This window comes from Elephas maximus, chromosome 1, assembly GCF_024166365.1.
Source record: "Elephas maximus indicus isolate mEleMax1 chromosome 1, mEleMax1 primary haplotype, whole genome shotgun sequence".
NCBI classification, from domain to species: domain Eukaryota; kingdom Metazoa; phylum Chordata; class Mammalia; order Proboscidea; family Elephantidae; genus Elephas; species Elephas maximus.
The window spans coordinates 75,784,352-75,856,440 of NC_064819.1; the positions used below are offsets into that span (position 1 = coordinate 75,784,352).

General features: G+C 39.5%; 2 non-coding genes across 2 annotated transcripts; one reads left to right on the top strand and one right to left on the bottom strand.

Annotated features, from left to right (window-relative positions):
• Positions 1–25,981: 25,981 nt before the first annotated feature.
• On the bottom strand, positions 25,982–26,054 carry TRNAA-AGC (transfer RNA alanine (anticodon AGC)). Its single transcript has one exon. It is a non-coding gene; the product is annotated as a tRNA-Ala (tRNA).
• A 14,004-nt stretch (positions 26,055–40,058) lies between these two features.
• Positions 40,059–40,152, top strand: TRNAI-UAU (transfer RNA isoleucine (anticodon UAU)). Its single transcript has 2 exons — positions 40,059–40,096; positions 40,117–40,152. It is a non-coding gene; the product is annotated as a tRNA-Ile (tRNA).
• Positions 40,153–72,089: the final 31,937 nt, after the last annotated feature.

A 72,089-nucleotide genomic window follows, 5' to 3' on the forward strand; every position in this document is an offset into this window, starting at 1 on the left:
GTGTATATAATCATGTCATCTGCAAATAGTGATAACTTTACTTCTTCCTTGCCAATCCGGATACCTTTTATTTCTTTGTCTAGCCTAATTGCCCTGGCTAAGACTTCCAACACGATGTTGAATAAGAGGGGTGATAAAGGGCATCCTTGTCTGGTTCCCGTTCTCAAGGGAAATGCTTTCAGGTTCTCTCCATTTAGAGTGATATTGGCTGTTGGCTTTGCATAGATGCCCTTTATTATGTTGAGAAATTTTCCTTCAATTCCTATTTTGGTAAGAGTTTTTATCATGAATGGGTGTTGGACTTTGTCAAATGCCTTTTCTGCATCAATTGATAAGATCATGTGGTTTTTGTCTTTTGTTTTATTTATGTGATGGATTACATTAATGGTTTTTCTGATATTAAACCAGCCTTGCATACCTGGTATAAATCCCACTTGATCAGGGTGAATTATTTTTTTGATGTGTTGTTGGATTCTATTGGCTAGAATTTTGTTGAGGATTTTTGCATCAATGTTCATGAGGGATATAGGTCTATAATTTTCTTTTTTTGTAATGTCTTTACCTGGTTTTGGTATCAGGGAGATGGTGGCTTCATAGAATGAGTTGGGTAGAATTCCGTCATTTTCTATGCTTTGGAATACCTTTAGTAGTAGTGGTGTTAACTCTTCTCTGAAAGTTTGGTAGAACTCTGCAGTGAAGCCGTCCGGGCCAGGGCTTTTTTTTGTTGGGAGTTTTTGGATTACCGTTTCAATCTCTTTTTTTGTTATGGGTCTATTTAGTTGTTCTACTTCTGAATGTGTTAGTTTAGGTAGGTAGTGTTTTTCCAAGAATTCATCCATTTCTTCTAGGTTTTCAAATTTGTTAGAGTACAATTTTTCATAATAATCTGAAATGATTCTTTTAAATTCATTTGGTTCTGTTGTGATGTGGTCCTTCTCGTTTCTTATTCGGGTTATTTGTTTCCTTTCCTGTATTTCTTTAGTCAGTCTAGCCAATGGTTTATCAATTTTGTTATTTTTTTCAAAGAACCAGCTTTTGGCTTTGTTAATTCTTTCAATTGTTTTTCTGTTCTCTAATTCATTTAGTTCAGCTCTCATTTTTATTATTTGTTTTCTTCTGGTGCCTGATGGATTCTTTTGTTGCTCAGTTTCTATTTGTTCAAGTTGTCGGGACAGTTCTCTGATTTTGGCTCTTTCTTCTTTTTGTATGTGTGCATTTATTGCTATAAATTGGCCTCTGAGCACTGCTTTTGCTGTGTCCCAGAGGTTTTGATAGGAAGTATTTTCATTCTGATTGCTTTCTATGAATTTCCTTATTCCCTCCTTGATGTCTTCTATAACCCAGTCTTTTTTCAGGAGGGTGTTGTTCATTTTCCAAGTATTTGATTTCTTTTCCCTCGTTTTTCTGTTATTGATCTCTAGTTTTATTGCCTTGTGGTCTGAGAAGATGCTTTGTAATATTTCGATGTTTTGGACTCTGCAAAGGTTTGTTTTATGACCTAATATGTGGTCTATTCTAGAGAATGTTCCATGTGCGCTAGAAAAAAAAGTATATTTTGCAGCAGTTGGGTGGAGAGTTCTGTATAAGTCAATGAGGTCAAGTTGGTTGATTGTTGTAATTAGATCTTCCCAAACTGCCGACCTTTTGATTCATCACCGAACACTTAGCCACTGCGCTACCAGGAATAGTATTCTTCAGTTGTTTATTAGATCATCCGAAAAACCTAAATTTTCTGGAACTTGGTAAGCATTCGATTAATACATCTTAAATTAAAGAATGCCTAATTTAACACATTAATAATGCATAGGAGAAATGAATGTGACTCAGACAAGAGTTTTTTTTTTTTTTTTTTTTTTTAAGGGAATCAGGGAGACTTCTTAAGATAAAGGGTATTTTTCCTAGACTTAGAGATAAGAGACTGAGCTCTGACATGAATATTTTGGAGGTGGAGAAAAAGAGGGTAGATAGAAGGCAGCTTCTTGGGCAAAGAGATGAAGATAAATAAAGAAGGGCCCCGAAAAGAATAAGCAGGTAGATTACTGTTGTTCTAGTTAAACATGGAAGAAAAGTAGTTTGACATGCAGATGGTGAGCCAATGGCTTGTACCTTCTTTAACAATTTCCATCGTGAACCCTTTATATTTAATTTTCTACATGTCAGATTTAGCAACTAAATGTATAAGTCTTTTAATTTTGGCTCTACAACATCCATTAGCATTTTCTGTTCCAGCCATATTGAATTACATGCAATGACCAAACTCTATCACACTGATCCTTACCATAATATCTCACTTGCCATGTTGATTCCTCCACCCTCTTATTTCTGTAAATCAAGACAACTCTTCATTATGAACCAGTTAAACTCATCTATCACCTCTGCAATGCTGCCCTTGATTTCTAAGACGAGTTGGAATAAGTCTATACTTACACCCACTAGTCCTTGTCTGTTATTGCAACAGTTCCAATGGAGAGCTTTTACTTTATTTTTTAATTAGGAAGAGAATCTGGTATAGTGTTAGGTCTAGAGATGATTCAAGAAAAATGTCATGGACTTTGGAGTTTGTTGTAACTGAGTTTTCATCCCTGAGCTGACTATCTGATGGGGTAATCTTGGCTTTCTACTTTCCCACTGCTAAACAGATATATGACAATCATGCAGGTTATGTTTCTAAGATGTCTACCACAAAATATATTCTTAATAAATGACAGCTGCTAATATTTACAATACTAATAACAAATATAACTAATGAATATGTCATGGATTGAATTATGTCCCCCCAAAAAAGTAGGTACTATTTGGGCTGGGCCATGGTTCCAGGTATTGTGTGATTTTTCTATCCATTGTAAATCCTGCCTGTATAATGTTAATGATGGAGGATGGGCAGAACTTGTGTTAGTGAGGCAGGACTCAACATACAAGATTGGATTGTGTCTTGAGGCAATCTCTTGAGATATAAAAGAAAGGAGTGAGCAGAGAAACAGGGGGACCTCAAACCACTAAAAAAGCTGCATCAGGAGCAGAGCGTGTTCTTTGGACCTGGGGTCCCTGCACCTGAGAAGCTCCTTGACCATGGGAAGAGCGAGGACAAGGACCTTCCTCCAGAGCCTACAGAGGGAGAAAGCCTTTCCCTAGAGCTGACTCCTTGAATTTGGACTTTTAGTCTACTTTACTGTGAGGAAATAAATTTCTCTTTGTTAAAGAAATCCACTTGTGATATTTCTGTTATAGCAGCACTAGATGACTAAGACAGAATACATCTCACTTTCCACTTTGTGTGACACCCCAAACTTTAGCAGTGAATTGTTCAGTGCAGAGGGTTCAGGATCCTTAGGTTATTTTTCAAAATGCCATGCAAATCTTAATTACATTTAAAATCAGATTCCTATGTTCCCTGTCAAACCAGATAGAATTACTTTTTTTCTATAAAAATGGAACAGTTAATAACCCTACCCCAATGAATAAACTTTCTCAAGAGAAAATGACCTTCAAAACCCCTTTAAAACTAACCATTTCTGAAGTTAACTCTTCAGACAAATATTAGACTGGACTATAAAAATAATATAATACTTGTGAAGAGTGTGCTTCTTAGTTCAAGCAGGTTCACGAGACTGAATGGTGGCTCCTGCCAGGAGGCAGGATGAGAAGGCAGAAGGGACAGGAGCTGGCTGGATGGACATGGGAAACCTGGGGTGGAAAAGGAGAGTGTGCTGCCACATTATAGGGACTGCAAGTAGTGTCACATAACAATATGTATATAAAGTTTTGTATGAGAAATTAACTTGAGCTGTAAACTTTCACTTAAAGCACACACACACACACACAAAAAAAAAAAAGCTTACAAGCGGCCGTGTAAGACATAGCTATCAGTCTCTAATCATTCAGAACAAAAGAGGAAGAAAAAAACCTTAGACTCAGGGAGAAAGCTGTCTCTAGGACTAAAGTCTACACAAGCCAGGGCCTCATTCATCCTGAAACCAGAAGAATTAGAGGGTGCCAGGCTACCACTACTGGCAGTTCTGATCAGGGCCACAATTGATGAATCTTGATAAAACAGGACATAAATGTGAAACAGAAGTCAGACACTTAAAGAGTTCAGACTTACTGGACCGGTTGAGACTAGAGGACTCCCCAAGACTATCGCCCTGGGATATCTTTAAGCCTTAAACCGAAATTCACACTAAAGGTCACCTTTTAGTTAAATAACAGATTGGTTCATAAAATAAAAAATATCACTCGTGAGTAATGAGCTTCTTTAAAAAAAATTACCTTTATGAGACCAAATAGTCAAAAATTATTCTAAAGCAAAGATAACAGGGTAAGGTGGCAGTGAAACTGAAATGAAAAAGGTGCATCCAGAATGAAGTGAAGGAGAAGGATGACACATTGCGGAAAATGTAACCAATAAAATAAAAACCAATATCACTGAATAATTTGTGCAGAAATTGTTAAATGGGAACTCATTTCCTGTGTAAATTTTCTCCTGCCTGGAGGGCAGATGAGAGGGTGGAGGGGGTTAGAAGCTGGCGAAAAAGATACGAAAGGAGAGAGTGGAAGGAGAGAGCAGGCTGTTTCATTAGGGGGAGAGTAACTGGGAGTGTGTAGCAAGGTGTATATGGGTTTTTGTGTGAGACTGACTTAATTTGTAAACTTTCACTTAAAGCACAATAAAAATTATTTTAAAAAAAATTTTTTTAAAAAAAACCTTTTAAAACTAATGCCTACAGAAGGACTCAATTTTGCCGTGTTCTATCTACAGGTGGGAGGTGTCTCCAATAACACATTCACTTGGAATTCATTCATTAACAACAGAAATGGATAAGAACTATCTAGGAAGAAGTCCAAGGGAAAGCAGTCTCATCCTGAATGAGCCACAAGTTTAAGCTCCAAAACCTAAGCTTGCGTTGTTGGTAAGCAAAATATGGTCAGCTTCTCTAAAGGCATCTTTGCTCTTTTGTGTAATATCAATGCTCTTACGGTTCTGTTGAGAAGAGAAGAGGAGCGGCTCTGATCTGTGTGTGAGCGTTTTTCTGTGAAACAAGATTCCATGTAAGCTAAAGAGGCAGGAGAAGGTTAAGAACAGGCTCAAGCAGAAATGCATTATAACAAACTGAGTCCCATCTTAGAAAATGATCAACTTCATGGATTTATAAAAAACCTGGGTGAGTTTGTGTGTGGAGAAAAGAATATAGAGGCTGTGACTGAAAAACTTCTTTTGGGCCATTAGAAAGTCCCCATTTGACACCCTTCCTGTTAGTGAGAAAGGAAGCAGGAAGGTCCTGTGTCAAGTCTATGCCATGGGAAGCTTCTTACATTCTCTTCTCTGGCCACATGCCTGCTAGTCAGCATGCCATGTTCCAGGAAAGCTGAAACACTTTCCCCATCTTGTTATTCATGTGTGTCTCTTCTCCCAGTTTTTCACACAGAATCTCCTAAAATTCTCTTTTCATACATTTCTCCTTATGTACATTTCTTCACTCTGAATTGATTCCTACCCATAAAGTGCTTTTTTATCAAAGTAATAGAACTTACTAACAGATTAGCAAATAAAGATTTTAGTACACAATTTTTCCTTTAAAAATACTTACATAGTATCAAAATACATACCATTATGCATATTTCTTTCTTACTTAGTACATCCCAGACATTTTCCAACAATCTGTCTATACAGATCTGCCTCACTCAGATGAATAAAAAGCCAAAACCAAACCAGTAGCCGTGGAGTAGATTCCGACTCATAGCAGCCCTATAGATTAGCCCTATACTCTTTGCCCATAGGGTTCCCAAAGAGTAGCTGGTGGATTCAAAATGCTAACCTTTTGGTTAGCAGCTGAATTCTTAACCAGTGCACCACCAGGGCCCCACTCAGGTGAATAGCTGCAGAGAATTCCATTGTATGCCTGTACCATAAGCAGTCAGTGGGAATATGGCTTTTGCTCACCAACTTAGCATACTTATAGCTTCTGAATGATGTAGATCATTTTTGATGATGCCCACTCTTCCAGATATGCCTGGGATTTTGATGTCCTGGGTGAATTTCTGGAGGTTATTTTTTATTACATTTGTTTGTGTCTTTGGCGTACCTGTGATCTGTTTATTTGAGTATATTTGCCATTGTTCTTTAGAGTCCTTGGTATTTGGGCATTATTTTGGCCTGGTTGCCAAGTTGTAATCTCTGTAGTTCTTTAAGCTTTTCTGCTGGGGTTGATCTAGGCTTAGTATACTGCCTGGACTTTTGCATTTGTTTTCATGGCAATACATTATGGTGAAAGTCTCTCAGTAGCCCCTTGGCCACTTTTTTTCAGTTCCCACCATCTTTGGCCTCCAACACATGCCACCATTCTTATAAGATAAGTAATTGTGTAAAAACCAAAAAGTCATGTATTATATGGACAGGAAACCCTGGTGGCGTAGTGGTTAAGTGCTTACAGCTGCTAACCAAAAAGTCAGCAGTTTAAATCTGCCAGGCGCTCCTTGGAAACTCCATGGGCAGTTCTACTTTGTCCTATAGGGTCGCTATGAGTCAAAATCAACTTGACGGCACTGGGTTGTTTTTTTTTTTTTTTTTTTTTTTATGGAAGCCTCTTCACATTATATTTTTAAATTTTATTTATTTATTTTGTTGTTGTTGTTGAGAATACACACAGCAGGGCGTACACCAATTCAATAATTTCCACATGTACAGTTCAGTGACACTGATTATATTCTTCAAGTTATGCAACCATTCTCGCCTTCCTTTTCTGAATTGTTAATCCCCCATTAACATAAACTCTCTACCCCCTAAGTTTCCTGTCTATTTTTTCAAGTTGGTGTTGTCAATTTGATCCCATATAAATAGTTCTTAAAAGAGAACAGTGCTCAACGCAGACATTCTTTACTAGTTAAGCTAAATTTTTGTTTGGTTTTAAGAAGATTTCAGGAAATATTTTTGGTTTAAGGTTTCAGGATTACCTCAGAGAAATAGTTTTGGGAGTTCGTCCTGCCTTCCTGGCTCCAAAAATTCTGGATTCCATGAGAATTTGAAATTCTATTCTGTAATTTCTTCTTTTTTATCAGGATTGTTCTATAGAATCTGATCAAAACATTCAGTAATGGTAGGCAGGTACCATCCAGTCTTAGTGTCATGGCAAAAGAGTCAGTTGCTCATGGGACAGTTAGCCACACATTCCATTTCCTCTTCCTGTTTCTGACTCACCTTCTTCTTCTGTTCCTCCAGATAAATGGAGAGCAATTGTTGTACCTGGAATGGCCATTTGCAAGCTTTTAAGACCCCAGGAACTACAGAACAAGCTAGAAGGCAGAACAGAAGCACTAGACACAATAGTAGGCCAATTAACTGAGATTCCCATAAAACCATGATCCTAAAACTTCTAAACCAATCAAGCAAATCCCATGAGGTTTGATTGTACATAAGCTTATAACAAATGTAATCAAAGAGATCTTTACATATCAATGTATAGAATGCTTCATTCTTCTTAAAGATGGTGAAGAGTAGAACATTCCGTCACAGAAGATACCATATTTATTTAATCAGTTCCCTAATAATGGGTATTTAGATTGTTCCCATATATTGCTATTCCCGGAAACCCTGGTGGCTTAGTGGTTAAGAGCTACGGCTGCTAACCAAGAGGTCGGCAGTTCAAATCTGCAGGTGCTCCTTGGAAACCCTACAGGGCAGTTCTACTCTGTCCTATAGGGTCGCTATGAGTCGAAATCGACTCAACGGCAGTGGGGTTGGTTATTGCTATTCCCAGTGCTAGGTGTTGATTTCTGTCCCCCTAAAAGATATGTTCAAGTCCTAACCCCCATAACCGAATGTTACCATATTTGGAAACAGAGTCTCTGCAGATATAATTAGTTAACATGAAGTCATCCTGGAGTAGGATGGGCCCTAACCCAATATGACTGGTGTCCTTAGAAAAGATGGAGCACAGACAGATATAGAGGGAAAACGGCTATGTGAAGACAGAGGCAGATATTGGAGTTATGTTGCCACAAGCCAAGGAATCTCTGGGACTATTAGAAGCTACCAGAAAAATATCTACTTTGTACAAGGAACTTCCTCTAGAACCTTTAGAGAGAACTTGGTCCTACCAACACCTTGATTTTGTACTTCTAGACTCTGAAACTGTGAGGGAAGAAATTTCTGTTCTTTCATACCTCCCAGTTTGGGATAATTTGTTACTGAATCCCTAGGAAATAAATACAATCAGAAATAGGGCAATTGATTATATTGTATACATATTAATACACACGTATACATACAAGAATATACAGTCTAAATTTCTACAGAAATTAAATTGCTGAATCAAAGGGTATGTGATTTTTTTATTTTGATAGATATTACCAAGGTGACCACAGAAAATATAAAATTTATACTCCATTGGCAATATATGAGAAAAGCTGGTTCAACATAGCCTTACTAACCTGAAGTGTTTTTTTCCCTAAATGAAAGATGAAAATTATTTTTATTTTTGATAAATTTTTAGATACCAGAGATGTAATTCAAGTATGCAGTCTTGAAGAGTAGTCATGTGGAGGTAAAATACAAAATAAATTATATTTTCCTCCTTTTCTGCTTTAAGTAAATATTTTCACAAATGTTTCTTCACTCTGAATTGACTCCTCATATAGGATTTTGAATTCAGGAGAAATATTTTAATATCTACTTTGTGGCAAGTTACCTACCAAATATGTGTTCTCTGTTTTACCTTATTCAAAGAACCCTGATATCGTAGGTGATTGCCATGAGTAAAAAGGAAAAAAAAAGGCATTTCCACAGTTCTTTTGTATAAGGGTCTTCATGCCATATAGACTTTGCCAGTAAGATAGAATATGATTAAATCTGATAGAAAATGCCAGAAAAGTTTTCTTATCCCAATGCAGATGTTACTCCTTTTTCCTTGTTGCTTCTTTCTCATTCTTGCCTGAATTGCTGGGAGTAGATTAACAGTGGATCAGTCATTGTATAAGATGAAGACAACGTATATACCACAAAGATAGAAGCTAGAAGGAATCTCAGTCATTTTATAAATGTTGGTATCTGTGCAAGCATTGTATAGCTAGAGACTTTTTTTTTAATGAATAAATAAGCCTTTACTTGGTTAGGCAACTGTTAAATGTATACCTACACAATCCTGAAAGGCTACAGTATTAGTTCCTGAAGAGATCTATGCCCATAGGTATTTCATGCAAGCATCAAACATATTGCCAGCATTTAGTTAGGCAGCTGTTCCTGATAATTAATATGAAAGGACTGACAATGGCATATCCAAGTGTTAGTAATATTTCAATATTTATTGCTGTAGAATGTCTTCCTGATAAAGAAGCTACATAGAAGGACAAAATACAATCTGTCCAATAAAAGGAAAGAAAACAAAACATCAGCAGAAGAATACTTTGAATGGCTTTGATCTCAGGAGTGGTTTTGTGGCTACATCTAGAGTTTTTAAGGTACAGAACATGTTTGTGGTGTTCATGCAGAAGAAGTGCCATGTGGCTGCTTGCCCAGGTCATGAAGCCCATAAAGAATACATCTTGCAATATCATGAGAACGAGAAAAATCCACGTCATTATCTCTCTGGATGGGGGAATTGAGCAATAGTTAGCATAATGCCTAAATGTAGATGTGGTTATGTTGCTGATGGTTTTGATGGAGTAGAGCAAGTTAGTCTTCATTAGTGAATTGAAGATCCAAAAACACAGAAACCAGTGAAGGTCATGCCAGGGGGTCCTTGGTATGAGCTTCATCCATGAAGCATCTCTGGCCCTGAAGGTGGTGGCCTGGACCACACTCAGGAGGCTGGTGGTGCAGATGGAAAGACCCCGGGACACTCTCCAAAGATAAATAACAATTTTACAACCAAAGTCACCAAGGAAGTTCATTAAGCCAAACGCAGCTATTGTTTCTGGTATTCCTTTGGTAAAAAGTATCATGGTATTGGTCAAAGCCAGATGACTGAGAATAACGTCAATCTGTTTCTTCTCAAGACTCATGATGAACATATACATATGTTCCACAAATACAAAAGTGTTTCCCACAATGCCAGGTCCAGTTAGAAAAAGCAGGACAGCTCCTTGAAAAATATTACTCCAAAGCATTTTACTTCATGAGCATAAGAACTATAGAATCAGGAAAATAAACTTTAAGCAATGCAAAGAAGCAAAAGTATCACATGCTCCCCAAAAAGGTTTTTTTTACATCTGTAGATCCCTTCAGGAATAAATACATTAAAAAGAAATTGGATACCTGAGTCAGTGAATATAAACCGTTACGTCCTGTGTTCTTTCCTTTCCCTCTTTTATATTCATTCCTTTGGCTTCAGTGCCATATATCTGGAGTGGACTTCAAAATATACATCTCCAGCCTAAATATACATCTCTTACCTGAGCTTCACATCAATGTATGAAATGCTTTTTCATCATCTGCTTCTGTGTCCCATAGTCTGGTCTAACTAAAAATGTCCAAAACTGACATCTTTTCATCTAACAAAATTCCTGTTCTCCTGAATAACATGTATCATTTAATGAAAGCCATGCCCTACAAATTCCCAAGGTGGAATTTCAGGAGTTGTTCTTGACTCCTCCATCTCCCTCAGCCAACATTCAATCAGTTAACATTTCTTATTGACTCTGTTCATGTTAACATTTACATGCTTAATGGATTGGTTTTCATCAGGCAGCTGCTATCTACTTACAGGATTTGATGGCTTTCCACTTTTGTCAACATTAAGCTCAAACTTTCCCCACATGTCTGTCAGTTTGTCCTACTGTAGGGGCTTGCATGTTGCTCTGAAGCTGGAAGCTATGCCAGTGGTATTCAGATACCAGCATGGTCACCCATGGAGGACAGGTTTCAGCTGAGCTTCCAGACTAAGACAGACTAGGAGGAAGGACCTGGAAGTCTATTTTTGAAAAGAATTAGCCAGTGAAAACCTTATGAACAGCAGTGGAGCATTGTCTGATATAGTGCTGGAAGATGAGCCCCCCAGGTTGGAAGGCACTCAAAACACGACTGGGGAAGAGCTGTCTCCTCCAAGTAGAGTCAACCCTAATGACATGGATGGAGTCAAGCTTCAGGGATCTTCATTTGCTGATGTGACATGACTGAAAATGAGAAGAAACAGCTGCAAATATCCATGAATAATCAGAGCCTAGAATGCATGAAGGAAAAATGGGAATCATCAAAAATGAAATGGAATGCATAAACATAGATATTCTAGGCACTAGTGAGCTGAAATGGACTGGTATTGGCCATTTTGAATCAGACAGTCATGTAGTCTACTATGCTGGGAATGACAACTTGAAGAGGGATGGTGTTGAATTCATCTTCAAAAAGAACATTTCAAGATCTATGCTGAAGTGCAATGCTGTGGTGATAGAGTAATATCCATACGCCTACAAGGAAGGCCAGTTAAAAAAACTATTATTCAAATTTATGCACCACCCACTAAGGCTAAAGATGAAGAAACTGAAGGTTTTTATCAGCTTCTGCAGTCTGAAATTGATCAAACATGCAATCAGGATGCATTGATAATTACTGGTGATTGGAGTGTGAAAGTTGGAAACAAAGAAGAATGGTCGGTAGCTGGAAAACATGGCCTTAGTGATAGAAACAATGCCGGAGATTGAATGATAGAATTTTGCAAGACCAACGACTTCTTCATTGTAAATACCTTTTCTCACCAACATAAACAGTGACTATACACATGGGCCTTGCGAGATGGTACAGCAGGAATCAAATCGACTATATCTGCGGAAAGAGACGATGGAAAAGTTCAGTATCACCAGTCAGAACAAGGCCAGGGGCCGACTGTGGAACAGACCACCAATTGCTCATATGAAAGCTGAAGCTGAAACTGAAGAAAATCAGAGCAAATGCATGAGAGCCAAAATACTACCTTGAGTATATCCCACCTGAATATAGAGACCATCTCAAGGACAAATTTGATGCACTGAACACTAATGACAGAAGGCCAGATATCATGAATGAAGAAAGCAAGAGGTCACTAGAAAGACAGGAAAGAAAGAAAAGACCAAGATGGATGTCAGAGGAGACTCTTAAACTTGCTCTCCAATGTTGAGCAGCTAAAACAAAAGGAAGAAATGACAAAGTAAAAGAACCGAATGGAAGATTTCAAAGGGCGGCTCAGGAACACAAAGTAAAGTATTATAATGACACGTGCAAAGAGCTGGAGTACAAAACCAAAAGGGAAGAACATGCACAGCATTTCTCAAGCTGAGAGAACTGAAGAAAAAATTCAAACCTCAAGTTGCAATAGTGAAGGATTCTATAGTGACAATATTAAACAACGCGGGAAGCATCAAAAGAAGATGGAAGGAATACACAGAGTCATTATACCAAAAAGAACTAGTGAACGTTCAACCATTTCAAGAGGTAGCATATGACCAGGAACCAATGGTACTGAAGGAAGAAGTCCAAGCTGCACCGAAGACATTGGCAAAAAAACAAGGCTCCAGGAACTGATGGAATATCAATTAAGATGTTTCAGCAAATGGACACAGTGCTGGAAGTGCTCACTCATCTATGCCAAGAAATATGGAAGACAGCTTTCTGGCCAGCTCACTGGAAGAAACCCATATTTATGCCTATTCCCAAGAAAGGTAATCCAACTGAATACGGAAATTATCAAACAATATCATTAATATCACATGCAAGCAAAATTCTGTTGAAGATCGCTCAAAAGCAACCACAGCAGTATATCGACAGGGAACTGCCAGAAATTTAGGCAGGATTCAGAAGAAGACATGGAACCAGGGATATCATTGCTGATGTGAGATGGATCCTGGCTGGAAGCAGAGAATACAGGAGGATGTTTACCTGTGTTTTATTGGCTATGCAAAGGCATTCAACTGTCTGGATCATAACAAATTATGTATAACCTTGCCAAGAATGGGGATTCCAGAAAACTTAATTGTGCTCATGAGGAACTTGTACATAGATCAAGAGACAGTTGTTCAGACAGAATAAGGGGATACTGAATGGTTTAAAGTCAGGAAAGGTGTGCATCAAGGTTGTATCCTTTCACTGTACCTATTCAATCTGTATGCTGAGCAAATAATCTGAGAAGCTGGACTACACGAAAAAGAACAGAGAACATCAGGACTAGAGGAGGACTCATTAACAACCTGTGCTATACAGATGACACAACCTTGCTAGAAGAAGTGAAGAGGACTTGAAGCACTTACTGATGAAGATAAAAGACCACAGCCTTCAGTATGGATTACACCTTAACATAAAGAAAACAAAAATCCTCACAACTGGACAAAAAAGCAACACCATGTAAAACGGAGAAAAGACTGAAGTTTTCAAGAATTTCATTAGGCTTGGATCCACAATCAGCACCCATGGACGCAGTAGTCAAGAAATCAAAAGCTGCATTGCATTGGGCAAAGCTGCTGCAAAGGACCTCTTTATAGTGTTGAAAAGCAAAGATTTCACCTTGAAGACTAAGGTTCGCCTGACACAAGCCATGGCATTTTCAATTGCCTCATATGCATGTGAAAGCTGGACAATAAGTAAGGAAGACCAAAGAAGAATTGACACCTTTGAATTGTGGTGTTTGCCAAGAATATTGAATATACCATGGACTGCCAAAAGAACAAACAAACCTGTCTTGGAGGAAGTACAACCAGAATGCACCTTAGAAGCAAGGATGGTAAGACTGTGTCTTACGTACATTGGAGAGGTTGGCAGGAGGGATCAGTCCCTGGGGAGAGACATCATGCATGGTAAAGTACAGGGTCTGCAGAAAAGAGGAAGATCCTCAATGAGGTGCATTGGCACCATGGCTGCAACAATGGGCTCAAGGATAACAAGGACTGTAAGGATGGTGCAGGACCAGACAGTGTTTTGTTTTGTTGTGCATGGGGTGTCTCTGAGTCAGAACCGACTCAACAGCACCTAAGAACAACAACAAGCTCAAACTTTAAGTCCTTCATACTTTATGCTTTCCTTTTTCCTAAAACCCATTTCTTTTCCTCTATGAGCACATTCTAAAATATTTTAAAGTCCACCAAATACGTGAAATCTAGGTGGGACATCTTACTCATGGGGCATTGCTTTCACTTTTCTGCCTAGAATGACTTCCTCTTATATCCTACCTTTCTCTCTTTCCTACGTTAAAGCTAACCTGTATGTATTCTTTAACAGCCAGCTCACAATTTTCATTGTTTACATATTCCACCCCCCCATTCAAAAACCTTCTATTAGACTCCTGGATATCTGCATTTACCTATAACCATCCTCAGGCTGGTCTGCATTTCTTTGTTTAGCTATGTGCCTCCTCTACACCTTAAGAACAGAGGCTATCTTGTAATCATCCTTCTGTGAATGCTCCCTAGCTCAGAATCTGATGCATAAGAGACACTCCATAATATTCATTGAATATATAAAAATTCGGATACTTAAAAGAATTTAAGGGTTCATATTAATAAGGGAAGTGAATACAGAGGGTATTTGGACAAATTTAACAGGAGTTTGACATTTCTCTGTGGATATCACACTGGAAAATTTGGAAATTCTAAGTTAATTCTCATTGGTTATCATAGACGGGAATTACATCAGTTTAGGTTTGTTTTTTATTTGTTTATTCGATTTTTTTTCTCCTGATGAATAGGTAGGTTTGAACACCAAACCCAAAAACCAAGTAGTCACTAATGATGCCAGCATGAAATTAATATGCATATACTTGGAAGAAAATAAACAGTAATGAGTTCCCTGTCCTGATCTACTTCTGAAATGCTAATGGACCTTTCCCTTTTACAAATGTTGTACTCTTAACAAATAGTGGCAATGCCTAATTTGAGGAATGCTTTTCTATTTACCAAGGGTGCATCACAATGGATCAGACTACTAACCATTCTTGACTTGACATAAAATGAAGTACCATTTATGGCAGTTGTGTTAACATGTCTACGGAATCTTTGACATTGCTTTTTTGGAGAAGGGGGTTCTATGCCCCCTTCGCTTGAATCTAGGATGAACTAATGACCCACCCATAATCAATAAAATGCAGCAGAATTGGTGGTCTGTGACTTCTGAGGCTAGGTTTCAAAACAGTCATGCAGCATCTGTATTTTCTTTTGAGACACTTGTTCAGGGAGAAGACAACCATAATGTAAGAATTCCAACTATCTTGAGACCACAATGCTGGAGTGGCAATGTGTATTAACTTTGACAGTCCAGCTTCGGTCCCAGCTGACATGAAGCTTCACTACAAGCCACTTGGGAAACCTGTATTGGATGTCCAGCCAAACTGAGCCTTCAGATGAGTATAGTTCCAGTCAATGTCTGGCTTCCAGTGCATGATAGACCACAAGGAAAAAATGACTCAGCTGAACCTTCTTAAATTCCTCATTCATAAAATCATGAGGAAATGAAAATCATGTTTTAAGCCACCAGATTTCAGGGCTAAGTTTTTGTATAGGTGTAGTAATTGGGGCTCTTATAAAGTTATATCCATAATCCATTTAAGAGCTTTAAAGATCCCATATGTGTCATTAGTATAAAAAAAAGGGGTAAATTATGAAATTTAAAGTTCTCAAATTTGTACATCTTTATTGTTGAACTCATAATTAAAACCACATTCAAATGACCCTAACACAGGAATGTGTTTGAGAATCGATGTGTTGGATCAGAGTGAAGACATGTATACCAAAGCTTCTGATAGAGTATAACATTAACTTGAGTTCAACTTCTGAATTAAAGCCTGCATTTACTCTAATGATAATAGTTTATTAAATCCTCTCTGAAAAGCAGTCTGTTATATAATTTATAGTTTATATAAATCAACCAGCTACTGGGAACATCCATTAAGACATTAGAAGCTTGGAGTGAAAAAATATATATCACAAAATATAAAAATTATATAAACCTGCTGCCAGTCAAGTCAACTCTGACTTGTAGCAACCCTCTAAGACAGAGTAGAACCCTCCTATAGGGTTTCCAAGAGGCTGCTGGTGGATTTGAACTGCTGACCTTTTGGTTACCAGGTTGAATGCTTAACGACTTCTCCACCAGGGCTCCAAAGTATTATATAAGTAGCATTAAAAAACACTTGTTATTCCTTGAATTGAACTAGATAAGATAAAGAAAAAATAAAATATCATCCATTCTTTCAAGGAATTTACAGCCTTGTAGGAAGGCATCTAAAGAAAAAAATGTATTCACCTCTATCACTGACTGCATAGGAAAGATCAGCATGAATCCAATTTCCAGCTGAAAGTGGACCCTGGCCTCACCTTTCCGCATTCCACTCTTCATCACCAGCCACTTATGTGGCAATTCTTCTCTCTGGCCCCAGCCACCCAGAGTTAGATCAGACCTCATTCCTGGCTCTCCTGAGCTGTTTCAAAACATCACTGACCTCCTGAGGCCAGGTCACTGGGGAGCCAACTCAGGCACAAGAGTCTGCACAGCTACCTACATTTCAGACTAGCTGGTCTGTCTTTCTCTGGGACTAGGTCACAGCCTAGAAGGACTCTGACCTTCTTCATCAACTGCCTGTGCAGGCTTTCCCTATCACCTAGCCACCCAGAGCTCAGTCTACACAAATCAACTCTGTACTGTCAGCCCCTGCTGCTCATGGTCCCTGTGGGTTCATTAATTTTCCATACCCAAACCCATTGCTGTCGACCCCACGTGACAGTAGAACTGCCCTACAGGGTTTCTTAGACTGTAATCTTTAAGGAAGCATACTGCCACACCTTTCTCCCATGGAATGGCTCTTTCCAACCATCAACATTTCAGCTAGCAGCCAAGCAATTAACCACTGGGCAACCAGGGCTCCTCGAATTCCCTATAATGGAGACTGTTACCTGTGCTTAGAGTTACCCATTTATTATGACCAGAAAGGATACAAGTGTAGACACATCAAGTAAGGTATGAGAGAGTTCCCTGCAGGGAATCCCAGGGATGTGCTCCTCCCTCTTCCATTCATGGATGTTCTCACCGATCCAGGAGACCTCAAGTAGAGTCCTCCAGTCTTCTGGGTTCCCTAGTCATTGGGACCTCTATAAATCTGCATGACTTCAGCCTTAATGAATAATTATGATAGATTCAATCAATGAATGTGCATGACTATATCAGGCCGCCTCCCTTCCTGAAGGTGTGGAGCCTGTGTAGCTCATGCTTGTCTGGCTATTTTATAAAACAAAAACATCTTAGTTGCTGGGAGTTATTTTCAAAAAACAAATTCAAAGGGCCAAACCAAGTCTTTTCATTCCACAATGAATATAGTAAAACTTTTGAATTGTATGCTTTAAATGGATGAATTGTATGATGTGTGATATATTTCATTAAATATATATATATATATTTTTAATAAAAAGTCAGTAGAGGAGTTAAAATGGACTCCTTGAAATACTCGACTCATGCACACAGACACACAGCAGTAAAGGAAGAACAGAGGAACAGATAGGATAAACAGAAAAGAAAAATTAAAATGGTAAATTTAAATCCCAGTATATCAAGAATCATATTAAATTCAAATGGACCAAATAAGCATTTAATTACGAGATCTTCAGAAGAGATTAAAAATCAGGTCCCAACTTTTTGCTGGTAATAAGAAACACACTTGATACATAAAGACATATACAAGTTGAACATAAGAGGATGAGAATGAATATATCATGCAAATATTAAGCTTGAGAAAGCTGGCTTGGCTGTATTAATAACTGAAAAGTAATTTCTAGAAAACTTATTAAAATGTCCACCACACATTGTGTGAGCTTTAAACATATACTTGGCCCAGAGAGCCTGAAGCAATATTTCAAAAATTTCAGGCGACGGCACGGGAGTTTTTTGAAGTAAGTTCTAGGCTCCTTACCTTTCCATTCTCCCTTCACAAACCAGGAGTGGGCAGGAATTACAGCTAGAGAGTGGAGGAAGAGTTATGAAAAGAACACATCAGTTTATCTGTTCACTGATTTTCATTAGCAAGAAAAGGGAAATACTGAATTTCTCAATGAAGATGGTTTACAACTTAAAGTGACAGTAGGATTTTTGTATGGACTAAGAATAAACAGAAAATTTTTTGAACCTTCCGAATTTTATTTTGCAAAGCTGAAAAGAAATAGAACTCCTTTTATACTTAGCTCATGGATCCTGAATATTCAAAATTCTGGTTTCATTTGTTATGATTTTTTTTGAATTGTAAACCAGAGGACCTGGTACAGTGTCAGTCAGAAGGCACGTGAAGATTCATAGGAGAGTGGGCTTTCAAACTAGACAAACGGTTTTGCATTCCTAGTCTGATCTGACTCTCTGTGAGTTCTGGCAATTTATCTACCTTCCATATGCTTCTTCATTGTCCTTTGCCAAATAAGATAAGAACCCAGCGTTTGGCAAATAAAGATTTAGCATTTACTAAAAAGTAACTGGAACCCTGGTGGCCCAGTGGTTAAGTTTTTGCCTGTTAACCAAAAGGTCCACACTTCAAATCCACCAGCTGCTTCTTGGAAACCTTATCTGGCAGTTCTACCCTGTCTTATGGGGTTGCTATGAGTTGGAATCAGCTTGACAGGAACGGGTTTGCTTTGGTTATTTTCATCTAAAAAGCGACAATGATCATTTTTATTGGGCACTGTTTCCTGAAAAAGAGTAAAGAGGTCAGCTTACTTTACAAGTACAGCAAACAGACAATTCCTTATTCTGGAGACAGATCTTAAACTCAAGAACAAACATTTCTGCCGTTTCACCTGGAAATGTTAACATCTTAACATCTCTCTTGACCCTGAACATTGTTCTTTCATAGGAAATAAAAAAGAGCTCAACGCACTCATTTTCACAGCCTCACCTCACCCCACTTCTCCCTCCAGAATGTAGTGAAACCCACAATCCTAGGAAGCCATTCCGTCCTCACTCCATGGAAGTCAGAGCCACATTTATCACATGTACTTACCTTGGCAGTAACATGCAGGTGGATCTAGGCTGGTATTTCTAGCAGGGCTTCCCAGGCCATATTTATACCTTTTGGATTTCCAGATGTCAGGGTAAAATTAGTCTCCTGCCGAGGCTGCTGTAACTTTGAGGCTTGGCAGCGCAGAGGGCTCCCTGTGCAGAAAATTTATCCCTTGAGGCACAACTTCCCTCTCTCACTGCCTCCTTCCATAACTAGATGATTAGCTGCCCTCCTTCAAATGATCTCAGTCTTAATTAAGGCTTATTGTAGTGATGAGGTTGCACTGAGAGAACAGCAGATACATAAGCGTTAATATCTAGGGTTTGGGTATTTCCTGAACCTTATACTAACCAACACATCCCTTTCTATCACATCCAAGGCTTTGGGGTGAAACAATATCTAAGACGCAGAATTAATCCATTTTTAAGTGACTGAAATTGGGATAAACCTTTTTAGAGCCATCCTAAACTCATATATATTAAATATGAGCTGCCATTGAAAATAGTTTTTGGAGCTTAACCCTAGTTATAGTTAGGAACATAAAGTCTGTGAACCAGTTCTCTCTTCAGTTTTGTAATCTGGATTTGTGATCCTTAAAAATGAATTCCAGTTATGGAGATTTTTATTCCCTATCCAAGAAGTACTGGAAGTGGGACTCAGAAAGCAACTCTTTAAAATCTACCCCTATTATGTATTGCCGGCCCTGCTTTGAGCCCTGAACACATAATGTTTAACCTTAATAATACTTTTACCATCAGAATGAACAAACAAGCCCCTGATATAGACAAATATAATGAATTTTGGATAGGATTAAAGACATAGAATTGTTGCTGAGTGCAGTCATGTTGATTCCAATTCATAGTAACCCTGTAAGTCAGAGTAGAACTCCCCATAGGGTTTCCTAGGCTGTAATCTTTACCAGAGCAGATGGTCCAGGGATGGTCACGCATCTAGTGGGTAGAAGCCAAGGAGGATGCTAAGTGTTCTCCAATGTGTAGGACAGACTCCTAAAATAGAATTAGTCTGGCCCCAAATGTCAATAGTGCGAAGACTGAAACACCCTGATCTGAAGCTTCCATGCTGTGTTCTGCCACAGGCACAGACTGTGGCCCAATATCTGGGTTAGCATACGTTTGGTCACGTGGGGGAAATTCTACCAAGTAATGTGCATGTTCTTATTCTTATAGGTCCTGAGACATTTTTGCTTTTACCTTGGACAAAAGGGAATTTTCTTTATCCTAGTCTTGGGAAAATTGATTTCTGTTTCTTAAGTCAGGCTGCCTCTTTAATGAAACATTCCGTCTTTCCTAACCTTTCAGCAAACCTTCTATTTTTCCTACGGATTTTGGAAACTAGCAACAAAAAGCCTCATGTGGCACTACTGCTTCTCTCTGCCACATTCTGCCCCTTAAGTCTGAGTGGGGACACTAAAAGGAGAAAATTTCTTAATATTAATAAAGAATTTTTTTTCCCTTCTTCCTGTGTTACATTTCAGGCACTCCTGCAATTTCCCCCACTCTAAAAAAAAATCTCAAACCAGAAATTAGAATTTTCAGTACCATGATATGGTTTAAGAGTTGGAATTAATTTAACATTAAAACTTCTCAACTCTCTGAGCTTTTTTTTTTTTTTTTTTGGTATATGGTTCACCTTAAAGGAGACTTAAGATGCTTCAAGATGATGGGATATTTTCTTTCCTTCCATTTTTGCATCAAATTTCAGCTATTGCTGTGAAGAAGAAAAGTGTAACTTCAGTGCTATGTGTAAAAATTTGTTTAGGAAAGTGGTAAGAGTTGCCGAAGGGTTTTTTGTTTTTTTTTTTAAATCAGCTTTAAAGGGATTTATTTCTGGTGTACACAATTTCTTCATTGTAGATATACATGTGGTACTCTGTACGCAGGCAATGGAATTATTACTAAAATAATATAGACATACCAAACAAGTTTCTTTGAAGTTACTAACGTTTCTGAAGGTTTTGATTTGGACTGTCAGGTGCTGAGGTCCTGGGGTCCAAGGCAGATGGGTACAAACCTCCTTCAGTAAGGACTTCCCCAAGCTTTTCACTTGGCCTGGGTTTTCTCTAATTCCTCTGGGTGTTAAAACTTCCTTTTCTGACCCTCTGGTGTCCCTCTCCTGAGACTCTTCTACTCAGAGACCTCAGATCCACAAATTATCTTGCACATACTGTCTCTTTAGGTGACTCTCATCAGCCTCCCTTGCTTCCCTAGCTTTCCTTGTTTCTTATTTCATCTCTTTACATATTTCAAAGGTCCCCATAAATCTCAACCCCAAGTAGAGGTCTTCCTTTTACCTGAAAAATTAGGTTCTCTCTGTCCAAGAACAAGTGTGAGAGATCAGGACTGAGAGGTCAGCCCTTCCAATACCCCAAAAGCACGCCATATCATGAGATGAAAATGCCTAACACAGATGACACTTTCCCTCTCCATAGCTCATTTCAGGGGTTGCTCTTTATCAACATCCCAGTGATGGTTAATGGTGGTCAAAGAATGCACCTTAGCTGTCTTGAGTGTTAAATAAGAAAAGAACCAGAAACACTTTTGAAAGAAGTTCAGTATTTCCTAGATTTGAGTTCAGAAGAAAAGCTTTGAGGTAGTGGGTACCTACCAAGAAAGAGAAAGCTTGAGAAAGCAGGTATCCATTCCATTACCTCTGAGTGTAAAGCAAACACTCTACCATTTCATTTAATTGGCCATGCTCTTGCTTTCTTTTGGAGCTGTGATCACTCTAGATGTGATGTGCCCTGACAATTGTATGGGTCCACCCTGGACCACAGTGAAACTGAAGACTGCTGAAGAAGAGCTAGGGCCCAATTGAGGACAGAGTATCTTAGACATGGCTTCAGACAAAAATGGGATGAAAACCACTGATTCTCTCAGAAAGTATGGAGAAAAGGGCACCTAACAAAGGTTGTTGTGAGAAAATTTGATGTGGAAAGTTTTGAGCCCCCTGCAAGTTCACTTTCTTGATTTGCCATAAAGGAAGAGACATGTTTTAGGTGGATGGGATCTTCAGTAAGAACTACTTGGCTTTCATAAAGCTTGTGTTACTGTGTTTTAAAAAAGGAGGCTGTGATTGTCACTTGACTTAGGAAACATGAAAGCCTCAGAGGAGGAAGTGGGCAGTCTCCCAGGCCCACATACCTACACCATCATCCCTCCCAATGTGGCCAAGATGGATAGGTAGGGATTGATCTGTCGACTTATTTTCCAGAGAAAGGTAGGGCCAAGATAGGAAAACCTTAGGACCATGGGACAAGAATAAGTTGAAGGAAGGGCAGGATAATATTAGACATCATTGGAAGCTATGGAAATCAGGGCTTTTCCTCAGAGTTGGGTTTGAAGGAAAGGTTGACAAAGAGAACACTGATACACCTAGGGTAAGAATCCTTTTTAATCCTAATTATCTGTTAGGATTTTTAGGCAAAAATCACAGAAAAGGCTTTTCTCTCTCCTGGATTGTAGGACAAGTTTCTTCATTTCATTTCTGAGATCAGTAGACAAGAACTCTGGTGAACATGCCTTTCCTATTGTGGATATAAAACTGTCACATTGTTTCCCTCCACCACAGAAATCTCATTCTGGTAACAGATTTGCTGCTTTATTCTTGACCCTGTGAGCCTTTAACGTTCTTGAGTCCTATCTGTGTGGTTAAATTATGCCCATTGGAAACCCTGGGTGTGTAAAGGTTAAGTGTGAGGGCTGCTAACCAAAGGGTTGGCAGAAGGAATCCACCAGGTCCTCCTTGGAAACTCTGTGGGGCAGTTCTACCCTGGCCTATAGGGTGGATATGAGTCGGAATCCACTTGATGGAAACGGGTTTGGGTTTTTTTTTTTGGTAGTGGTTTGTGCAGCACCGGTGGCCCCATTGGTTCAGTGTTTGGCTACTAACAAGAGGTCAGTGTCGAATTCACCAATGCTCCTTGGAAACCCTATGGGTTTGGCTTTGCTTTTTATACTGGGGCTTCCTGCTTTTTTCAGAAAATGCTCAATTTTTGAAGACCATTTAGGATTCTTTTCTCACCTAGGATGATCAGGAATCTTAGAGGAAAGTCAGCTCTTTCCAGGAAAAGAAATATCTTAGTTATCTAGAGCTGCTATAACCAAAATACCACAAGTGGGTGGCTTTAAGGAACACAAAATTATTGTCTTACATTTCAGGAGGCTAGAAGTCAGCCTCCTAAATTCAGAGAACCAGTTCTAAGGGAAGGGTCTTTTTCTGTCTTCTCTAGGGGAAGATCCTTGTCTTAGCTTCTATAGCTCCTGTGTTCTTCATTCCTTGGTTCTTTGGTGATCCTCACATGTGCTTCTGTCTTTCCCCATTTCTGCTGGCTTGTCTATGTATCTGTGTTACTCTTTACATCACTCAGAAGTAATTAGGCTTAGGACATACCCTACACTGATGTGGCCTCATTAACATAACCAAGAAAACCTTATTCCCAAATGGAATTACATCCACAGGTACAGGGTCAGGATTCCCACACATATGGGGAGAGGTGTGGGCATAATTCAATCTGTAACAAGAACTATGGTGGATTCTAACCTCAATCTGTAAATGCACTTGTCTAGCCCCTAATGAGCACCTATGATACAAGGCCTGTGCCAGAGACCAGTGTTCTGCAGGGAAATGGAACCTAAGGCAGAAGTAGTTCCTATTGCCCTTGACCTAGGGGATTTTACAGTGCTCATTTTCCTTATGAAGATACATGTGAAAAGTTTACATCCCAGGCCTCATATACCACCATTTATCCAACCAATGCAACAAACCATAAGTGAGGAAAGTTCTCATAACCCCAGTTTCCTTGATAGGTAAAAAGCATTCTAATGACAGTGTTGGAAAACCTGGGCACAAGGATCCCATCAAGATGGCTGGAGGAAGGAAAGACTAAATGGCATCTTCAAGGTGACAAATTTCCTGTCCCTTCCTTTGAAAGCTGAACATACCACCTTCAACTTCTACTCCCTTTGTTTTCTTATTATTCCCCCACAGCAGGCATCTTCACCCAGCTTTTCATGTATTTTTCTTATTGGCGCTTGTCTGATTCTCTCTCCTACTGTGAATTAGGATGTAGCTCTACAAGGGTACGGAGCCCTAGTGGTGCAGTGGTTAAGAGCTCAGGCTGCTGAGAGCACTTTGAATCCACCAGGCGCTCCTCAAAAACCCTATGGGACAGTTATACTCTGTCCTGTAGTGTTGCTAGGAGTGGGAATCCACTCGATGGCAATGGATTTCTCCATGGGTGGGATTTTTGTGTTTTATTCACTCTTGAAATCTTTGGTCCCAGAACAGTCCCTGATGCAAGATATGTACTCCAGAAATATTTGTTGGCTGAATAAATAAATGAAAGACTTTAAGCTACCGAACCCCACATCTGCAGGTTGGGCACTACCAAAGCAGACGTTGGAAAATAAAGTTCTATTTTCTTCATGAGATGGCGAGGAAGATCAAGGATAAAATATGGGTTGTAGTTTTTGGGAAAATCTCCATTTTATTCAAACCACTGGCAGCCTCAAAAGATTACAAAAATCAGTGATTCTCAGGGAGTAATGGGGCCAGTCTTCAAATTGTTATTCGACAGGATTTGTTGAGTGCTTTTATGGTGTTGGGAGCCCTTGTGGCACGGAGGTTAACAGTTAGGCTGCTAACAAAAAGGTTGGCATTTTGAATCCACCAGCAGCTCCTTGGAACCCTATGGGCCAGTTCTGCTCTGTTGTTTTGAGGGTCACTCTGAGTGGGAATCAACTCTTTGGCAACAGGTTTTTATTATGCTGTGTTTTTCTGTCATCTGTTAAAAGAGGAAAACACACACTTTCTCAGTCTTGCTTGAACTCAGGACCTTCAGATTACAAGACTGACATGCTTCAGGCTTCACCAAGTGGGCACCTCTCTGAGGAAGGTTCACTGAGGAACAGAGTTTTCCAATGTCAGTCTCAGAGAGACACTGTTTGGCCAGTTTTCAGTTTTTTAAAATCATAGTTACTTACATCACTCCATGTAAGCCAATGCTACCTCCAAGGATACCACAACCAGGGTGTATAAAGTCCGCACCAGGCTATAGGACTCTGTGGACTGCGGGACCTGGGACAAGTCTGTCTGCCTTTTTACTCTGATGTTCCAGTGATCTGGATCTTATGCCCTCAGAGATCTCAACCGCCCTTTCACCTTCCAAGGTCTCCTTTGTTGACATGAAATATAAGAGGCACTCAGTTAAGTTTTAGGTTCGGTTAGTATTAGCTGACTGACTGACCAACAGACTGACCAACCAACTGACTGAGTGAAAGAATAAGTAGTTCTTAACCTTATCTCCAGTCCAAACTTCCTCCTTTACTCTATACCTCCACTTGCATCTATGTGACTAGCTACATTCCATTTTTGACAACCTCAACTGAATTTATAATACTATCTTCCATGTATTGGGGGGGTTATGTGTCATTGATTCTACTAAGAGATTTATAATTATTTCATTTAGTCCAGGTGAATTTTGGAAACACAACTATGCATCATAATCTGCATTTACTAGTAAAGGGAGGTTGGAGAGTGTCCAGTATGGACTTGGGCAGTGGTCTGTCACTTAGTTCAGTCTCAAAGTCTCTGTAATGTCATTAGGGATCAGAGCCACACATTTGCAGCTCTGAAGTGCATCCTGGAGCTCAGACAGCTTTTTGGGTTAGCCTTCCTAAACTCCTCCTCTACAATCTCAGAGGTACTTCCTTGTTGCTTGGGGCTTGCCTTTTCGGCCCACTAGCCAGGAAGCTGGGGCTTTCTTTCCTGGGCTTTGCCGCACCCCCCTCCCCCACTCCTCAGGTCTGTTACTGCCTTTAGGGCCAAGCTACAGGAAGAAAAAAGAAAAATAGGAATTGGACATGGAACGCTCCCTTGGAATCACAGCTCCCCTGAACAAACAGAACAAAATAGAACGCTAGATCTATATATTATCAGCGCCCGTGCATAATAAACCCGAAGAAGCCTGGACTTGGACAACTAATTTCAAAGAGATCAATATTTTCTCGTTTTCGACAGGTCGAAGTCCAAAGTGCAAAATCTGGAGAATGTGGGCATCGATCCCACTACCTCTCGCATGCTAAGCGAGCGCTCTACCACTTGAGCTAATTCCCCATACCGTTTAAGGGCATTACCTTATATTTTCTCAGGAGTGGAAATATCGATCCACACTCCAGTATCCACTATCTCCAGCAATTCGGAATACCAGGATTATCCCGGTCATTAAAGCGGAACCATACAGATCCCTGGCAGCGCAGTGGTTATGCCCTCTGCTGCTAACCGAAAGGTCTGAACCCACCAGCCTCTCCGCGGGAGAAAGATGTGCAGCCTACTTACGCAAAGATTTACAGCCTTGGAAATTCTGTGGGGCAGTTCTGCTCTGTTTTATAGGGTCTCCAACGGTCGAAATCGAGTATAAGGCAACAGGTTTTGTTTTTACTAGAATTAATGCGGAGCCAGGACTCAACCCGGGGCGGGCCAACTCCGAAATTGCCTGGGGCAAGAGCGCCCTGAGTGCTCAGTCATCTGTGCCGCCAGAGAGAAAAGGTCAATCGGGAAAAGGTCGTGGTGGCAAAACTCAGGCGCCGCCAACGTATTAAGTTTCTGATTTTCAAGAAGTGAAGAGAGGAGGTCCCAACTAGAGTGGACCAACCCACAAAGTTCTGGCTATGGGGCACAGCTCTGTTAAGATGACCATCTGACCCTGAAAGGCGTGGTTGTCATTTACTCCCCGCAGCTGTGACCATCCAGGAGGAGGCAGCCGGCCGGCCTCTTCCCGATTCTGGAAGGCAAACAGCACCACCACCTATTTCTGCTCAGTTTCCGACCAAGACTTTACACTTGTTAGGCGAGGGTTGTAACCACTATAATCCGAAAACCCTGGATTTATGAGTTTTCTTTTTCTAATTTTTGAGAGATTTAGGTTCAATTCCCATTAAGGTGTGTCATGTAGAAATCATATACCCCCATTATATGACAGAACAGCAAAAATCACAGTATTACAGAAAGGAGCCATGGGGGTCATGAGGCAAGATCATACTAGACTGAAGGATTCAAGAGTGGACCTTGAGGGATGCAGATGAGGAGGGAACACAGGCCTGAGAGAACATTCCTTTGTGAAGAGAGCATGTGTTTGCCTGCGTGTGTGAATTCCTATCTGATAAATGGAAGACTAAATCTACACGTTTATAAGTATTTGTTAAATGAACGAATGCATGAATGAGCTGATGTGGAGAAAAAGAGATGCTGAGACTGTGAACTAGAGTAAAGGAAGGGCACGTGATTGTTTTTTAAAATTTAATAGGTCTTATTTTCAGGAGAGTTTTAAATTTACAGAAGAATAACTGGAAACTTACAGAGGCTTTCCATATACTCCCTGTCCACCCCCAGTTTCTCCTATTATTTATATTTTGCGTTAGTGTGGGACATTTGTTACAACTGAGGAACCAATATTGAGACATTATCATCAACTAAAGTTTACATTAAAGGTCACTCTGTGTTGTTAAGTTCTATGGGTTTTGATAAAAGCATAATGTCATGTGTCCACTATTACAGTATTATACAGAACAGTTTTATTTCCCTGAAAATTCTCTGGGCTCCACCTTTTCAGCACTCTGTCGCTCCCCCTAAACCCATGGCAGCCACAGGTTTTTTTTTTTTAAATGTCGTTAGAGTTTTGCCTTTTCCAGAATGTCATATAGTTAGAAGCATACAGTAAGTAGCTTTTTTTTTTTTTTTTTTTAGACAGGCTTAATTCACTTTGTAATATACATTTAAGTCTCCTTCTTGAGTTTTCATGACTTGATAGCTCATTTCTCTGTATCACTGAATAATATTCCATTGTATAGATTCACCACAGTTTGTTTATCTCCTCACATATTGGTTAGTTACTTTGAATTTTTGGAAATTATGAATAACTCTTCTGCAAACATTCATGGGCAGGTTTTTGTGTGAACATAATTTTTCAATTCATGAAGGTAAATTCCTAGGAATACAATTGATGGAGCCAAGCTTTTCAAATTAAGAAAGAAAGAAATTAGCTCCTTACAATTATGTGACCTAAAGAAAATGATTTAACTCCTCTGGGCACATGGTGGTGAAAAAGTTTTTGAGGTATGGATATTCCTGGCAGATCTGGATGGCCTGAAAAGTGAAATAGGGCTGTGGCACTTAGGGCTTTGAATTTAATAATAGACCCAGAGAATGTGTTTAGTTGTAATGGTAGTGCATGCATTTTGCCTGAGAGAGGTGGAAGCATGTAGGCCAGCTGTTATAGATTGAAGTGTGTCCTCCCAAAATATGTGTTATAATCCTAGAACCTCTATGCTTGTGTTCACGATCCTACTTGGGAATGGGTTGTTTTTTTTTCAGTTAATAAGACAGAATTGGAGCCCTGGTGGTCAGTGGTTAAGAGCTACAGGGAGCTATGGCTGCTAACCAAAAGGTAGGCAATTCAAACCCACCAGCTGCTCCTTGGAAACCCTATGGGACAGTTCTACTCTGTCCTATTGGGTTGTGTAAGGTGTGTCTTAAATAATCTCTTTTGAGATATAAAAGAAATCTCTTTTGAGATATAAAAGAGATTAAACAAGCACGTGAAAATAGCAGAGATGGGGTAAGAGAGATGTCAAGCCACATGAAGATTGCCCAGTAGCAGAGGCTCAGAATAGACAAGGACCTTCCTTCAGACCAACAGAGAGAAAATAACTTACCCCAGAGCCTGCACTCTAAATTCAGGCTTCTAGCCTTATAAACTGTGAGAAAATAATTTTCTGTTTGTTAAAGCCATGCACTTGTGGTACTTCTGTTACAGTAGCACTACTTAAGTGACACACAGGGCTTCTCTCCATTTTCCACCTTCCTTTCTTTTACTTGTAGCAGAGACCTCTGCTCTCCAGATGACAACCACAGAGCTTCTCACCTGTGACAGCAGGTTCAAATCTTGTTAACAATTGACATTAGGTATTTTTGTTTTTTTCTTTTTCTCTATGGGCACACACAGAATGGGGCTGACAATGACTTGACCAACAATCCAATTCAAGGGCTGTAAAATGGTGGAGGAAACCAGGAAGAAGCAGTGAGGAAGGAATCCAGAGCAGACTGGGATCCTCACAGAGGGAGAAAGTCACCAGGCTGTGGTGGCTGTTTTGCATGGAGGATGAATGCTCCACCTCACGGGGTGCAAGTTTGAACATCACCTGTATTCTCTGGACCGAGAAAAGCTAATTACGATGGTAATGAGAAGGGGTCTCTGCTAGTTGAGACTGATATTTAGTCTTGCAAATAAGGGAAGACCAATGCCTGGCACCTAAAGGGCCATATGAAGCAGAGAATGCACAGGGCAGCACTAGAAATAGGATTTTAGAAAGCCAAGGAGTCAGGAAAAGTAAGGTTCTGACACAAAATGAAATTGGTTTAGAAAATGCTGGCAGGCAGAGTGGGAACAGTAGGCAGTTAACTGTGGCTGTAATCATCCACTCAGATCTCACCATTGCACTCTGTGTCCTTTTACAGTAATGAGAGTCCAGAGCGAAATTCTCCATGTTGTTCTTGTTTCCCAGGGAGTTGATTCCAACTCCCAGCAACACTATATGACAGAGTAGAACTGCCCCATAGGGTTTCCTATGTGATAATCTTTATGGGAGCAGATCATCACATCTTTTTTCTGGTGGGGGAAAATTGCCAACCCTTTGGTTAGCATGCTGCCCAGTACTTAACTAGTGCACCACTACCAAAAACAAAACAAATAGCATTGCCATCAAGTTGTTTCCTAAAAAGAAACATGTTTGTCTATCATGTTTATAAAACCCTGTATGAGAATGTATATTAAATTATCGTTTCTCCCCTACAGTAAAAGTTTCTTAAAAGGTTCATAGTCTAGATCCTCCCAGTTTATCCCCACTGGCTAGGGTTAGAATGATGCTCTTCATGGCTACTGGCTGTTCAGAAAATGGTGACATGGAGGGGAAACACTTTCCTCTGTGTTGTATTCCTTCATGGAGTAAATTCAGGAAGAAATAATTATTATGCTAAGGAAAGGTGGCAAGCTGCGAGGCCCTCTGGTGTTCTGGAATGGACAAGATAACTTGCCACAGCTGGAAACAAGATTAATCCACTCATGAAATTATTGTGGAGTTCATTTTCAGATTAGAAGTCAGGAAGTAGCTGCTTTTGAGCTCCTACTGGTTTAATAAAAAGGCAAATGTCACAACTAATGTGTAAGAAAGAGAAGTAATTAACTATTTACAGTGGTATTCCATGATTGTATAGTGCTTATTGCCCTGTGTTGCATTAGCATCCTCATCCTGAATTCAAGTCAGGTCACTCTCTTCTGTTCTCCCACCGCACCTTACCCCACTGCCCTTGGACACTTATTCTAAGGTTTAACAGGAAGCCAGGCCTTGTTCTCTTCAGAAAAGAGACAAAAAAAAAAAAAAAAAAAACTTCTTCTGTTCCTTTTTTTCTGGGCACCAACTGTCAACCAAGTCAAGAGTGGGAAAGAAGATATGAGTTTCCTCAATATTTTATCTTTCAGCCTCTTTCCCCCTTCTCTTTCCACCTCCACTCAAGACAATGCCCACAATTACATTTTTAAGGATGAGGAGACATTCAGCTGCCTTACTGAAGGGTGTTTCATCAGTGTGCCAGTTCTTAAGAAAAATGAAACAATAAGTAATGAAGGTGAATTGGCAATGGCTTCATTTGTCCAGAGGGTGCATGGGATAATTTTCAGAAATGAAGCTGAAAGACAAGCCAGCTGTTCTCATGAAGGACTGTGGGGGTCATGATAAAGTGCTTGATACTCTCTGTAAGCAGAAGTTTGTTCTTAAATGATTTTAGGTAGGACTATAACTGAACTGGATTTCCAGGCAATTCCAACAGGGGAAAGAGTTGAGAGTTGAGTGCAAAGACCGGGAGAAGCATCAGGTTATTATCATAATAGTTCAGGCAGAGATGCTGATCATCTTGAATGGAGCAGGACTATGGGGACAGATTCCTTCATTCATTTAACAAATCCTCATTTGTAGACATACCGTAGACACCTAGGCCCTGGGTACCAAGTGCCTCCTTGGGCATTCAGCTGCTGGGTGGTCGCTAGATAGCATTAACCCCATGGCCATGGGTGCCAGACACTTTGAAAAGATGCTCTCATGTTGAATTATGTGGGAAGTCTCAAGGAACTGCTGCCTCTGTACAAGGAGAAATGGCATTTCATCAAGCCACACAGCACTCATAGGAGGACTTAGGTCTTACTTCTGGGACTGAATTTAACAACCTTGTCTGGCAGGGTGATCACTGGAGCAGCCAGAGGGGTTGTCTCTCAATCTGAGATCCTAAGATGAAGATTCAAGGTGAGTTTATTTTTCTTTGCACAAATTGTCAATAGACTTATCTGTTTCAAGAGGAAAATAAAGCCGACCAACAGAGACATTAAAAAACACATACTTTCACAGCCCCTGGGTTTGGAGTTGCAACCAGAAGTTGGTGTAAATTTCTGAAGAATCGAAATACTCCCCATTTGAAAAATGGGTGAGTTGAAACTAGGAATTGCATGAGAATCTGGGGGCAGAAGGGCTACACTTTGTGTGTGTGTGTGTGTGTTGTTGTTGTTGTTGTTTACCTTTACTTGACAGTCTGGGAAAAGAAGAGGAAATTTTGTCTTCAGTCAGTGCCTGTGAGGGCAGCCCAGGTGCCATGGAATGAAGTAAAGCAGGAAATAGGAATAGAGACAGCCCAGGCACTAGGTTCCATTTTAGCTGAGGTGATAAACAGTCTACCTTTTGATTAGCAGCCCAGAGCTTCAACCACTGCTCTACCAGGGCTCCTACAGGACACACCAAACCAGAAAACCTGTTGCCAATCGAGTAGATTTCAACTCATAGTGACACTAGCACAGAGGACACCCAAACCAAAAAAACCCGTTGCCATCAAGTCCATTCTGACTCATAACGTCCGTATAGGACAGAGTAGAACTGCCCCACAGTTTCCAAAGAGCACCTGGTGGATTTGAACTTTGAAGGAAATGAAACAGAATTCGGGGAGGATTCTGTGTTAATTCTCAGGACAAAGCGTTAAAACAAAGAGCTAGGAGTTCTCAAAATGGGAGACTTTTGTGCAAATTGGGCTGGTCAAGAAGCTCCTATTTTGTTCGATTTGTACCAGATTCAAATTTTATTCCTGTAAATCTTTATCTAGCCTCCCTCGCTTCTCTCTAACCTGCCTCTCAGGTTTGAGGTGATAGAACCAGATTCTTATTTCATTCCTTGTAAATCCTTACCAGCCTCCTTGCCTCGCCAGACCGTACTGTCTCAAGAGTGATAAGAAGACAAAGTCCCAGCAAGTAGGAGGGCCTGGTCATTAGAAATGCAGTTTGTGATTTTTTTTTTTTTTTTAATACATGTGTATCGTATACAACACTGCAGAACACCCTCTCTCCCCGGCAACCAAGAAGGTGAAATCAGCGAGGAGTAGAACCTGGAATCTTCTGATCTTTTAGTAAGATGCCTTATCCATTCCTCCATGGTTTTGAAACCTAGTAACCTTGGCAGCATTGTCAATTAGCTTTTATAAGTTTTGCACTTTTATACTATCTATTTCTGGACATGGTCAATGTCCACTTGGCCTCCCTCCCGCTGTCTGCTCCCAAACTTCCTAGACGAGTTGTTCTGTGCCTTAGAGTGATTCCAACTCATAGGGGCCCTATAGGACACAGTAGAACTGCCCCATAGAGTTTCCAAGGCTGTAATATCTATGGGAGCAAATCGCCAGGACTTTTCTCCAGGATCTGCTTGTGGGTTTAAACCAAATCACCAACCTTTCCTTAGGTTAGCAGTCCAGTGCTTAGCTGTGAAAGAAGCTTAAAATTCATGGCCAATCTTTGAGCCTCATTAATTCAGTTTTCTTCTGACCTCATGTTTTTAGCCTCACGGTGAGGGCCGTGGAAACAGCAGATAATGGAGGAAGATTTTAGGTTCAGCTGTCCTAGAGTGGGGGAAAAAAAAAACTAGCCATCAAGGACATGTCTGAACAAAAGGAAAGACAAACTCTCACAAACTGAATGAGCTGTTAATCCTTTCTCTGGGTTGGGCTGTGTTCCTCCTGTACTCTCTGGGCCCAGGGCACACTCCTCAATTGCAGCATTATCATCCTGTGCTGTAAACAACTGCTTACTCAGTTGTCTTCTCCACTAGATTGCATATTCCTTGAGGCCAGCACTCTCAGTGTCTACCATAACTCATTTTCCATTAAACATCTATGTGCACGAGTGGTGGATTGAGTAAGAAAAATGCCTGAGGCATCAGGAAAAGGGCCTAATTTGTGGTCTGGGTGAGTATCACAGATATGAGATCCCATGCTATGCCAATCCACAGAGTTAAAATGAAAAGTAGTTAACTCCTCTATACGGTAAGCCAAAAAACGAAGCCCATTGCTGTCAAGTTGATTTCATTCATAGTGACCCTGCAGGACAGGGTAGAACTGCCTCATAGGGCTTCCAAGGCTGTAAATCTGTAGAAAAGCAGACTGCCACACCTTTCTCCCATGGAGGAGCTGGTGGGTTGGAACCATTGACCTTTGGGTTTTGTGTCACCAGGTCTCCTATATACAGTAGCAGTATCCTAATTTCATGAATATAACTTTGAGTTGTGGCTGTTTAAACTCCCAGGGGCTGGATGAAGTTGGGGCTGGGCAGGTTTCCAGTAAGTCTAGAAGTAGTGACTGTGGAACACTAGGGTTGGGCTACAGTTAGTGGCTGACAGGTAGCTCTCCCAAGTAAAGAGAATACCTGGTCTGTTAGCGAGAAAGAAAAGCTTAGTGGTTAGTGAGCACGACAGACTCACATTTTTCATATTATTTATATGGTTGGATTTGAGTTTTTCACAATGCCAGTGATCAGAAGGATTTAGAATATAATGCTTATAACATGTATTTATGAAATATCTAGCCCAAAGATCTCTCCCCAGTAATAGGAAATTTTTAGCAACAGCTCTGCAATTAAAACAACCCTCAACCGGGTTAAACAAAGTGGATTTATTATCACACATAACAGTAAGTCCAAAGGGTAGGAAGGCTAAATGGCTGGTTAATTCAATGGCTCCATGATACCATTAGGACCAGGTTCTTTGAATCTTTGCACTCTGGTACCCTCAATACCCTAGTACTTCAGACTTTCACGATTTCAGACAAAGTCTAGGAGGAAAACAAACCAACCTCTGTGTTTCATAAATTGAGGATAACCTATTCTATAAGCTTCCTGGTCTCATAAGCTGCATTTGTATCACATAACCTTGCCTAAACTTTACCGCCATGAAGAAGGGAACCACTATGATTAACTAGATCAATCACAATTCAGACTCTGGAGTTGAGAATGGGATCCACAGCCTCTAAAGCACGGGGCAGAATAGAGGTGGCTCCGTGAAGAAAATCAGTTTTCTATTGGCAACGGGGCCTGGCGGGTGGTGTTAGTGGCTGACTGTGGTGTAGACAAGCAGTAGTGGCTGTTATGCCCTACTCCATCTCCACATTGGAAATAAAACGTTTGTTTTTTATTTTTAATTTTTAAGAATTTTCAGACTTTCATTAATTAACCCATATGAAGCCATAAGTAGATTTCCAGATCTAAGCGTCACAGAAATAATTTGATCTAGAGCTTTTATTGAGTACTAATGTTGAGAAAAATGGCATTAATTCTATGTGCTGATATATGGATGACACGAATCAGGGCTGTGTAAGTTTGGCTGTTAGTGATACAACCAAGGTGCAGAGTGGTGCAGTGGAAGCATGCTAGGCCCATAACCCAGAGGCCAATGGATCGAAACCATCCTCTGCTATATTAATGGAGCCCTGGTGTTGCAGTGACTTAAGAGTTTGGCTGCTAACCAAAAAGTCGGCAGTTCCAATCCACTAGCTGCTCCTTGGAAACCCTATGGGGCAGTTCTGCCCTGTCCTATAGGGTCACTATGAGTCGGAATCAACTCGATGGCAATGGGTTGTTAGTAATACAGTACCATACTTGAGAGAAAAATCTTGCCATCCTTGCTTCTAACGAGCACTCTGGCTGTACTTCTTCCAAGACAGATCTGTTCGTTATTCTGGCAGGTATATTCAATATTCTTCATCAACACCATAAGTCAAAGGCACCAGTTCTTCAGTCTTCCTTATTTATTGTCCAGCTTTTGCATGCATATGAGGCTAGTGAAAATACCATGGTTTGGGTCAGGCACACTTTAGTCCTGAAAGTGACATCTTCTCTTTTTAACACCTTAAAGAGGTCTTTTACAGCAGATCTGCCCAGTGTAATATGTTGTTTGGTTTCTCGACTGCTGCTTCCATGGACGTTGATTGTGAATCCAAGTAAAATGAAATTCTCGCCAACTTCAATATTTTCTCTGTTTATCATGATATTGTTTGTTGGTCCAGGTTTAAGGATTTTTGTTTTCTTTATGTTGAGGTGTAATTCATACTGAAGGATGTAGTCTTTGACTTTCATCAGTAAGTACTTCAATTCTTCTTGGCTTTCAACAAGCCAGGTTGTGTCATCTGCATATTGCAAGTTGTTTATGAGTCTTCCTGATGCTGTGTTTTTCACATAGTTCAGCTTGTAAGATTATTTGCTCAGCATACAGATTGAATAAATATGGTGAAAGGATATAACCCTGATGACACACACTTTTCCTGATTTTAAATCATGTAGTATCCCCTTGCTGTGTTCAAATACTGCCTCTTGGTCTGTGTACAGGTTCCTCATGAGCACAATTAAGTGTTCTGCAATTCCCATTCTTCACAATGTCATCCATAATTTTGTTATGATCCACACAGTACAATGCACTTGTGTAGTCAATAAAGCACAGATAATCATCTTTCTGGTATACTCTGCTTTCAGCCAAGATCCACCTGACATCAGCAATGATATCCCTCATTTCAAGTCCTCTTCTGAATCCAGCTTGATTTTCTGGCAGTTCTGTGTGGATGTACTGCTACAACTGTTTTTGAATTATCTTCAGGAAAATTTTACTTGCGTGTGATATTAATGATACTGTTTGATAATTTCTGCATTCTGTTGGATCACCTTTCTTTGAAATGAGTTCAAATATTTTATGGATCTCTTCCAGTCAGTTTGCCAGGTAGCTGTCTTCTAAATTTCTTGGCATAGAGGAGTGTGCACCTTCAGTAGTACATGTGTTTGTTGAAACATCTCAGTTGGTATTCAGTCGATTCCTGGAGCCTGTTTTTTGCAAAAGTTTTCAGTGCAGCTTAGACCTCTTCCTTTAGTACCATCAGTTCCTCATCTTGTGCTACCTCCTGAAATGGTTAAACATCAAGCAAACTTTTTGGTATACTGACTCTGTGTATTCCTTCCATCTTCTTTTGGTGCTTCCTGCATTGCTCAATATTTTGCCCAAAGAATTCTTCAATATTACAACTCGAGGCTTGAATTTTTCCTTCAGTTCTTTCAGCTTGACAAGTACTGAGTATGTCCTTCCCTTTTTGTTTTCCAACTTCAGGTCTTTGCACATTTCCTTATAATACTTTGTCTTCTCGAGCCACCCTTTGAAATCTTCTGTTTAGCTCTTTTACTTCATTTCTTCTTCCACTCGCTTTAGCTACTCTATGTTCAAGAGCAAGATTCAGAGTCTCTTCTGACGCCCATTTTAGTCTTTTCTTTCTTTCCTGTCTTTTTCAATTACCTTTTGCTTTCTTCGTGTATGATGTCCTTGATGTCATCCCACAAGTTGTCTGGTCTTCTGTCATTAATGTTCAATGTGTCAAATATATTCTTGAAATTGTCTCTAAATTCAGGTGGGATATATTCAAGGATGGTCTTTATCTTTAGTGGACTTGTTTTAATTTACTTAAGCTTCAACTTGAAGACCAATCGACGGTCTGTTCTACAGTGAGCCTCTAGCCTTGTTCTGACTGATGATATTGAGCTTTTCCATTGTCACTTTCCACAGATCTAGTTGATTTGATTCCTGTTTATCCCATCTGGTGAGGTCCACGTGTGTAGTTGCAACATATGCTATTGAAAAAGTTATGTGCAATGAATAAGTCATTGGTCTTGTAAAATTCTATCATGTGATCTCCATTGTCCCATTTCTATCACCAAGGCCATAATTTCCAACTACTGAGCCTTCTTCTTTGTGTCCAACTTTAGCCTTCCAATGACCAGTAGTTATCAATGCATCTTGATTGTACTTTTGATCAATTTCAGACTGCAGAAGTTGGTAAAATCTTCAATTTCTTCATCTGTGGTCTTAGCAGTTAGTGCCTAAATTTGAATAATAGTCTTATTAACTGGTCTTCCTTGTAGGAGTATTTATATTATGCTTTATCACTGACATTATTGTTCTTGAAATGTTCTTTTTGACAATGAATGCAGTGCCATTCCTCTTCAATTTGTCATTCCTGGCATCGTAGACCATAGATTGTCTGATTCAAAATGGCCAAGGCCAGTCTATTTCAGCTTACTAATGCCTAGAATATCAATCTGTATGTGTTTCATTTCATTTTTGATGGCTTCCAGTTTTCCTAGATTCATACTTCATGCATTCCATGTTGATTATTAATGGATATTTGCAATTGTTTCTTCTCATTTTTAGTTCTGTGACATCAGCAAATGAAGGTCCCTTAAGCTTTACGCCATTCATGTCATTAAGGTTGACTCTACTTTGAGGTGGCAGCTCTTTCTCAGTTGTATTTTCAGTGCCTTCCAATCTGAGGGGCTTGTCTTCTGGCACTATATCAGACAATGTGCCACTGTTGTTCATAAGGCTTTCACTGGTCACTTTTTTCAGAAGTAGATTGCCAGGTCTTTCTTCCTTGTCTGTCTTAGTCTGGAAGTTCTGCTGAAACCAGTCCACCATGGGTGACCCTGCTGGTAGTAGAAATAACTGCGGCATAACTTCAGCATCACAGCAACACACAAGCTACCACAGTAGGAGAAAATGACAGACAAGTGGTGATAAATTCTAGAACGGGAGAAAAACAACAGATACTTAAATATAAGTAGTTTTGGTGCTCATTAATGCTATAATGAAACTTGGGTTTATTTTAGCTAGGGTGGTCAGAGAATAACTGAGTTGAGACCTAAAGGTGAAGGAGAAGCCAAGCAATTGTCTGGAGGAAACTTTCTGAAATAGCACCTAAAAAAGCCCAGGTAGTGCTGCACATGCAGCTTGCCTCAGAAGTGGTCCTAAGATCCCAAGCAGCCACAAGACTACTAGATTGAGGACCCCTCCAGTGGCATTAACCGGTCCACGGGTGCTATGTCCGTGTAGCCTGATTGAGTCACACACACGAGACACTTACACAGTGTTGGCAAAGTGGAAGCTGTTTTATTTCTCACAAAAAACAAACAGCAAACAACAGGAACAGATCCGAGGTGAGCCGGTCCACCCTGGGCTCAGAACGCTGTCCAGGCAGGGTGGAGACTCCTCAACATGGGCCTTGCTTTGCCATGTAGCAGAGGGACCAAGAAGTTCTTCCCCCACCCAGTTTTATACTCAAGGGCTGCACTTTAAGCACAGTTGCTGGCGTGACAACCCAAAGGCAGTTTATGATTAGACATCTAGTCACCAGGTGGAATGTCATCACTTTAGCCCTGTCGCTTATCTGGACAGAACATCAGGCTTTAGGGTGGGCTGTTTTTTGCCCAGGAGCCTAAAAATACTAGCAGAGCGCTGTCTGAAGAACTGCCTTCTTCTAGGAATGAGCTTAAAGCATTCAAGAGAAGAAAAAGTCCTGCTAGAGCACATGGAACGGAGCCCTGGTGGCTCAATGATTAAGCACTCGGCTGCTAACCAATTTGTGGATGGTTCACCCAATCAGCCACTCTGTGGGAGCAAAGACCTGGTGATCTGCCCCTGTAAAGATTACACCCTAGGAAACTATGGGACAAGCTCTATTCTGTCATATAGGGTCACTATGAGTGGTTACAAGCTTGGCTGCTAACCAAAAGACTGGCAGTTGGATTCCACTAGCTGCTCCTTGGAAGCCCTGTGGGGCAGTCCTATAGGGTCCCTGTGAGTCGAGTCGGAATCGACGGAGAAAAATGGGATGCTACAGAAGTAGCTTTGATATAAAGCTGGTTTTCAGTGCTGGTTAGTAATCCATTCTATTAATGGATTTCTGTACTCGCACTTAGCTCCAAGTATAAGGGTTAGGAGTGTGCGGAGATTTTAATAGTATTAGGTGATATTGTGGTCCGAGGTTCCAGGAATGCAAGACATCCGTCCAGAAAGGAAGCACACACAGGAAACACTAATGAAAGGAAAGCAAAGCACCACTTTATCATCTACGCTTGTGGCCTAAACCCAGCAAGTGCTATTTCTTCTATAAACTGGGCTGGAGCAGGTAACTTCAATTCAATCCCATAATCCAGGGTTTACCTTCCTCCAGCAGACCTGAGGAGAGCTGACTGTAGCCTGTTGTTGTAGGCGTCCATCCCGACTCACGGTGACCCCATGTGTGTAAAGTAGAACTTCTTTCCATAGGGTTTTCAAGACCGTGACCTTTCCGAAGCAGATCTCCAGGCTTGCCCTCCAACGCGACTCTGGGTGGGTTCAAACCACTACCCTTTTAGCTAGTAGTCAAGCGCTTAACCGTTTTGCGCCATATCTCTGCAAATAAAAGTGGCCCACTAATGTCAACAGTATCAGTTGGATTATTGATCCAATTCCCTTTGGGGAGGAATAAGGACAGAAGTGGAGAGGTAGGTGGAGAACTCGAGGGCTTTCCTTCTCTTAAAGAATACTGTATTAAAGAAACATGGCTCTCGTATCTGGTTGGTCATCACAGAGGAAGAGGGAACCGGGCTCCGGGCATAAGTGAGAGGCTCGGCCACACTGAGGGCCTTCTTGGGGGCGCCGGATTCTCCGGAGAGTCTGAAGTTTTTTTTCGGTTGGCTGAGAAGCAAGTTTCCGCCTTTGTTTTCGTAAGCAGAGCACTCCCCGCGCCTTCCAAACTGAATACAGTCCACCGAGCAAGGAGCTGTCTTGGCATTCCACCGGCCAAGGCACCTGGGCCACCGCGAGGAGAGCGAAAAAAAAAAAAAAAAAAAAAAAAAAACCCAGATATTTCTTGGAAAGTGTCGTAACTAGTGACCGGCGTCGGTAGGTATCTGCTCCAGTGGCGCAACCGGTTAGCGCGCGGTACTTATACGGCAGTATGTGTGCGAGAGATGCCGAGGCTGTGAGTTCGATCCTCACCTGGAGCAGCATTTTCCACTCCGTAATAAAAAAAAAAAATTTTTTTTTTAATTATATTATTTGAAGGAGAACCTCAGTCCCCTGTGCTTTCCTGTTTGTGATCATTATAATGCGTGGAAGTCGTAATCGGTTAGAAGGCAACTGGATTTTTACTGAGTGTGATTTTATCCTAAAGCATTTATGTCTTCTTTATCACAGCCTGTCAGGTCAAAGTCAATTTAACTTAAAGGTTGTTTACGTTCTTTACATACCTCACATGCTTCTATGTCTAAGTTCAGAAATATTCTAAATAATTTTTTTTATGACTTACAGGTTTCTAATGACATAGCTGATGTTAAAGAGCTTCACAAAGGTAGACATATCTCTATTTCTAAATTCATATTATGAGTGATTATACATGCGTGTTTTGAAAGCATAATAGTGACATATCTTATGAGTTTTAACAACATTACAGAAACATAAAAACCCACTGCCTTCGAGTCGATTGTGACTCATAGCGACCCTAAAGGACAGAGTAGAACTGCCCCGTAGAGTTTCAAAGGAGTGACGACCTTTTGGTTATCAGCCATAGCACTTAACCACTACGCCACCAGGGTTTCATATAGACATATACACAACAGTAATCGAGTGCTTAAATATTTTAATTCACAGTTCTAGGGCACAAAAAATTTACCCAGTGAGACAGTGTTTCTAACATCCTAATTAATGATTTAATAAGCACCAATCCTGGTGGCGCTGTGTGGTGCAGTGGTTAAGAGCTTGGCTGCTAACGGAAAGGTCCACAGTTCCAATACACCATCTGCCCCTTGGAAACCCCATCCGGCAATTCTACTCTGTCGCAATCGACTGGACGGCAAGGGGTTTTTTTTTTTTTTTTTTTTGGTTTGGTAATTTCACCAAAGAAAACCATTTTCTAATATTCCATTATGCTAATTTTGCACTTCCTGAACTCCTGGCACTCCAGGTTTAAATTTCCTAAGTTTTGCCCTCTGACTTCTGCTTCTTCCTTAAAACCTCACTTTCAGTGACTTACCAAATCCTGGAACTTTTTCCTAGGCAATTTCTTGATCTCTTCCGTTCACACATTCATTGCACACGTGACTGTGGGGCAAGTGTTGAGTCCTAGGACCTGGGACACAGCAACATATATGTCAGTGCTACCAAGGAGAAACAGGGCCCAGGATCTGGACCTTCCTTGTTTCAATAGCTTCCTAATTGGTCTGTCCTCCTCCTGCCTTTCCATTTTTCACACTTCCCAAAAGTCCACAGTGAAGACAATTCTTAAAACTTAGCACTGATTTTAAGGATGGCACAGGACCCAGCAGTGTTTCTTTCTATTGTACATAGGGTCACTATGAGTCAGAAGCTACTCGAGAGCACCTAACAACAACAACAACAGTCTTCAATGTCCCTTGTCTGGGACATGGAATTTGCCATTTCTTCAAGGGCCGCTGGCTCCTTTTGGTGGAGAACGCTATATAGAAAGCAAGATTTTATCACTACCGATGCTTATTTCAACTCACGTAACTGCTTTTAGTGAATAGAGCTAAAGTACACATGAATGTGTGTCCCTTTCCTCCCTTTCCATCCATGTACATTTACAAATATTTATTTTTATATCTATGTATATTATAAAACATGAGTTTACCTGATACTTTCAATTCTCATATACGACCAAGGGGTTTATCCTAGCTTTGGCATTTCCCCACTTTCTCCATACATTTAACCACATGCTCAGTTCTCTTATGTGTAAACCAATATTTAAAAACCACTGAGCCACTGCCTACTGTGCTGCATGAGCCCCGATCCCTGCTAAGCCACCTCCTTGCTCATGCCCCTGCCCCCTTTAGGTGCCACCCCTCTTGGCCATATGCAATTGTTTTTGCTTGGAGTGTTGAGTCCATGTATATTTAATGCTACTACTGATATACTTGGGTTTAAGACTATCCTCTTGCTATTTGTTCCATCTGTTTACTGTTCTTTGGATTATTCATGTGATTTTACTCATGTTCCATTGATTTTGTGTTTTTTAGTGGTTCCTAGAAGGAGCATTAGTCTTCCTACAACTACTGTATCCCAGCTAGAAGTGAAAGTTGTGACATATATTGTTTTAATTCATATTCACATATAACCACCATCTAATATAATTCTCATGTAATTTCCATTATGACATTATACATATTGTATGTTTCTTTGTAGGCTATTTTCCACTGCTCTTGGCTAGATCGTATGAGATTCTTATTTACCTTAGTGTTTTGAAATTTTATTATCACATAAAAAAAAAAAGTAGTTGTAAATTCTTTTAAGTTTATTTTACTTGTATAGTTGTAAATTTATTTTTAACTTTTTCTACTTATATATGTTGACTCTTTTCTGTTCTCTTTATTATCTCTTTTGGGGCTTTGATTACATACATAGTAGAACACCTTTCCTGTCATTCATTTTTCTTAGACTATCTTTCATAATTCCCAATTTTTTGCCTTTATGAATAGTATTTTAGGTGGTTTCCTCAGATATAGCTTTCAGTTTCTTAATTCTCCCTTCTGCTATATCTAATCTGCCATTTAATAAATCTATTTATGTATATATTTTCATTTTTTATTTCCAGAATTTTTCTTTGATATTTTTCAATTATCATGGAGTTGATTGTTCTATTTTCTCAATGATTCACATTTCTTTCCTGTGAAAGGACTATATATTTTTGTCAATTGCTATGTGAATTATACTGCCCCTCCTTGTGGAATATAATTCCCTTCTGCTCTGATATCACAACTGACAACAGAATGAAGCATGTGATTTATTTTGCTCAATGTAATAGAAGCAGAAATGACACATACCATTCTCATTCATAAGCAGAAGTTTTAGAGCCATCTCACAGTCCTTAATTGCTCTTTTCCTTCTGTCATGAGAATGAAAGTGTTCTAGACAGGGGTTGTTCCTTCAACATGGATTCCAGAGGAAGAAATCAGTAGAATAGGGCCATAGCCAAACTACAGCTGGCCTGCAGTACTAGTGAATAATAAGTTTTTGTTATAAGCCATTGAGATTTTTTTTCCTAATCATCAGATATCCTACCAAAAGTTAATTAGTATTTGTTCCCTGTTCATATTTTTAAGCTTTACTTGTTTAAACATATTTAATAAGAGTTACATTCTGCATGCAATAATTCCAACACATAAGTATTGATGGCTGTGTTTCTGCTGGCATTTTTCTCTTGGTGCTTTATTTTCTTGTGTATTTTTACCTCAAACTCATTTTCCATAGCACTATATCTGTGGAAATTCTTTAATATCTTGGTTGAAGTTTTATTCTTAATTTGCTTAAGGTATTGTGTACCATATAAAACAAAATGAAAATAAAGCAAAATTTAAAACAATAAGAAATCCTGTTAAGGCCAGTTTATGCATACAAAAGCTTAGAGGAGAAATTTTTCCATTAAGCTAGCAAACAAGTCAAGATGAGAAAATTTCTTTCATGTTCCATTCTGTATAAATGGATTATTTTTCTCATTCATACGTATTCTGCAATTCTACCCTTTGGGGTAAGAGATTTGTGTGGGAATCCTATATTATACTCTCTTTCTTTAGTATTCTCTAAATTTATTTTAATTCTACTACACTGCTATGAAGCCTCAAAGCAGAAATTCTAGTACTGCAGTGTTTCATAGAAGTGAAACGCTTGTCTTTTGCCCTCATTTTCTTCTAGACTTTCTGATTTTTACCTGTTTTAAGGACCATCACTTCATGCCACACCAAAAATATGTTTAGAGAATTAGGTTGTTTCAATCTGGGGGTTGTATAGAGTATGTATTCCACAAAACAGCAAGAAAAAGTGGTTCTACCCTTATAAAAAAAATTGGTTTAACCCAGGATTTTAGTTATTACAATATGGAGACTTGTGAAGAGGATATAATCCATCTTGTTATAAGGATGGAAGTCAAGACTGTTCTTTTTTCATAGAATCCAGAAATGAACATCTCATACTTTTCTATCTGTACATTCTCGTGATGAGGCCTCTTCTTGAAGGTTAAATATTGATTGTAGCTCAAAGCTTCATTTCCTGATCCTTCATGTCTAACCCTCTAAATCAATTATTAATTACTAAATAACTAATTAAGCATCATTATGTATCAATCACTATGTCAGAGAGTTTGTTGTTATTGTTTTAAAGGCATAGTTTTAAAGACAAGTTTATGTATTTCTGGAACACAAATGGGGAAAAATCTTCACTGTCTTTGTTTTCTTCTCACAGTATTCTTTCTTTAGAAATCATATGGAATCCTGACATCCAGGTTCAGTAGTCACATAATTCTCCATAATGAGAGCTAGTTGCATGACCAACATCTGTTTTCTTATTCTTCCTTCTTGAAGGAATCTGGATTATCTTGAGGACAATAACGTGTTGCACTAGAAAACAGCATTCCTCAGTCAACCTTGCATTTAAAGGAGGCCAAGTAATACAGTTTTACTTGTAAGTTCAAATATTCAGTAGAGATTTCTGAAAAAGTTTTGCATTCCTAAAATATATATTTTCTCTTTCTCTTCACACTCAGAATGCTGACTAAAGAGTGGAAGTAGAGCAATAACTGCAAGCAAGAAGATAAAAGCCACATTATAGGGATGGTGGAATGGGAGACTGGAAAGAACCTGTATTTCCAAAAATTTGTAACCCTGAACCAGGCTGCTTATTACTGGTTCCTTCTTATACATGTATATATATATATACATATATATATAAAGTAAATCTATTTTTGTAAGCCTTGATTAATTGGTACTCTGATACATACAATAAAAAACAATCTCTAAACTACACACCCTTAGATCCTGGCAGAGTCAATGTAGAACATAGTTTCCCCTCTTCTCAGTGGGCAGCCCAGCAGTTAGCCAGATGGACATCCCTGCTGATTAGCAGGAAGGGGCTGAGACTGGCATAACAAAGTTCTAGAAATCTTTTAATAATGAATATTGTGGAATCATTAATTGAGAAGGAACCTACATAAAAGGAAAAAATGAAATCTGCCAAATAAAAGAAAAGGAAAGAGGCCATGAGAATGAGAGCACCCTGAGTTGCTCTGATCTCTGGGCTAATTTTTTCTGTAAATCTGGAGCTCTGAAGGTAGAGGACACGCTTATGATGTTTATACAGATGAAAAGCCATGTACCCACTGCCCCAACACATGAGGCTCTGAAAGATGATGTCCCACAGAGCCATGAGGATGAGGAAAAACCACCTAACTACATGCTTAGATGGCAGCATATAACAATACGCAACATACTGTCTAATTTCAGATCTATTAATGTTATTGAATGTTGTGATGAAGTAGAGCAACTTAGAGCTTATCAGGGTATTCAAGATCCAGAAGAAAAGAAAATAGGGAAGAACTTGCTGTGCAGTCCTTGGTTTAAGCTTTGTCCACAAGTTGGTCCTGGGACTGATGGTGACGGCCTGGACCACACTGAGCAGACAAGTGGTGCAAATTGACAGACCCTGTGCAACCCTGTTCATATAAACCACAGTTTTACAACCAACGTTACCTAGGAAGTTTCTGAAACGAAAAGCTGTGAATATACCTTGGCTTCCTTTGGTACACAGAATGATTATATTTGCAAAAGCCAAATGGATGAGGATAAGGTCTATGGGCTTTTTCTCAGGATCTGTGATGACAGTGTATACGTGTTGCACAAACGTAAGGAAGTTCCCCACAATTCCAGGTCCAGTAAAAGAAAGGAAAAGTACTTCCTGTATGAAGTTACTCCAAATCATCTTCTGACTTCAAGGACAGAACTAAGAAAAACCATTTGAAAAACACAGATAAGTAAGGACGACATATTTATTTCTGCTCTGTGACCTCTCTGTGTTTACTCTAGTGTAAAGAACAGTTGGAATCCTGAAGTATATAAATGTGTACAGTTCTGTCCCTTGCATGTCTCTCATCTCACTCTGTGCTTTCTTCTCTTTCTCTTGCTTCAGTTGACACCATTATGATGATGACTACAATCTGAACATCTATCCCAGATATCTCTCACAAGTTCCAAATCAGTATGTCCACCTGCCTCTCCAATAGGTCCTTCCTATGTATCTCTCATGCTTAGAATTGACATGACAGCCTTTCCAAGACAATTCTCCCCTAACTGAGTACAGGGCAACGTCATCCAGTCGATTTCTAAGCTATTATTCTGGATTATCACCTTAGATGACTCCTTCTCCTTAATTATTCATATCTAATAAAAATATTTTTTTTAATTTTTTTTAAATAAATTACCTCACTCTAGCAGATTCTGTTGGTCCCTCATCCAGATCCTTTTTACTAGTCTGTACACCTATTCCTCAGATATTGTGACTATTGAGTGAATAATGTATCATAGCTGCCCCTTCTCCAAAGAATTACACTTGGCCAAAAGGGAGACTATATGGCTTATCCCTCTTTTCTAAGTCCAGGGTTATTTCTTGGTCAATAAATGACTAACACAGAGGTAAAGGAGTGGAGATGTTCAGCCCTCTTCCCTTAGGTGAGAGTTACTGTGGGGAAATTTGTTCTCCAAATCTCCCATATGAGTGGGATCAGACTGATGTCAATCCCCAGCTGGGACCACACCCATGCCTAGGTTTTTTTTTTTTTTTTCCTCCTGCCTGTCTTGTTCTCACTCTCTCCTTTCTCTGAGAACACTTCCTCAATAAATCATAAAAAAAAAAAAAAAAAGTCCTAGCCTTGGGCTCTGCTTTTAGGGACTCCAACCAAAGACAAACACCTTATTGATTTTATGTCTTGAACTTTGTCAAATCTAGCACTTTTTTCAATCAGAACTGCTCCACCCTGTAGGTCAAGCACCCTAATATCTTCAATTGTGATTTGTATAACCTCTTTATAAATAATAGTCCTTTTTCTATCCTCCCCCCCCCCACTTCTATTGCAATCGACTCCATGGCAACTAACAACAGCAACAGTAGTGTAGTTGGAGTCCCCATGTGGCATAAATGGTTAGGCGCTTATCTACTAACCAAATGGTTGGCAGTTCGAATATACCCAGGGGTACCTCAGAAGAAAGGCTGGCCATCTGCTAGAAAGGTCACAGTCATTAAAAATCCTTTGGTGCACAGTTTTACTCTGAAACATGTTGGGTTGCCATGAGTCAGAATCGCACCTATGGAAACTGGAGATATTACAGTCGTGGTAAGATTTTAAAACAAATCTGTTCCTTTTCCTATACTTCTTACAAACTATATATGGTTTCACACATCAACCTTAACTCTAACCATATTTGTCCTCCACAATTTGACCTTCTCTTTTCTTATCAGACTTATAATGAATTTCTGAATTACTTTTAACTCCTACAAAAGAAATGAAAGATTAGCACTTATCTTGCCACAAGAATATGCATAAATGCCTGATGCTGATTTCATCTAGTCCTTGACACCACACTTCAGGTAGGCTAACTGCTTCCCATCTATCCCAAATCGGCTTAGAATTTTATTGTTTAGTACCATAAAATGAGTTTCCCTGAACTCATCATCTGTTTAGCCATGCCTGTTTACCTGTTTCCTTCCTCCACTTAATAGTAGAATGCTTGAGATGCCCTCTTTCAATCTATATCTAAGTTACTTAGCACAGAGACTGCTATTTTACACTCAAAAAAGAGTTCACAAGGAAATTATTAAATGAGACATACAGTTATGGTTGTAAGAAGTGAGTTTACAAGCCAATTTGGAGAGGTGTTTGAATTGGTTTTTGTTTCCTTGTAAATGTCAAAACTGAATGACCTGAAGAAGTCAATCCACGTTGGAAGACACATTCAGTAGGGACTTCACTGTCTCTCCAGGTGTATATATGGGTTGCATTTCAAGGCTTCTGTTAATAACACCAGATCCAGTGAATTACATGGACCATCCTTTAAGAGACTTAGAAATTATGGTAAATTTTCATTTCCTACATCTCCGTTTCTGAAAAACCTGTTTCTGACATTTTTTTTTTCTTTTTTCACATATAATCCTCTGTTCTTTGAGTCACCAATAACAGATTTTGGAATAAGGAAACTGTTTTTGCTTTCCTGAAGAGCATCACACCTGGACTGGAAAAGCTACACACTTACACCTGTTTTGGGGGCTGGTGGGAAGAGTGGTTGTATATTTTTTTCTAATAAGATTGCACAAGCTTCCTACTTCCAGCATTTAAGGATCAACAAAATGCAGTCTGTGTGAGTCAAGTGAGGTTTCTATAGAGAATGGTGAGAAGGGTATGCATATTCCAGATATATAAATAGTGTCACTAAGTCTGGAAATTAAAATAGGGCCAGATTCACAAGAACAAACCTTACAATCAGTCACTCGAGGGTTCATATCCTGACTTCCTTAATTCCTATCTGTATGACCTTGGGCATATTACTTGACCTCTCTATGTTTTCATCTGTAAAGTAGGGGTGTGCTTTGTACTATGTTGTGAGAATTAAATGAACTGATGTGGGTTAGTGCTTATGTTGGTGCCTGGAAAGTATTAAATAACTGTTGTCTAAAAGACAAGTGTTAGTGTTATTATTATGTGGCCTCACACCTATTCTCTTTTAATTCTCTATTGTAATGTACTGTGTTATATTTTGAGGCTAGGATATTAGTTTAAAGGAAAAATTTAGAATAAATAAAATGTTAACAGCAAAGGCAAGAGTGCCCCATGCTGAAAAGACTGAAGGACACCAGAAACAAGAAACACACTTAAGTAAAATTCCCACTGCTGGGATGGAAAGTACACAGATGCCGAGGCGAGACTGATTCTATGAACCCAGGTGAAATGACATTAATATTTCTGGTCTCTTACACCTCCCTTATCTGTATAAAATGGGGCAGCTTATGGAACAGTGCATCAAATAACTCTTATACAACAGCTCCCACAAAGCAGCAGATGTAGTTCATTGGCAGTTGGGAAATGACCAGTTGTCCTCAAACTGGATCATGGCACCTTCCTCTTCCACAAGTGACAGACGAGTTCAGACTCTTTCACAACTGTCCCTGACCATCCCTGCTCAAACAGCCTCCTTTCCAAAGCCAAGGATAGCCCCAACGCATGGTCGTCAGGTGTACTCACCTAGGCAGCTCTGTGCAGCACAGCTTTGGGTGGGCTCTCTGGCAGAGTCGCACCAGTCAGGCCCCCTTTGTACTTTCTGGAATCCCAGTGCTTATGGTCAGCTCTCATTGCTGTCAAGATGTCAACTTCCTGAGTTCTGCTTTCTCCAGGGGAAAGGGCTCCTTCTGTACAATGGCAACCTCTGGGACACAGCTCTGCTCTCTGCCTGCTGTTCCATAATTTCCTGAGTCCAGAAAATCCCAATTCTAATTATGCTAAGTGTGCACTAATGAGTAGGAGACACTGTAAGAAAGAGCAGTTACCAAAGCACAGCTTCCCGAGGGTCCAGGTTTCTTGGACTTTATTACACAGTATTCTCATTCTAGCCTCTTCATTTACCATCAGAGCTTAGGAACCAACTTGGAAGAAACTGAGAATTAGAAGTGGTCACTTCCTGAACATTTTAAAAGTACCTTTACATTGGTAATAAGAGATTGCCAAGTGCTAGAAGCAGGTAACCGACTACCATATTTTTAAGCAAATAACACATCCTCTATGTTTGCTTACTACCCCCGCCCCAACCTGCCATTTTCTAAAGCCCACTAAGCTGATTTTTTAACATTTTGCTGTAAAAAAATTAACACAGCACACTTAAGAAAATACCTCTTGGGGGAGGGAGAGGTTGGCAAACAAATGTAGAAGACCCACAGAATTTGTGTAAAATATGATACCTGTGGGGTATACTGTGTAGAAGATGGCAGGACTTCTGGGGTGCTGGTATTATCTGTTTCTTGATCTGGGTGCTGGTTACAGGCATATGAATCAGTTCATACAATTCAGAGAGATGTTCGCTTATGATTTCTGCAGTTCTTTGTATGTATATTTCCTTTAAAATTTCACTGCCACTGTACCGGTGGCTCTGGAAATTCAAGTCCTGCATTCATGGCCCAGGTCCAGTTCTGTGGCTCTGGCTATCAGAATTTCATGTTTTTAATTAGTTTCTAATACCATTTTCAGACAGGGTTACTTTGTCGCTTGTCCATTAAAGAATAAAGGAGATTCAAGAAGAGGAAGGCAGCTGATTTTGACATTCGCTACCACCTCGCAATGCAGACTGACTTCCATAATCCTTCTCTGATCTCTAACCTTTCCCTCCTGAGTGTCCAGCATAGTCCCTGATGGAAAGAAACGCACTCAGTGGGTGGCAGTGGCTGGGACCTAGAGCTCAGGTAAGATTATTTTCCTAGCCATGAAAGCAGCTCTGTTTCCATCCTTGATGTAGGTAACTATTGAGAGTGAGAGAAGGAAAAGGAAATCTCCTAAAAATGCCCAGAAAAACTGGCCTAAAGGCAGATTCTGTGGCATTTCCTTGCCCCCTTTTGAGTGACGCAGCACCAGTCTTCTCTGCTGTTGTGCTCTGTGTCTCACTGAAGACTCAGTCTCAACCCTGTCCTGCTGGTGGCTACTGAGCAGGCACTACTTTCTCACTCATATTATTTTTATTCAGTACCTCGAGCACCCTCTAAATTGATAACCTGTGTGTGTGTGTTTATAGTCATAACCACAGAATCTAATATGTTTAGAGCCCTTGATAGGTATAGTGAAGACACAGACAGTAGTAATTTCCATTAAGAAATCAACGGATTCTAAAGCTTATGATCTGAATATGAGAAATGTTGGCCACAAAAACTACTAATAACTTACCCATATGTTTTAGTTATTAGTGCTGCTATGACAGAATATCACAGGTGGATGACTTTAACAAACAGAAGTTTATTCTCTCACAGTTGAGAAGAAAATCAGAATTCAAGGCACCTGCTCCAGGGGAAGGCTTTCTCTGTCAGCTGTAGGGGAAGGTCCTTGCCATCAATCTTCCCCCTTGGTCTAGGAGTTTCTCAGCATAGGAACCCTGGGTCAGAGGACACACTCTGATCCTGGTTCTTCTTGCTTGGTGGTAATGAAGTCCCCCTTCCCTCTGGTTGTATCTCTCTTTAATGTCTCAAAAGATATTGACTCAAGATACAACATATTCCTGCAGATTGTGTCCTTCTCATTAACATAACTGCCTCTAGTCCTGCCTCATTAACATCGTAGAGGTAATTATAGGATAATTAGATCATAAAATGGCAGACAACTACACAATACTGGGAACCAGGGCCTAGCCAATTTGATACACATTTTCGTGGGACACAATTCAATCCATAACAGCACCTAACCACAATAACAACAATTGCAACATTTACTCCTTGTATTTACTCCTAGATTTTGTCCTCCCTTGTTAACATAACTGCCTCTAATCCTGCCTTATTAACATCATAGAGGTTAGGATTTACAACATATACTATAATCATATCAGATCACAAAATGGTGAGCAACCACACAATACTGGAATTCATGGTCTAGGCAAGTGGACACACTTTTTAGGGGGACACAATACAATCCATAGCACCATCTAAAGCCATTCATATAAATGATTTGGCTTTTGTAACAACCAAATGAATAAGTTAGGTGCTGAGGCCTTTTGGGTTAAACGACCTTTTCAAGAACACATAAATAAGACTTCAACCCAGACTTCATGACTCACAGCCCAACATTCTTATCCACAACCTCCCTTATAGAAGTCCCACATGCTGGGATGCATCACTATACAAAGGTCCAGATGTTTGCAAGTTGGCTTGGATTTCAGATATTTAGAATTACAAGGCAGGCAGGAAGAAACAGAAAAGAATCTGGGTGTATATGCAAGATTCATAGCCCAGGGACCATGCCAAAAGTGTGAAGGTATAGAGATGGAAACCATCAGAGACCTAAATCTGAAATGACTTTTAGGTCACAGTCGAGGAAAATCCCCACTTTGTGCAACTTTGTGTTCACAAGGAGATCAGTAGCGATTTTTGTACTAGCAGTGATTTCACATCCACCCATGGGGTTCACCACCCAAAACCCTGGGTTTGAAGATGCCAGGAAAGCTCCTTCATGATATGCAGATTCCCTGAAAGCACCCACAGCTCATTCCACTGTCCCCCCCCCCCCAATTCCACCTCCCAGTAGTGGCACCAACTGTGAAACGTGAGGACTCAAGCAGCAGAGATGAATGTCTCTGCCTTCACCGGTTGTACCCACTTCTGATGGTCTGCAGGTCCTTAGAGAATATGAGGAAGTTGTTGGCCATGGCTGGATCCAGACACCCATTCACTGTGAAAAGGTAACAAACAATGTGGGATGTAGAAATGTGTAAAGAATAAAACAGTTTGATAATGACAATAAGTGTAAAACAATGTTAAAGAATTCATCAGTGGTCCCAGACACTGTACTAAGAACTCTACACATAGTAATGTACTTCATTTTGAAAGACCTTTTTTTTTTTTTTTAACATAGGGCCTCATACTATTCCCATTTACAGATGAGGAAACTGAAGCATGTTTGTTGTTGTTGCTGTTAAGTGAGATCAAGTTGGTTCCAACTCATAGCGATCCTATGTACTGCAGAACAAAACACTGCCAGATACTACACCATGCTAACAATCATTGTTATGCTTGTGCCCATTGTTGTATCCACTGTGTCAGTCCATCCTGTTGAGTGTCTTCCTCTTTTTCGCTGACCCTGTACTTTACCAAGCATGATGTCCTCCAGGGACTGATCCCTCCTGATAACATGTCCAAAATATGCAAGATGTAGCCTCGCCATATTTGCTTCTAAGGAGCATTCTGGTTGTACTTCTTCCAAGACAGATTTGGTCATTCTTTTGGTAGTCCATGGTATATTCAATATTCTTTTCCAATACCACAATTCAAAGGAATCAATTCTTCTTCGGTCTTCTTTATTCATTGCCCAGTTTCACATGCATATGATGTTATTGAAAATGCCATGGCTTGGGTCAGGCACACCTTAGTCTTCAAGGTGACATCTTTGCTTTTCAACACTTTAAAGAGGTCTTTCGCAGCAGATTTGCCCAACGCAATGAGTTTTTTGATTTCTTGAATGCTGCTTCCATGGGTGTGGAAGCATAGTTTGTAGTAATTATTGTTGTGTTTGGCAACTCTGGGTAGTGCAAGAGTGTTCCCTTTCTGGCTTGATCCTGGACAGAGGAGACAACTGCCAATGATGCTTGGCAATTTATTAAGTGGGGCTCTTACAAGACTAATAGCAGGGGTGCTGATGGCAAGGCACTCTGCAGTCAGGAGTTGCATACCCCACTGCTCAGGAAGTTGTCCGACCAAGGACAGGTCTCAATTTGGGGTCTATCTCGCCCCCTTTCATATCACTGGGTTTTGTCCAGGTATTATTTTCAATTATTCTTGTTGCATTACTTGCCGACACTACTTATGTTGTGTTATGAAAGTAAATCGCCAGATTTTTTCTTCCGTGGAGCAGCTAGTGAGCTCCCACTTCCATCTTTTGGTTAGCAGTGAGTGCTTAACCGTTGTGCAACCAGGGCTCCTTTCAATTATTCCGCTTTAAGCCAATCTTGTAAGAGTAAACACTATTTTAATCATGTATGAAAGTTACTACTGCTGTGCTCCTGGAAATTCCCTCAAATGTTACCATGGTAATCTGTTCTTAAATTACCTCTTCTTAACTTAAACACATTTTTCTTGTCACCAGAAACTGTTCTTTTCTGACAGCTTGCAGTTTCCATGTTCTCTCTCCTTTTTGTGTATTTAAAGGACATGCAGTGTAGTGGCTTTATGAAACACTTAGTGGACATATAATAAACCTGTTATTGTTGAGTCAGTTCCTAGTAGAGCCGCGTCATGTGGTTTCCGAGGCTGTAAATCTTTAAGGAAGCAGACTGCCACAACTGCCTCCCACTGAGGGACTGGTGGGTTCACATGGCCAAGTTTTCTTTTGGTTAGCAGCCGAGCATTCAGCCACTGCGCTACCAAGGGTCCTCAGTGGACACATACCAAAAAAAAAAGTTGCCATCAAGTTGATTGACTCATAACAACCCTATAGGACATAGCAGAACTGCTCCTTAGGGTTTCCAAGAAACCAACATTTTGGTTAGCCACCAAGCTCTTAACCATTGTGCCACAAGGGCTTGTAGCTTCCCCTTATTAGTAGCCATTTTGTGTCTGTAGGGCTACCACAGTTGTTCATGGTCATACAAGGAGTAAATGTTGCAGTTGTTGCTGTTGTGGTTAGGTGCTGTTACGGATTGAGTTGTGTCCCCAAAAAATGTGTGTCAACTTGGCTAGGCCATGATTCCCAGTGTTGTGTGGTTGTCCTCCATTTTATGATCTCATATAAATATTCTATGACAAGCACCTTGTCAGTCCTCCAGATAGTCACCAGACAGGTTAGAACAAAAAAGCACAGTCATTTTTTGCCCTGCTCCTTTTGGAACTAGGATCAGGGTCCAACACTGGGAACATGAGCCACCATCTTCACTCTGGCCTCCGAGTCAGGGAAGGAGTGGGGCTTGGGCAAATAAAGCCACAAAACTGTCCTACCACTTTTAAGTTCCCTTTCTTCTCAATTCAGCATTCGTTTTGTTGCTGTAAATCTTTGCTATTTTTCCAAAATTTTGACAAAATTGTTTCTGACAGTTTCTGGTTTTTTTTTTCAATGTTTCTGTGGAGGTATAGAAGCGTGGAGCTCATGGGTGTCTATCCTTGAATAGGAAAGTGTTTTAACATGAACTTCCTCAAAATTCTTAAAAATTATCAGATAAATAAATTATTTGCACATGCCAAGGTTTTTTTTTTTTTTTCCTGTTTCTTTTACGCTTGCAACAAAGAAACAAGCAATAGATAAAGTGGTCCAAGAAACAAACTTTGGGACCATGCTTTGTACAAAGACATAGGAAGGTATAGACTGGATACATTTCACTAGTTAGTTAGTTGCAAGAATGGTTAATTTCATAGCAGTACAATGTTATTACAGATTTATCAATTGTATCTGAGACCTAGGTCACCGTAACCCGGAACTGCTCTATGATCAGCTAGAAAATCTAAACCACATAGGTCTAGCCTTAAGAAATGCAGATGAGGTCCTTTTGCATAAGCTACTATGTTCTGCTTTTCTTAGATTGGAAAAGATTTCTTTTTCTTTTTTTGGAGCAGTGAAACAAAGCCTTCATTCTATATTTTCCTTCTTTCCTTTTTTTGAATTGTATTTTAGATGAAGGTTTACAGAGCATACTAGTTTCTCACTAAACAATTAACATACATACTGTTTTGTGAGATTGATTGCCAACCCCACAAAAAAAAAAAAAAAAACCCCACAACATGTGTAAATTTCCCCTTCTCAACCTTGGGTACACTTACCAGCTTTCCCATCACCTTCTGAATTCCCATCCTTGCCTCTGGGCTAGTTTGCCTATTTAAGCTTGTTTTGTTTTATGAGTCTGTTCAATCTTTGTATGAAGCCCTAGCGAAGCAGTGGTTAAGAGCTATAGCTGCTAACCAAAAGTTTGGCAGTTCGAATCCACCAGCTGCTCCTTGGAAACCCTGCGGAACAGTTCTACTTTGACATATACGATGGCTATGAGTTGGAATTGACTCAATAATAATGGATATGGGTTTTTTTTTTTTTTGAAATTTTTGGCTGATGGGTGAACTTCAGAAGTGACTTCATTACTGAGATGTCAGACCAGTAAGTCAGATATATATATATATATATATATATATATATATATATATATATTTTGTGTGTGTGTGTGTGTGAGTTTGAATTTTGTTCTACATTTTTCTCTAGCTCTGTTTAGTACCCTTTATTCTGGTTGCTGTCAGAGCAGTGCGTGGTGGTAGCCAAGGGCCGTGTAGTTGTGCTGGACTCAGTCTTGTGGAGGATGTGATAGTTGTGATCCATTAGTCATTTGGACTAATCTTTCCCGTGGGTCTTTGGTTTTCTTCATTCTCCTTTGCTCCAGATGGAATAAGACTGCCGGAGTATCTTAGGTGCCAGCTCACAAATTTTTAAGACCCCAGATGCTACTCACCAAATTAGGATGTAGAATATTTTCTTTATAAACTATGTTATGAAAATTGAGCTAGATGTCCCCGAGACTATGGTTCCCAGCCCTCAGCCCAGTAAGTTGGTTCCTCAGAGAATTTGGATGTATCTTTGGAAATTCCATGACTTTGCCTTGTACAAGTTGTGTTGGCTTCCCCAGTATTGTGAACTGTCTTACCCTTCACCAAAATTACCACATATCTATTGTAGATTCAGTATATTTCCCTCCCTCCCCTCACTGGTAACCATCAAAGATTGTTTCTTTTTGTGTGTAAACCTTTTCATGAGCTTTTATAGTAGTGGTCTCATGCAATATTTGTCCTTTTGTGATTGACTTATTTCACTCAGCATCATGCCCTCCAGATTCATCGATGTTGTGAGATGCTTTGCAGAGTCATCATTGTTCTTTATTGTTGCATATAATTCAGTTGTGTGTATGTACCATAGTTTGTTTACCCATTCGTCTGTTGATGGGCACCTAGGTTGTTTCCATCTTTTTGCTATTGTGAGCAATGCTGCAGTGAACATGGGCATGCGTATGTCTATTCATGTGACAACTCTTATTTCTCTAGCATATGAGTGGAATTGCTGGATCATATGGTATTTCTGTTTGAAGCTTTTAAAGGAAGCAGCATATCATTTTCCAAAATGGTCATACCATATTGCATTCCCAGCAGCAGTGCATAAGAGTTTCAGTCTCCCCACAGTCTTTCCAACATTTGTTATTTTCTGATTCATGCCAGTAATATCGGGTGAGATAGTATCTCATTGTGGTTTTGATTTGGATTTCTCTAATGATTAGTGATCATGAACATTTCCTCATGTATCTGTTAGACACCTGAATGTCTTTTTTGGTGAAGTTCATATCCTTTGCCCATTTGTTAATTGGATTATTTGTCTTTTTGTTGTAGGGGTGTTGGATTTTCCCACAGATTTTAGAGATTAGATCTTTGTCGGGTTAGTCATAACCAAAATATTTTCCCCAATCTGTAGGTTCTCTTTTTACTCTTTTGGTGAGGTCTTTTCATGAGCATAAGTGTTTAATTTTTAGAAAATCCTAGTTATCTAGCTTATCTTTTGGTGTTTGTGTATTGATAGTTATGGTGTGTATCCCGTTAATGCCATGTATTAGGGCCTCTAGCATTGACCCTATTTTTTCTTCCATGATCTTTATAGTTTTAGGTTTTATAGTTAGGTCTTTGATCCATTATGAATTAGTTTTTGTATGTGGTGTAAGGTATGGGTCCTATTTCATTGTTTTGCAGATGGACATCCAGTTTTGCCAGCACCATTTGTTAAAAAGACTGTGTTTTCCCCATTTGATGGATTTTGAGCCTTTGTTGAAGATTAGGTGACTGTAGGTTGGTGGACTTACATCTGGGTTCTCAATTCTGTTCCATTGATCAATGTGTCTGTTGTTTTAAAAGTACCAGGCTGTCTTGACTACCCTAGCTGTATAGTAGATTCTGAGGTCAGGTACTTTATTCTTCTTCTTCAATAGTGCTTTACTTATATGGGGCCTCTTCCCTTTCCATATAAAGTTAATGATTCATTTGTCTCTCTTTGAAGAAAGCTGTTTATTTTTGGATTGGGATTGCATTGCGTTCATAGATTGCTTTGGGTAGAATTAGCATTTTCACAATGTTAAGTCTACCTATCCAGGAGCATGGTATATTTTTCCATTTAGTGGGTCTCTTTTTTTTAGTTTCTTGTGGGAGTGTTTTGCAGCTTTCTTTGTATAGGCCTTTCACATCTCTGGTTAGGTTTATTCCTAAGTATTTTATTTTTTTAGGGGCTATTATAAATGATATCGTTTTCTTGATTTCCTTTGGTGTATAGGAATCCAACTGATTTTTGTATGTTTATCTTGTATCTTGTTAATCTGTTGAATCTTTGTACTAACTCCTGTAGTTTTCTTGTGGAGTTTTTTGGGGTTTCTATGTATAGTATTGTATCAACTGCAATTATGGACAGTTTTACTTCTTCCTACCAATTTGGTTACCCTATATTTCTTTTTCTTGCCTTATTGCTCTAGCTAGAACTTCCTGCACAGTGTTAAATAGGAGTGGTGATAAAGGGCATCTTTATCTTTTTCCTGTTCTCAAGGGGGATGTTTTCAACCTCTCTCCATTAAGAAAGATGGTGGCTGTTGGTTTTGTATAGATGCCCTTTATCTTGGGAAATTTGGCTTCTATACCTATTTTATTGAGTTTTTTTTTATCAGGATTGGGTGTTGGACTTGGTCGAATGCCTTTTCTGCATTGACTGAGATGATCATGTGATTTTTTTATTTATGTGATGTATTACCTTGATTTATTTTCTGTTGTTGAACCATCCTTGCATATCTGGTATGAATTCCAATTGGTTGTGGTCTATTTTTTTTTTTTTGATATGATATTGAATTCTATTGGCTAGAATTTTTGCATCTGTATTCATGAGAGATATTGGTATGTAATTTTCTTTTTTATGGTGTCTTCGCCTGGTTTTGGTATCAGGGTTATGCTGGTTTCATAGAAAGAATTCAGAAGTATCTCTACTCTTTTCTATGTTTTAAATAGTTTGAGTAGTACTGGTGTAAGCTCTTCTCTGAATGTTTGGTAGAATTCTCCAGTGAAGCCATCTACGCCAGGGCTTTATTTTGGTTTTGTTTTTTTTTTTAAACCTTTTCAGTCTCTTCTCTTATTATGGGTCTGTTCAGATTTTTAACTTCAGTTTGTTTTAGTTTGGGTAGGTACTGTGTTTTTAAAAATTTGTCCATTACCTCTAGGTTTTCAAATTTGTTGGAGTATAGTTTTTCAGAGTACACTGTTATATTCCTTTTCATTTCAGTTGGGTCTGTGGTCATGTCCCCCACTTTATTTCTTGTTTGGGTTATTTTTGTGCTCTTCTGTTTTTCTTTTGTCAATTTGGCCAGTGGGTTGTCAGTTTTGTTGACGCCTTCAAAGAACCAGCTTTTGGTTTTGTTGATTCTTTCTATTGTTTTTTCTATTCCTATTTCATTTATTTCTGCTCTGATCTTTATTATTGCCTTTCTTCTGGTGGCTGTAGGCTTCTTTGGCTGTTCTTTTTCTATTCGAATTTTATAGCTGATGTTTTTTTATTTTGTCCCTTTCTTATTTTTTGATAGGTGCATCTACTGGTATAAATTGACCACTGAGCACTGCCTTTGCTGTGTCCCAAAGGTTTTGGTATGATGTGTTTTCATTCTTGTTTGATTCTAGGAATTTTTTGATCCCATCTTTGATTTTTTTCTATTGCCCAGTGGTTTTTAAGCAGGATGTTATTCAGTTTCTTTGTTATTTATTTTTTTCCTTGCTCTTGCTCTTATGAATTTCTACTTTGATGGTGTTGTGAACAGAGAAGATGCTTTGTATTATCACAGTGTTGGATTTTGCTGGGGGTTGCTTTGCAGCCTAAGATGTGATCTACCCTGAAGTATGTTCCATGTGAGTTGGAAAAGAATGTATACGTCACTGCTATTGGGTGGAGTGTTCAATGAAGTCAAGTTGGTTGATTATGGCCTTTAGATCTTCTGGATCTTTGTTAAGCTTCTGTCCTTTACTAAAAGTGGTATGTTGAAAACCCCTAATATTATTTTGGAACTATCGATTTCTCTTTTCAGTTTGTTTTCAGAGTTTGTTTTATGTGTTTTGGAGCCCTGTCATTGGGTGCGTAGATATTTATTATGGTTATTTCTTCATGGTGGATCATCTCTTTGATCATTATAGAATGCCCTTCTTTGTCTTTTATGGTAGATTTTGGTTTAATATCAGTTTTCTCTGGGATTAGCATTGCCAATCCTGCTCTTTTTTGGTAGCTGATTGCTTGATATATTTTTTCCATCCTTTGATTTTTAATAAATATATGCCCTTTTTTTTTTTAATGCCTTTGTTTCTAAGGTGTGTCTCTTATAGACAGCATATTGATGGGTCCTGCTTTTTTATCCATTGTGTCATTCTGTGTCTCTCTATGGGTGCATTTAAGCCATTCATGTTCAGTGTGATAATTGATAGACTTGAGTTTATTGCTGTCATTTTGTAGTGTTTTTTTTGTTTTTGTTTTTTTGTGTGTGGTGCTGACCTTTTCTTTGTTCCTTTTACACTTCTATGTTAAATTTCTTTTGTTTGTGCGTTTTTTTCATTTTTGTGTATTTTGTGTTTACTGAATCTTTTTTAAAATAATTTTTATTGTGCTTTAAGCGAAAGTTTACAAATCAAGTCAGTCTCTCACACAAAAACCCCTGAATCTTTATGCTTTATCTTCTTTATTCTGGTAAGAAGGTTTCTTAACTTTCTTTGTGGTTACCTTGAAATTTACCCCATCTTCCTAAGTTTAAACCAGTGTTTTATTACTTGATAATGCCTTGACTTCCTCTCCATTTGAAAGTTGTACACCTAAACTGTTTATTCCTTCTTTTATTGTTCTGATGTTGTTGTCATTTACAGGTTGACATCTCCAGTTCCCTGCTGTAAATTTTTTAGTTTTGCTTTATCCTTGAGAGTTCATTACCTAGGCTGGTATCTGGCTGATGCTGTCTTATGTGCTAGATTCAGGTTGCTGTCTAATGCTGTTGGTTCTCTAACTGAAGGACTACCTTTAATAATTCTTGTAAGTTAGGCTTGGTTTTTACATATCCCCTTAATTCCTGCTTATCTGGAAATGTCCTAATTTCACCATCATATTTGATTGAGAGTTTTGTAGGATATATTATTCTTGGTTGACATGATTTTCTATATGACATCCCATTGCCTTCTTGCCTGTGTTGTTTCTGCCAAATAATCAGAGCTTAGTCTTATTGTTTCACCTTTGTATGTGATTTTTCTTTTTTCCTGATCTGCTCTCTAGATTCTTTCTTTGTCTTTGGTTTTAGTGAGTGTGACTATGATATGTCTTGGTGTTTTTCTTTGGGAGTCTGTCCCATATGGAATTCATTCAACTTCTTGGATAGTCAGCTTTTCATCTTTCACAATATTAGGGAAGTTTTCTGTCACCAAATATTCCATGATTCTGTGTTTTCCATTTTCTCCCCCTGTTCTGGAACTGCAATCACATGCAAATTTTTGCTTTTGATTGTATCCCACGTCATTCTGTTTCTTCATTCTTTCGTCTGATTTTTCCTCAAAGTAGTGTCCGTGTATTTGTTGTCAGTTTCGCTAATCCTGACCTCCATTGTTTCACATTTGCTCCTATAACCTTCTGCTGCACAGAACATTTCTGAAATTCTGTTTATCTTTTGGATTTCTAATTGCTCTTTTTGTATGATTTCTAGTTGTTTATGTATTTTGACATTTTGTCCTTTATTATTTTCCTGATTTCTTACATTGTTTTGTCTATCTCTTCCATGATTTTGTCTGTATTTTACTTACTTTTCTCAGCATTTTTCTCATCTGTTGGAGAACTCTGAATATTAGAATTTCGAAATTTCCTATAGGGTAATTCCAGTAGCTTTTCTTCCAGCAGGAGGTCATCTGGTGTTTTATTTTGATTGCTTTCTGGAACCATCCTCTCCTGCTTTTTCCTGCTTTGATGTTATCTACTGTCTCTGGGACAATGAGGAATTATTATCTTGGTTTATTGAATGTAGATTGGGTTGTTTTGTCCTGCCCTTTTTCTTTTATTTGGTTATGCCTGGGCAGGCAGACTGGCTGTGTTTTGTTGCTTGCTCCCCTGTGGGCATGATACTTCTCACCACCTTTCCTAAGTGAACAGGGCCAGTCACTCACCTAGGGTGCAGCAGGGTGGGTCCAGTAGGGATGGAGGTGCAGGGATGGGTAGTTTGCAGAATGAATTGGGGGCAACAAGGCAGGACTAGGGGTTAGTGCCATGTGGGACCTGGGGGACCATATCAGTAGCACTCAGGAGCATGGCACTTGATGCATGGTGCAGATAGGCAGGATGGAAAGGAGAGGATGTGGTATTCAGAGCAAATTGGGTGCATGAATGAAGAGAAAGAAAGGCAAAAACTTTTTATAAAAACACAAAAAATGAAGTAAAAAAATGAATAAAATAAATAAACAGAAAAAGCATAAATAAAATGCTACTGTGGTAAAACTTGATGGGTGGTGGTGGAGCAGACCTGATGAGGCCATGGGTTGTGGCTCTCTAGCCCAGCAGTGTGATTTGGCCTGTTGGAAAGTGGCATAGCACGTGGCTAGGTGGGTGGGAGAAAGCCAAGGAAAGAAGAGAAGGAGAGAGAAGAAACAATCAAACAAACAAATAAAAAATAATCAATAATAAAAAAATATGATGCTTGGGCACCAGCAGTTAGGGGTGGGTCAGAACTGGGATGACAGTGAACTAATGTCTCTCTCACCAGATGGCAGGTCATGACCCATCAGTAAGGGGCAGAGGCAGTGCGGGGCCTAGGTGGGAAGGAGAAGGGAAAAGATAAAGAAAAATTAAAAACATGGCATTTAGGGAGCTGGCCCGTGGATGTGGCCCAGACCCAGGGAGGCCATGTTCCAGAGGCTCTGCAGCCAAGTGGTACAGCAAAGCCCTCCAGGAAGTTGGAGGCAGTGCACTGGGCTGGGTAGATAGGAGAAGGCAAATGAAAGAAAGAAGAGAGAGAGGAGAAACAGTAACAAAAAAGGGAAAACAAACAAAGAAGGAACAAATAAATAAATAAAATGGTGTTGAGGAAGCCGGTCAGTGAATGGGGACTCAGACCCACGGATGCTGAGTGCAGTGACTCTCCAACCAAACTGTGCAGCGCCACCCCTCCAGAAGGGGTGGGGGTGGTGCACAGGGGTGGGTGAGCAGGAGAAAGAAAATGAAGGAAAGGAGAGAAGAAACAGAAAAAAAGGAGAAAAAAATGAAAGAAGAAAAAGAACAAAGCAAACAACCAAAAAATAACCGCCTGTAAAGAAAGGGAAGGAGATGGCACACAAGGCTAGCTGGATGAGAGAAAGGAAAGGAAAAAAGGGAGAGAGAGAGAGAAGAAACAACAACAAAAAAAGCCCAAAAAACAATACCAAAGAAACAAGCAAATAAAAAACAAACAAAAAGAACAAAGCAAAGAAACCAAGAAATCACAGCCTGTCAAGAAGAGGAAGGGATGGCACATGGGGCTAGCTGGGTGAGAGAAAGGAAAGGAAGGAAGGGAGAGAGAGAGAGAACAACAACAACAACCGCAAAAAAAATCAAAAACAAACAAAAATACAAACCAGAAAACAAAAAAATGGTGCTGAAGGGGCTGGCTGGTGGGGGTGGGACAGACCCTGGCTGTAGTGAGCTAGAGTCTTTCTGGCCAGGCAACTGTGCTGGTTAGCAAGCAGTAGAGGCCACATGAAAGGAAGAAGGACAAGGGGCAGGAAAACATGTATCCCTGGTTAGTTGGTGCCCTGTCTTCTCCTGGGAGCTACATGGAGTTGACTTTCTGTACTCACTATAAGCCATCCTTGGCAGCTGAGATCCAACTTGATGAATCTGGGTGGCAGTGAGCTGGTATCTCTCCAGCCTAGGAACTGTGGCCCATTGACAAGTGGGGGAGGAGGTCTCATACAGGAAAGAAAGATATGAGGTGGGAAAGTGTGCATCTCTGGTTACTAGGTGCTCTGTCTCGTGTTGGGAGTTCCATGAAGTTGCCTTCCCCTACTACTTTCTGAGTTCTTTGGTGGCTGTAGCCCAAGATGACAAATCCAGCTGCCTTAGCTGATATGGGACCTCCATTCCATAGCTCTCCTCGTTCTCTGTTCTCTGTCAGCTTCTTGTTCCATTCCGTACGTGACCTAGTTCTTTATTCCTTCATTTGGTGTATAGGGTTCTAGGATTTACGTTTTTAATCTGTTTTACTTAGTTTTTCAGGTCTTTGTTGCAGAGGGACGGTGTAGTGTTCTGTCTATAGTGCCATATTTGCTCTGGCTCTGGGAAAGAAGATTTCTTGATGATGTAAACATTCAACCTCTTACTGAATGTCCACAAATGTCCATTAAGGTAGATCTTCATTACCACTTTATATAAGAGGTACACAGTGATATGGAGACCAAGTTACTCAACAAATACTACTCATCCATTGTGACCCTGCCAGGATTCAGCAGAGTCCACCCTTAAACTCCAGGGCTACCAGCACGTGGTAATTACTCCCAATGGAAGGAGAGGATGAGGGACATACATCCAGAGATAAAGAAACAGAAAGATGAAGACAAAGGCTTTGAGAGATACGTGAGTCATACAAGAAGGAGAGACATCTCCAAGAGACTGAGACAGACTGAAAGAGATACTGAACCAGAAGAACACATATGAAAATCCACAGCTGAGGGAGTTATGATTGGTGGTTAGGAGCTTGTGCTCTTGTTTTAGATTTTATGTGTTCAAATAGTAAATCTATTACTTGTGTGTCATTGGACAAATTACTCAACTTCTCTATGCCTGAATAGTCTCATTCAAATTGGGGATGAAAATTGTGCTTATTTCAAAAGGTTATGAAATGCTAGACACTCATCTAGGTACTAAGGATACAGTCACACAGAAAATTAGAGACCAGTGACCAGAAGCCTGACTCCAAGTCCAGTTCAGTGCTTCTTTCATTTCTAGAAAATTAATCCTGTTTTACCTATAAATCTTAGTCTTCTGCCTCTGATTATGGATACTGCTTTTCATAACGGACTGAATAGATCATTCTTGAGAGTTGATAGTTGCTATTCATTATAAAAGTAAGTGTTATTGAGGCCCTGTAAGGCAGGAGTAACATGTTAAAAAAAAAAAGTACTTTCTGCTTTTGGAGTCCCATTTGTTGTGTAATAGACAAAGAATAAAGCAACCACTTATAGCAAAGACCCCTAATCTTCAATTTACATAAGGGAAAAAAGGTATCTTTTATTCTCCTCAGATCAGCATTTGACATGTACTCTGCTGGAGAGTTTCCAATACCATTCATCATTTATTTTATCACTGTGTAAAGAAACCTTGTTTTGGTAAATAACTTCATGATAAATGGTGAGGAAATTCAAGTTGTCAAGGATTTCATTCTACTCAGAACAACAATTAACGCCCATGGAAGCAGGAGTCGATAAATGAAACAATGTATTGCACTGGGAAAACCTACTCCAAAAGACCTCTTTAAAGCGTTAAAAAGCAAAGATGTCACTTTGAGGACTAAAGTATGCCTGACCCAAACCATAGTCTTTGCTATAGCCTCATGTGCATGTGAAAGCTGGACAATGAAAAAAGGAAGATCTAAGAAGATTTGATGCATTCGAATTGTGGTGTTGGAGAGGAATATTAAAAATATCAAGCACTGCCAGAAGAATGAACATATCGGTTTTGGAGGAAGTACAGCCAGAATTCTTCTTAGAAAAGAGCATGGGGAGACTTGGGCTGACTTACTTTGAACACACCATCAGGAAAGACAAATTGCTAGAAAAGGACATCATGCTTGGTAATATAAAGGGTCAGTGAAAATGAGGGAAACCCTCCATTAGATGGATTTACACAATAGCTGCAACAATGGGCGCAAACATACTAACAATTTTGAGGATGGTGCAGGATGGGGCAATGTTTCATTCTGTTATACATAAGGTTAGCATTTTCAGAGCCAACTCCTAGATATGGAAACTTAGCTCATTTTCTCACTGCTTTATTCTTCCAATTAAAATAATTAAACCCTAATTAAAACTGAGAAAGTTCCTAGCCAAAATAATGTTGTCATTGTGAATAAGAGGGAAAGCTTTACCCTTAGGACTGATACTCTGCAGAGGCTTTCTTTCTCCCTGAAAGAGTGACAATTTTGAATACTGAAGTTTTAATGATTGTTTGTGTTGTTAGAGCTCAGGAAACCTCACTTGCTGGAAGGGCTAACTCAGAGCTTGACTGCACAGAAGTTACCAAGGTGAACAATCATTTTATTTACTCCCCACATGAAATTTTTTTTACTTACAATGCAAATCTAGCTTCTCTCTTTGACTTAGCAAGGGAGTTTGTAAGAGAGGTCTGTGGGCCTTATGACTTTGAACTTGTCTTCAGATCTTTAAACGACATATACCTGGGGGCAAAATGATGACCCAGACAGGTGTGGCAGATGTAAATCCTAACTTCTGAGCATTTTTGGCCCTGATTTCAGAGTCTGGAACCATAAGAGAGTTCTGGGATGGGTCCATCCAGTAAGGTTCCTCTTTGCTTTCTTCCAGAATCAGAACTACTGAAGTGTTTTTCAATTTTAAAGAAAAATTTCTGTTTTCTTCAGCCTCCCTTTGCACCTGTGTTATGACTCTCTCAACAGTATTAGCTTCCATAAAAAGTGTACACCTCATTTTTGTTGTATTTTTGTGTTATTATACAGATCAACTTGTCTTCCCTATCAAGGTGCAAATTCTCGAAGTGTGTGTATGTTTAATTTCTTCAGTTTTTTTTTTTTTTCTGCATCCCTCCTTAAATGTCCTCTCCCCATCTTAATACATGCTGTATAACATACACATAAGGCAACTTCATTCGCTATATGGCAGTTTGATGGAGTACCTGTTAACATACATGATTCAAAATAACAATTTCTTTGAGAGTCCCTACCATTTATTTGCCAGCCTGTGAGTTAGCATAATCTGAGGTATCTCACTTCAGCTTTACTATAGTCATATGCAGCAAAGGACACTAACCTCATTTTTTAGATGAGAAAGCTGGGCCTGAGCTGGGTACACTTACTTGCCTAAGCTATTAGGTGTTAGAGCCAGACTGGACATTACACATCTATATGAGTGCAAACACATGTTATTAAATTGCTTATTACAGAATTTCAAAAAAAAATCTGAGGAGTCGTAACCCCTCCCTCCTCTGACATTGTTCATGTCCATCAGTCAAGGAATTCAGGCCATGACAAGATGAGGATGCTGTGGGATGAGAAGGGCCATGTTCTAAATGAGCACTCGTTTAAAAAAAAAAAAAAAAATGCTGTCAAGTCGATTCCGACTCCTACTGACCCTATGGGATAGACTAGATCTGCCACATAGGATTTCTGAGAAGTGGCCAGTGGATTCGAACTGCCAGCCTTTTGGTTAGCAGCCAAGCACAGAGATAAGCACACACAAATAGAGAAGTCTAAGGATATCGGGGCATTGAGGTGTATTGAGGGCATTTATTTTAAATAAATTCAGATTTCTGACTAAAAATTCATTCAGTTCTTATTCTAGACACATTAGTTAATGCTGCTATACTTGTATTAAGGGTTGTAACTTATTTCACTATGTGCTAGGCATTTAGGATCACATAACACTCTCTTTAACCCCTTGGTGCAAAAATTAGTCTCCTCTGTAGCAGGAAATGAAACAGACCTTGAAAGGCAATGACCAAGTTTGCCAAGTCAGAGGCTAATAGGTACCAAACCTGGTATATAAGCCTAGGTCCATGAGGTTCAAGTTGCCAGAGATCCTGAAGACAAGGATAAATCTAAGAGGATTACTTAAGGTTTGCTTGAAAGTAGAGGGAGAGAAGGCTTGTGTAAAGGTATTCCAGTCATAAACGACACATATATATCCTGGAGTTTCTTCTGTTTTGAGTAAATGGTCAGTAGTTTGAGTGATGGGTGAGAAATGAGAATTGAGAGGTTAGTTTTGAAAGAATAATAACTTACCCCGGCCTGAAAGGGTAAAAATCAACTTGCACTGATAAAGGCAAAAATAGCGTTGATGTTAATCAAGTTGGAAGAGCAGACAGAGGTGAAGCCTATTGCAAAGTTGATAGAAAACATTGTTTCTCCCAGGTCATGTAACAGCTATTAAATGCCACATGCATTCCTTTTGAGCGATTACTCGTTTCTTAACAAAGATGGCCCAACCTGCTTTGGCACTCTCAGTCATTATTGAGGATTCCTAATTCATAACCTGTCTTAATCTTGACAGCACCCCATCCTCTCCTTGATCCCTACTCCTACAAATCCCCTTTGGGAAACAGCCACAAATCTGGAAATAATCACAGGCTCCTTTATAGCTTTCTTAGAATCTCTCAGTGGGAACTCAGACTCAAAAGACACCTGTTGATCGGTATCCACAAAGATCATCCTGAGCTCCATTCCCTACCTCTAGTCAGTAGATCTGATTTTTTCATCAGGCTCATTCATGGCAGTCTTTGGCTGACTAAGTTTTAACAGTTGCACCCTAAAGAAGTTTGCAGTTTGACTTGATCTTAAGGACCAGGAAAGCCCATTGAAAGCTGGTAAGCAGTGAATTCACAGATTCAGTTTAGGATTTGAAATAACACCTCTGGAAATATTAAGGTATATGCATCTAAGAGTAAATATCAGGAGCAGTAGACAAACCAGAAAATTGTTATATAATCAAAAAAGAGAGAGATAAGTTATATTGATCAATAGAAGAGGCAGAACAGAAAATGAAAAGTCAATAGAACTGAGAGATGTTAATAAACTTAAAGCGACATGATTTGATAAGTGCTTGTATGTGTGACATGGGGGATCTAGACAGGCTGAAGGTGAATTGACTGATGAGAATATCATACAATTAAGTAGAAAATGCAAGAAGAAATACAAGTTGGGGGAATTATTTGTTCAATTCAGCACATGCTGAAATTGAAAATATCTGGAACATATAAGGAGTTGAACAAGCAAGCAGGTTTTGCTGGAATAGAGTTCAGAAAAAAAAATCTGAGATGTGAATTTAGATTTTTAAATCTTCACCTCTGAGGTGCCATGTGAGACCACATAGGGTCACCTGCAGACAGTGGTCACTGGTAAGGTATTAGAGTTCTTTGGACAAAGATCTGGTCCATTACATATACCGTGACCGCCAGTTCACTGTGCCTTTTACGCCAGAAAAGTGCTATAACATGAAGTTTTCCTTTCACAGTACATATTTATTGGCGCTCTTTTCAAAAGGTGTTTGCTGGATCCAATGTTTTTCTGTCCAGAAGTAAGAAATGGTTTCGAACATCATCACCGGAACAATCTTCCTCTTTTTAACCGGACATGGTATTGTTGGAAACATCTCTATTTTTGTGAACTATTCTTTGGGGGCCCTGAAAAAAAAAAAAAACCTATACTCCTTATTCTCATCCACTTGGCTTTTACCAATATCATAATACTTTTTTTCCAAAGGAATGACAAAATCAATAGCAGCTTTTGGCTTGAGAAACTTCCTAGATGATATCGGCTGTAAAATTGTTGTTTATGTAGAGAGGGTGGCCCGAGGCATTTCCATCTGCACCAGCAGTCTCCTCACTATGGTTCAGGCCATTACCATCAAGCCCCCAACCTCCAAGTGGATGTGGCTCAAGTCAAAGTCTGCATTGCATGTCCTTCCCTTTTTCCTTTTCTTTTGGATACTCAATTCCTTGATAAGCATGAACTTACTCTATTATATCACACGTATCAGCAGATTGAACATATCCCAAGTTAGCAAATAGGATTACTATTGTTATTTTCAACAGGAAAGCCAGATAATAAGTCAGATTTTTGTCACTCTCATGGTCCTGCGAGATGGTCTATTTCAGTGCCTCATGGGATGGGCCAGTGGCTACATGGTTTTTCTTCTCCACCAGCACCACAAGCAAGTCCTGTATCTTCAGACCTATACCAAGTTTCTCTACAAAACTGTTCCTGAGATCAAAGCCACTCAAAGTGTTCTCCTGCTGATGCTTTCTTTTCTTTTCTTTGATGGATTGTTTTCTTTCATTATGTTTAAATTATTCTCCATGGAATAATTCTGTGATGTTAAATTTTAGAGAATTTATAACTTTTGGTTATTCAATTCTCAGCCCATCCATTTGTGCTGATTCACAGAGATGGACATGTGGCTAAATGTTGGCATGTTCAGCAAGGCTTGAGAAGATGTCTGTTTCATTGATAACTTAAGTAAATATGTTTATGTGAAATTTTAATTCTGTTTTTCTGTTTGTTAAAAAAAAAAAAAAAAAAAAATGGAGTAAAAGTAGCCCATACTACAAACCTGGTGACAGAAAGGCCTGAGCTGACACAGGAAATCATAGGAAGCTAGAGGGATGCAGCCATTTTTTATTCTCTGTTCTGTGACTCTCAAAAAACGGCTTAAGTTCTCATTCTTGTAAAATGGCTCTTTGACCACCAGGCTTCTTAGAGTAAGGGCAGGAAGAAGAGAAAATGAGGAAAATTGCAGGAGGAAAAGTACATATATCATAAGTACAAAACTTTCCTTTTTTGTTTACATAGTAATGGACACAACTATGTTATAGCACCCCTGATCTCTTCAGGAGAGACTATGAAATGTGATTTTTCATTTTGCCACGTTGCTCTTCCCATCATCTAGGTTCTTCTTGTAGAGAGCTAGGCAAGACACAATACTGGCCAGGAAACCAGTAGTGTCTGCACAAAGGAGGATCTGCCTGTCTCATCTGGATGTCAATGGGATGTGGAGAGGAAAAAAAACATTTGGAAGAGCATTTTCATATACCAAAAAGAGTCAAAATAATATAACATATGCCACTCTTCGATAACTCAATTCACACTCAAAATTTACAAATTTCAATGATCTTTCTGGCCTTTGATGCTGCTGTAAGTTTTCAGCATATCAAAATAAAACTATACAAAAACAATTGCTTTTTCAAAATAACAAATAGGACAAAGTTTGATAATGTGATCCACTGATGTTCATCCTCAAACACAGCGTTTTACTCATATTTTGTTAGTGTGACTATAAATTAGTACAACCACTATGGAGAACAAGTGGGAAAAATCTATCAAGATTATTAGTATATTCACCCTTTGACCCAGGAATTCCAGTTTTAGGACTTGATCCTACTTATATACTTGCTCATGTGAGAATTAGAATGGGAAAAATGTTACACATTGCAATGTTAAAAACACAAACTAAGTACCTAGAAAAGGGACTATTTGAAAATATTCCTGCCCAGTCACATAAAGTGACTCTACAGGACTTAGGAAAGAATGGTGAGTTTAAAATATATTGATATGAAATGAAATCCAAAGTACATTTTTAATTAACAAAAGAAAAGCATTTCAACATAATAATTTCAATATAATATTCAATATGAATGTAATATTCAAAATGAGGTACAACAACATATATTTAATTCATGAAGAACCTCTGGAAGAATGCAAAAGGGACTGTCAAAGTGTTTATCCACTTTGATCTAGTTAAGTGGAAGCATAAGACCAAACCAAATCTGTTGCCATCGAGTCAATTCTATAGGGTTTCCCGGGAGCAGCTGGTGGATTTAAACTTCCAATCTTTTGGTTAGCAGCTGTGCTCTTAACCACTGCACTACCAGGGTTCCAAAGAGAAGCATAACCCATTAAAAAACCCATTGTCTTTGTGTTGATTCTGACTCATAGCAACCCTGTAGTAGAGCCATTAGTAAATTTAAATTCATTTTATATCTCTCTATATTTTCTGATTTATAAAACTTGCGAATGTGTTTTTTTTTTCCCCAAAATAAATAAATTTTTTAAAAATTTGCAGCTTGTTCCCAGAGACCATGGATTCTATCCATAATATAGTCACTCTCCCTATCATCAAAGAGCTACAGAACAATCTGGTTGTACGTTAATTTATTATTTATTTATTTATTGTACTTTGGATGAAGGTTTACAGAACAAACTAGTACACACATTGTTCTATGACATTGGTTAACAACCCCACGACATGTCAACACTCTATTCTCAACCCTAGGTTCCCTATTACCAGCTTTCCTGTTCCCTCCTGCCTTCCATTCTCTGCCCCAGGGCTGGTGTGCCCCTTTAGTCTTGTTTTGTTCCATGGGCCTGTTCGATCTTTGGCTGAAGAGTGAACCTCAGGAGTGACCTCATTACTGAGCTGAAAGGGTGTCTAGGGCCATATTCTCAGCGTCTCTCCAGTCTCTGTCAGGCCAGCAAGTCTGGTCTTCCTTTTCGAGTTAGAATTTTGTTCTACATTTTTCTCCAGCTCTCTCTGGGACCCTCTATTGTAAGCCCTGTCAGAACAGTCAGTGGTGGTAGCTGGGTACCATCAAGTTGTACTGGAGTCA